Genomic DNA, 72,089 nt, shown 5'->3' with positions numbered 1-72,089 from the left:
CCCAGGCGGATTCCCAGGCATTTGGTGCGCTTACTCCTGGATTAGGAGTTTATGTCACTCCCGATTCCTATGCAAAGAATTTGAGGCTGAGGCAATTCCCCAGTTCCAGGCCTAGGCACACCTCTGAGTGTTTGGTGGTCATGCAGCAAATGCTTTCTCAGTGCAGCTGCTTTTGCCTCCCACGAGGGGACCTGTAGATAGACCCTAACCGTTGTAACCTCACAACCCTGGGGCTGAGCAGGGAGGTCAGACTACTGGGCATTTTGCAAATTAGGCCATTGCATGAAGCAACAGACAGTAAACAAGGATCAAGTATATACTGAGCTGCATGGGTCACAGGCAGCTCTTACCTGTAAGTTTTTACCTACTGGATTGTAGGTTGAACTGCACAGCCCAATATAAAACCTGCTGAAAGAAGAGCGTAGGGCTGTAGAAGCCAAACCAACGAACCCCATCCAGCATTCCTTACAGTCACACACACTAGGGAGGGGGGCAATGGGAAAAGGAAACGAAAAAAACCCAATAAGATTTAGAGAAAGAAATAAAAAGACAACAAAAGTCCTACCTGAATAAAAGTAATTATAGAAATTAGAAACGCCAACATCTCCAGATGAGAAGTAACCACAGAAAAATTTTGGCACCGTAAAAAATCAGAATGTAATGACACCACCAAAGGATCACACTAGCTCTCTAGCAATAGTCAGTAAACAAATGAAAGCTTAGAAATGGCCCGTAAAGAATACAAAGCATGGATTGTGAGGAAACTCAGTGAGATCCAAGACAATGTTGAAAATCAACACAAAAAAAGCTTCTAAAGCAATCTGGAAACGAAAGGAAGAGAAAAACATTCAAAAAGAATTTCGTATAATTTTTTCTCAGAAACTGGAGACTTACTTGTAAAGTCATATTTGCACAGTGTTGCATTCACATTATGCAAATATATATATTTTTTTATTATACTTCAAGTACTGGGATACATGTGCAGCAAATATTTTTAACTGATTATCTCTAACGGACTATTCCAAGTTTTTAATTGATTTCAACATTATTTAATACATATTTTATAAGTATATTTTTCTTCAGGAAGTTTTTAATTTTAAAAGAGTCCAAATCATTTTCATGGAATTATTTATATTTTTTAATTAACTTTAATTATTACAGTATCTCCTTGTATCGTCTTTTTTATTTTTAACATGATTTATTTGTGTTTTCTCTCTCACTTTTTTAAATCAAACTTGCCAGAGCCCTGTTCTCTTCATGAGTCTTTTTGAAATGAAAAGCTTTTTGATTTGCTGATTATGTGTTGTGTATTTTTGTTTTATTAATATCTGCCTGTTGTTAAACCCTTCTATTTTCTTTGTGTTTATTCTGTTTTTATTTTTCTAAATTTATGTTTGATTATTGGGTCATTAATGTTCAGTTTTTAATCATTTGTAACAAAAATAAGTTATTAACATTAAAATATCACATTTGTTATACCACACACATTTGGATAATATACTATTATTTTCCTTTTATAATTATTTTAAATTTTTACTGTGCTTTTCTCTTTTGAACCATACATTTGAAGGTGATTCACTTAATTTTCATATACATTCTATTGTGTTTATGAATATACTTGTGTTTTAAAAATACCTGACGTTTTTTATTTGTTTCACTATTTCTATTTTTCTTTTATTCTCTTCCATTTGTTCCTATTCCTCATTCTTATATTCCTACTTGACTGGTTTTGTTTTTACATTTTTTTAGTGGTTAATCTATGTTAGGGTAATAGTACCTAATGTGACAAACCCCAACATTTCAGTTGTTCAATACAATAAAAGATAAATTTTGCTAATGAAACAGTGTAATGTGAAAATTCCTAATCAATAAGCAGCTTTATTTTATGTTATAATTCAAAACTCATGCTTCTTTTGTTGTTGTTGTTGTTATTGAGACGGAGTCTCACACAGCTGCCCAGGCTAGAGTGGCATGATGTTGGCTCACTGCAGCCTCCACCTCCTGGGTTCACGCCATTCTCTTGCCTCAGCCTCCGGAGTAGCTAGGACTACAGATGCCCACCACTATGCCTGGCTATTTTTGTATTTTCAGTAGAGACAGGGTTTCACGGTGTTAGCCAGGATGGTCTTGATCTCCTGTCTCGATCTCCTGATCTCGTGATCTGCCTGCCTTTGCCTCCCAAAGTACTGGGATTACAGGTGTGAGCCATAGCACCCAGCCCCATGCTTCTTTTGGCTGGCTCACTTTATTAACTCTTAGGGCTTATATTGCTAGTTTCCCTTTTCTTCTGCATTCAGTGAATGATAGGAAAATAGAAAATAAAAAAGGCACTGCATGTTTTAAATTCAGACGTGGAAATTGGTAGTTCTACTTCTGCACCCTTTCAATGTTCAGTAATGTCCCATGACCACATACAACGGGGATTGAGAAATGCATTCTCTAGCTGGGCTGTTGTTCATTGGCCACAATATTGAAAGAGGGATGACATATTTTTGATGCACAGCTAAGTTTTACTGTTAGAATTACCCTTGGAGTTTGACTATGAATAATTAGAAAACAGCAGTTAATACCTTAACCTGCCTTTTGAAAAAATGTAAACAAATCTACCTTTTGAAAAAATAAACATAAACAAACACACCTTTTGAAAAAATGCAATCTAGAACACTTTAATTCTAATTTTGCCTTCACAGTTCAATGATCTTGCCATCTAGCATTCTGATCTTCCTCATTTTCAACCACCATATACCAGACATTTAAAAATTATTACTTTATAATTATCATTACTTCATTAGCATTATTTGCTGAACAATATTTATATAGATAGGTGACTACATAGATCAATAGATAGATCAATATTTATGCTCATAATTATTTTTTTGCACATTAGAACTTTTGGCAATCTTTGCAGAAAGCACCCTTCAAAAGTTACTTTAATGTAAGTCTAGGGGTGTTAAACACTTTCAATTTTTGATATTTGAAAATACATTTTATTGGCTGTCATTCTTAAAGATAGTTTTGCTGGGTGTACAACTCCTGTTAGAAAGTTATTTTCTCGCAGCACTAGAAAGACATTCCATTGCCCTTTAGATTTAATTGTTGTTGTTTTTCACAGCTTTGTTTTATTTTTAAGAACTTTAGGTATATATTATTGACATATACAAATTGTATATATTTAAGGTGTGCAACTTGATGTTTTGATAAACATATATATTGTTGATGAAATTATCCTCCCATACCAGCAAACTAACATATCTATCACCTGTACATAGTTTTTGCTTGTTTTTTGTGTGTATGATAAGAAGACATAATTTAAGCTCTACCCTCTTAGTAAATTTCAAGTATATAATACAGTGCTTTTAATCCATGCTTTACATTAGATCATGGGAACTTATTTATCTTGCATAACTGAAAGTTTGTCCACTTCGACCAACATCACCCTATTCTCCTCTCTCCCTATCCCCTGGCCACCATTGTTCTACCCTGTGTTTCTTTGAGATTAACTATTTTAGGTAACACGTAGAGGTGAGATCATGCAGTGTTTCTCTTTCTGTGTCTTGTTTATTTCACTTAGTAGAGAGTCCTCCAGCTCTTTCTATGCTGTAACAAATGGCAGGATTTTCTTCTTTATAAAGGCTGAATAATATGTATGTGTGTCTGCGCACGTGCGTGTGTGTGTTCATTTGTTGAAGGACATTTAAGCTGTTTTCATATCTTGGCTATTGAGAATAATGCTGCAATTAAAAGGGGAGTTCAGGGCTCTCTTCATGATTCTGTTTTCCATTATTTGAGTACATACCCAAGATTGGTATTGCTGAATCAAGTGGTATTTATATTTTTATTTTTTTGAGGAACTACCGCGCTGTTTTCCATTTGGGCTGTATCAGTTAGCAGTTTTAAGCTTTACCTTTATGCCTGTCATGTATTTTGAATTTATTTTTGTGTATGGTGTGAGATAATATACAAGAGTTTCTTTTCTTCACATCCTTGCCAACACTTATCTTTCTTTTTTTTTGATAGTCACTCTTATAACAGATGTGAGATGATATCTCATTGTGGTTTTGATTTGCATTCCCTAATGATTAGATGAATACCTTTTCATATGCCTGTGGGCCATGTGAATTTGTTTTGTGGATTTTTGTTCGTTTATTAATTGGATTATTTGTATTTTTGGTATTGAATTGTAAGCGTCCCTTATTTTGGATATTAATCCCTTGTCAGATATATAATTTGCATTTTTTTTCTCAATCTGTAAGTTGTCTTTTCATTTTGTTGATGGTTTCCATTGTTGCAAAGATGCTGTTTTAGCTTGGTATAATCCCACTTGTCTGTTTGTGTTTTTGTTGCCTGTGTTTTGGTATAATATCCAAAATATTATTGCTAAAATATATGTCAGGAAGGACTTTTTCCATGTTTTTTTTTCTAGGAGTTTTATGGTTTCAAGTTTTATGTTTAAGTCTTTAATCTATATAGAGTTTATTTTTATGTATGTTGTATAATAGGGGCTCAGTTTCATTGTTTTGCATATGGATATCTAATTTTCCTAGCACCATTTGCTAAAAAGACTATCCTTTCTCCATTGTGTGTTCTTAGCACCCTGATGGGCGAACAGTTGGTTCTAAATATGTGGGTTTATTTCAGCATTCCCTCTTTTCTCCTATTGGTCTATGTATCTGTTTATACATCAGTACCACATCGTTTTCTTTACTATAGCCTTGTAATATAATATGAAGTCAAAAAACATGATATCTCCTGCTCTGTTTTTGCTCAAGATTGCTTTAGCTATTCAGGGATTTTGTGGTTCTATAAGAATTTCAGAATTATTTTCTATTTTTGAAAAATATGCCTTTGGAATTCTGATAGAAATTGCATTGAGTGTGTAGATTGCCTTGGTTTGTATGGACATTATGACAGTATTAATACTTCCGATATATTAACATGGAATGTATTTTTATTTATTTTTGTCTTTTAAAAGTTTCTACACTTATTTTTTATAATATTGAGGGTATAGGTCTTTTACCTCTTTAGTTGATTCTTAAGTATTTTAAATTTTTGTTATTTTTACTGTTAATGCAAATAGGATAGGTTTCTTATTTCCCTTTTGGATAGTTTGTTGTTGGTTTATAGAATTGCAACTGATTATTGTATTTTGATTTTGTATTTCATAATTTTATTGAATTCCTTTATTAGTTATAACAGGTTTCCATGGAATCTTTAGGGTTTTTGACTTATACAATCACGTCATCTGCAAACGAAGATATTTTTACATCCAATCTTTCGCTGTAGATGTTTTTGTTTCTTTTACCTGCCTGATTGCTCTGTTTAGAACTCCTAATACTATGTTAAATAACAGGGATAAGAGTGGACACCTTTGCCATGTACTGAATCTTAGAAGAAAATATTTCACTTTTTCTCTATGGATTATGATATCAACTCTGGGTTTTTCACATAAGGCCTTTATTGGGCTGTGGTACATTTCTTTTATACCTATCATGTTGACTCTTTTTTTTTTTTGTCATGAAGGTATGTTACGTTTTGTTTAATGCCTTTTGTTAATCTTTTGAGATAATTATGAGGTTTTTGCCTTTTGTTCTACTAATGTCATATATTAAGTTGGTTAATGTTTGTATGTTGAAATGTCCTTTAATTCTAGGAATAAATGCCTTTTAGTTAGAGTATATGATCCCTTCGGTGTGCTCCTGAATTTGGTTTGAAAGTATTTTACTTAGGATAAACACATCTATGTTCATCAGAAATATTGTTCTGTTGTTTTATTTTCTGACATCATCCTTGTCTGGCTTTGGAATCAGAGTGACGCAGTCCTCATAAAGTGAGTTTTCAGTGTTCCTTCTTTTATTTTTAGAGGAGAGCTTAAAATAATTCATGTTCATTCTTTCTTAAATGTTAGGTGGAATTCTTTTTTAAAGCCATGTAATGCTGGCCTTTTTTTGTTAAAAAATTTTGATTACATATTCTATCTCTTTGTTATTAATTTGTTCAAGCTTTCTACACCTTTTTTGTTCTATCTGGATATATAGTGTGTTTATAGAAATGTATCTATTCAGGTAATCCAGTAGATAACCAAATATATATCTATAGATCCATAACTACATTTATATCTATAAATGTATATGCATGGCTATATATGTCTACATACATCTCTTTATATATATATATAGTCTGTGTGTATATGTGTAAATATATATATATGACTCTATGTCTCTATATGGCTTTTATACAAACATACATGTTTTCTATATATAGAGAGAGGTATAGGTAGATATATCTGTATAAGGATTTATAGATAGAATTTATTCATGTATGTATGTATATGTATATAATGTTTTCACACATATACAGATATATATTTACATCTTAAATAGGTCATATTTGTTAATTATGTTGTTCAGATCGTCTATCTTATTATTAATGTTCTTAGGCTAGATTATTCTTTTAGCAATTGAGTTATATTAAAATCTCTCATTCTGATTCTTTCTTTTGAAGTCTTTTAAAATTTATTTGAAAAGATTTTTATTTGCATATATATTTAATTATAATATATTCTTCATCAATTGACTCATTTAACATCATGTAACAGCCTCTCTTTTTTCTAGTGAAACTCTTTGCTGTAAACCCATTTGTCTAATATTATAGGTCTATTAATTTTGTTTTAGTTAACGTTTTCATGATAAATACTTTCCATTGCCTAATTTTGAAATTTCTGTATTTGTATATTTATGGTATGTCTCTTTTTTTTTTTTTTTGGGACGGAGTCTCGCTCTGTCGCCCAGGCTGGAGTGCAGTGGCTGGATCTCAGCTCACTGCGAGCTCCGCCTCCCGGGTTTACGCCATTCTCCTGCCTCAGCCTCCCGAGTAGCTGGGACTGACATGTCTCTTTTTTAAAGAGTCCATTAGAAAGTTTCTAAAACCCAGACTGGATTTTACACACACACACCTGTACACACACACACACACACACACACACACACACATATCCACCAACACAGTCAAGATGCAGACCACTTACTGCAGGATCCCTCATGTTGTCCTTTTTAATTATACTCACCTTCCTGCTGCTCCTCACCCCCTATATTGTTCTTAATGTCTGGCAGGCACTAACTTAATCTTCATTTCTATAAATCTGTTATTTTATGTTAAATGAACGTAATTAAACAATATGTGATTTTGGGGGATTGGTCTTTCTTCACTGAGTATAATTCTGTGGAGATTAATCCAATGTGTTTCATACATAATGAGCCTACTTTTTTTTTTTTTATTGAGGAGCAGTATTCTATGGAACAAATGTTCTATAATTTGCCTGTCTTACAGTGTACAAGGGTTTCCTTTCCTCCACATCCCTGCCAGCATTTGTTATTGCCTGTCTTCTTAATATATGACATTTTAAATGAGGTGAGATGATATCTCATTGTAGTTTTCATTTGTACTTCTCTGATGAACAATGATGTTGAAAACCTTTTCATATGCCTGTTTTCCATTTGTTTGTCTTCTTTTGAGAATAACTGTTCAAATCTTTAACCCATTATTTTAACTGGGTTATTAGGTTTCTACCTATACAGTTGTTTGAACTTCTTATATTTTCTGGTTATTAGTCCCTTATCAGATGGGTGGTTTGCAAATATTTTCTCCTGTTCTATGGGATTTTTTTCACTTTGTTGTTTTCTTTGCTGTGAAGAAGCTTTTTAACTTGAGGTGATCCTATTTGTGCATTTTTTTTGTTTTGGTTGCCTGTGCTTGTAGGGTATTGCTCAAGAAATTTCCACCCAGACTAATGTCTTGGAGATATTTCCCAATGTTTGCTTGTAGTAGATTTATAGTGTGAGGTAGCTTTTAGATTTAAGCCTTTAATGTCTTTTGATTTCTTTTTTGTATGCTGTGAGAGATAGGGGTCTAGTATCATAGGTCTATATATGGATATCCAGGTTCCACAGCACCGTTTATTGAAGAGACTTCTTTCCCCCAGGGTATGTTCTCAGCATCTTTGTCAAGAATGAGTTAACTATAGGTGCGTGAATTTGTTTCTTGGTTCTCTAGTCTGTTCTACTGTTTGGCATGTGTGTTTTACACAAGTATTATGCTGTTTTCGTTACTATACCTCTGTAGTGTAATTTGAAGTCAAGGAATGTGATTTCTCCAGTTTTGTTCTTTTGGCTTAGGATAGATTTGTCTATTCTGGGTCTTTTTTGATTTCCTATAAATGTAAGGTTTTTAAAAAAATATGTCTGTGAAGAATGACATTGGTATTTTGATAAAGATTGCATTGAATCTGTAGATTGTTTTGGGTAGTAGTGACATTTTTAACAATATCGATTATTCTAATCTATGAACATAGAATATATTTCCATTTGTTGGTGTCCTCTTAAATTTTTTTTCTCAGTGAAAACCTTTTTCATTATAAAGAGCTTTCACTTCTTTGGTGAAGTTAACTCCTAGGTATTTCATTTGATGTGTGGTATTGTAAATGGGATTATTATTTTTTAAAATTCTTTCTCAGATTTTCACTTTTGGCATATAGAAATGTTACTGATTTTTGAATGTTGAATTTGAATCCTGCAAGTTTATTGAATTTGATTACCAGTTATAAGGTTTTTGATGGATTATTTAGGTGTTTTTAAATAAACAATTATATCATCTGCAAGAAACAATAATTTGACATCTCCTTTTCCAATTTGAATGTTCTTTATTTCTTCCTCTTGTCTGATTGCTCTAGCTAGAACTTCGAGTACTATGTTGAAAAATAGTGGTATAAGTGGGTATCTTTGTTGAGTTCCAATTCATAGATAAAAGCTTTTTCCCCATTCTGTATGACACTAGCTGTAGATGTGTCTTACGTGGCTTCTGTGATGCTGAAGTATATGTTCCTTCTCTAACATGTGTTTTTCAGGGTTTGTATCATGAAGGGATGTTGAATTGTATCAAATGTTTTTTCATTATCAATTGAAATAATCATATGTCTTTGATCATTGTGTTGATATTATTTTTATCACATTGATTGATTTCCACATATTGAACCATCTTCACATCCCAAGGAAAAATACCACTAGTTAATGATGAATAGTCTTTTTATTATACTGTTGAATTCAGTCTACTAGTACATTGTTGAGGATTTTTGCATCAATAGTGAACAGAGATATTGCCCTGTAGTTTTCTTTTTTAATGTATTGGTTTATTTGCTTGTTTGTTTGTTTGTTTTTGTAGAAGGGTAATACTGACCTCTTAGAATCAGTTTGCAAGGATTCACTCCTCCCCATTATTTTTGGAAGACTTTCAGTAGGATTGGTATTGTTGTTCTTTAAATGTCTGATGGAATTCAATTGTGAAGCCGTCAGGTCCCAGGCGTTACTTTACTAGGAAACTTTTTATTATGGCTATGATCCCATTACTTGTTCTTTGTTGGTTCAAGTTTTGGATTTCTTCCTGGTTCAATTTTGGTAGATTGTATGTGTTTAGGAATTTTTCCATTTCATCTATATTTTCCAATTTATTGGCACATAGTTGCTCATAGTAGCCACTAATATTGCTTTGAATTTCTGCAGCATCAGTTGTAATGTCTCCTTTTTTCAATTCTGATTTCATTTATTTTGATCTTCTCTATTTTATTCTTAGTCTGGCTAAAGGCTTGTAAGTTATATTTAACTTTTCAAAAAACCAACTTTTTGTTTCACTGATATTTTCTACTGTTTTTATCCTTTTAATTTCACTTACTTCTGCTCTAATCCTTATTATTTCTTTCCCTATCTTCTTGCTTTTTAGTCCTTTATGATGCATCATTAGATTGTTTATTTGACTTTTTTTTTCATTTTTGATGTAGGCACTTGTAGCTATAAACTTACCTCTGAGTACTACTTTTCCTGTATTCCATAGGTTTCAGTATGTGGTATTTGCATTATTATTAATTTCAAGAAATTATTCCATTTTCTTCTTAATTTCTTCATTGACCCACTGACCCTTCAGGAGCATATTATTTAATTTCCATGTATCTATATAGTTTCCAAAATTCCTCTTGTTATTGACTTCTAGTTTTTTCTGTTGTGGTCACAGAAATACTTAGTATTCTTTTTCTGTTGGTAGGGTTTTAAGATTTGTTTTGTAACCTAACATATGGTTTATTCTTGAGAATGGTCCATGTGCTGAGTAAAATATATGTTTTCAGCAGCTTTTGGATTAAATGTTCTGTAAATATCTATTAGGTCCATTTGTTTCATAGTGCAGACTGAGTCTGATGTTTGTTTATTGATTTTCTGTGTGAAAGATCTGTCTAATACTGAAAGTGAGATGTTGAAGTCTCTAGCTTTTATTGTATTGGGGCCTCTCTCTCTCTCTTTAGCTCTAATATAATTTTCTTTATATAGTGGGTATTCCAATGTTGGGTACATATATATTTTAAATTGTTATATTATCTTGTGGAATTGATCCACTTAGTATTATATAATGACCTTGTCTCTTTGTATAATTTCTGTCTTGAAACACATTTTGTCTGATGTAAGTATAGCAACTCCTGCTGTTTTGTGGTTTTCACTGGCTTGGAATGTTTTTTCTATCTTTTTATTTTTAGCCTATGCATGTCTTCATATGGGAAGTGTGTTTCTTGTGGGCAACAGATCAATGGGTCTTGTTTTTTCCTCCATTCACCTACTCTGTGTCTTTTGTTGAGATAGTTTAGTCCATTTCCATTCAATGTTATTATTAACAAGTAAAGACTTCAGCCATGTTGTTACTTGTTTTCTTGTTTTATGTAATTGTTTGTACTTTCCTTACTTTTTTCCCGTATTACTTTCATGAAGATAATCATCTCAATATGATTTAGTTTCCTGCTGTTAAGTTTCTGTGCATCCATTATATATTTTTTGGTTTGAGGTTACCATGAAGCTTGCAAATATTATCTTAAAACTCATTATTTTGACCTGATAACAACTTAACACAATTTTCTTAAACAAACAAATAAGTATTAAAAAACTAAAAAAACTCTGTGACTGAAATTCATCTCCTTGCTTTTTAGCTTTTTATTTATTATTTCTATTTCACTGCACTGTCTATGTCTTGAAAAGTTGTTGTAGTTATTTTTTTGATTGGTTCATCATTTAGTCTTTTTACTTAGAATAAGAGTGGTTTTCCTACCATATTTACAATGTTAGAATATTCTGTGTTTTTTTCATGTACTTACTGTTATCAGTGATTTTTGTACCTTCAGGTGATTATGTTTTGCTCTTTAACATTCGTTTCTTTTTGATTAATGTACTGCCATTAGCATTTCTCGTAGGACGGGTCTGGTGATAATGAAATACCTCAGCTTTGGTTTGTCTGGGAAAGTCTTCATTTCTCCTTCATGTTTGAATGTTATTTCCTCAAGATATATTATTCTAGAGTAAAAGTTTTCCTTTTTCTTCAGCACTTTAAATATGTCATGCCACACTCTCTTGGCACTCCCTCCTGGTGAGGTAAGTTTTCCACTGAAAAGTCTGCTGCCAGTCATATTGGAGTTTTATTCTGTGTTGTTTGTTTTGTTTCTCTTGCTGCTTTTAGGATCCTTTCTTCATCCTTAACCTTTAAGAGTTTGATTACTAAATGCCTTGAGGTAGTACTCTCTGGGTTAAATCTGCTTGGTGATCTACAACCTTATTGTACTTGGATATTGATATCTTCCCTTAGACTTGGAAGTTCTCTGTTAATATCCTTTTGAATAAACCACTATTCTTTCTCTCCCTCCTCTTTAAGGCCAATAGCTCTTAGATATGTTTGAGGCCATTTTCTAGATTCTGTAGATATGGTTCATTTTTTTTTCTTTTGTCTCCTATGATTGTGTATTTTCAAATAGTCTGTCTCTAAGCTCATTAATTTTTTCTTCTGCTTGATCAATTCTGCTATTAAAAGACTTTGATGCATTTTTCAGTATGCCAGTTGCATTTTTTAGCTCCAAAATTTCTGCTTTATTCTATTTTCTTATTTCAATCTCTTTGTTAATTTATCTGATAGAATTCTGAATTCCTTGTCAGTATTATCTTGAATTACTTTGAATTTCCCCAAATCAATTATTTTAATTTTTTTGTCTGAAAAGTCATATATCTCTGATTCTCCAGCATTGGTTCCTGATGGGTATTTAGTTCATTTGGTGAGGTCATGTTTTCCTGGATCATCTTGATATTTGTGGATGTTTGTCTGTGTCTGGGTGTTGAAGAATTAGATATTTATTGCAGTCCTCAATGTCTTCACTTGTTTGTACCTGTCCTTCCTGGAAAGGTTTTCCAGATACTCAAAAGGATGTGTGTTTTGATAACACTATATATGCTTTTGGGAATGCCTCAAGTCCAGTAATGTTATTGTTTTTGCAGACGCCTAGAGATACCACCTTGATCATCTTGTAAAAGATCCAGAGAAATTCTCTTGATTACCAGGCAGAGATTCTTTTTCTCTTCCCTTACTTTTTCACAAAGAAATTGAGTATCTTATGCTGTTTTGAGCCACCTAAATCTGGGAGTGAAGTAACACAAGTACCCCTGTGGCCACATCACTAGGACTGCACTGAGTCAGACATGAAGCCAGCATAACACTAGGTCTTCCCCAAGGCCTGCTGTAACCACTTTCCTGGCTACTACCTATGTTAGTTCAAGGCTTGGTTACTAAAGGCCTTGACAATCAACAGGTGGCAAAGCCAGGCAGGCCTGTGTCCTTCCACTCATGGCAGTGAGTTACCCTAGCACTTAAAGGGCCCAGAGTTGCTTTCCAGGAGTGAGGGATTAGAGTAAAAACTTAGAAGTCTACCTGGTATTCTATCATATTGTTGCTGACCTGGCACTCATACCACAAGATGCAGTCTTTCTTATTCTTTCTTCCTCTTTCCAAAGGCAAAGCAGTCCCATTTCGTGGCCAACACTACTGCAAGCCCACGGGGAGTACTGCCAGACTACTGCTGATGTTCCCTTAAGGCCCAAGGTTTCTTATGTCAGCTTGTGATGAATGCTGTCTGGCTTGGGACTCACTCTTCAGAGCAGTGAGCTCCCCTCTTTCCCAGGCCATGTCCAGAAATGTTATCCAAGAATCACGTTCAGGAATTGGAAACCCCAAGATTCTACTTAGTGCTCTCCCACACTATGGCTGAGCTGGTACCTGAAGTCAGCAAGTCTCAGAGTCTTACTTGAGACTTTCACTGTAGTACATGGATACTGCTCCTGGTTATTCAGATCTCAAGGGCTCTTCAGTTAGCAGGTAATAAATGGTTCCAAGACTAGGCCTTTTTCTTCAAGACAGTAGGTACACTTGTGGCCTAGGCTGTGTCTATAAATGTCTGGGGTACAGGTCCTAGAATAGGGGCCTCAAAACTGTGATCAATACCCTATCCTGTTGTGACTGAGCTCATATCCAAGATTCAAGACAAAGTCCTCCCCACTATTTTCTTTACTCTCCTCAGTTGAAAAGAAAAGTCATCTTTTGGAGCCACAAGTTGTGCAGCCTGGGGCTAGGTGTGGGTGATGCCAGCACTCCTATATCCATGCTGGCTGGTGTCTTAGTAGATCACGTCATCCCCAGTTCATTGTCTCTGGGCCCAGTTCAGCCCTGGAATTTGCCTAAGAGTTATGGTCCTTATGGCCTAGACTGTCTTTCAAGTTTACTTAGAGACTCAGAGCACAGCCTGGGGATGTGAGGTTTGTGGGAAATCAAGTTCCATCCCCTGGGATCCTGGGATTTATAATTCCCCTCTATCCAGGACTGGTTTATATGCTTCTACCATGGTTTATATGCTGACATCATGGGTGAGTGTCAACTGAATTTGGCCTAAATTTCCTTTCTGCTCCCACCACTGGCTTATATGCTGACACCATGGGTGAGAGTCAGCTGAGTTTGGCCTGGTTTTCCTTTCTCCTCTAGGAGGGCAGCACTGAGTTCAGTGCCTCACCGTTTGCTGTGTTCTCCATTCCCCCAAGACACAGAAATGCTCTCTGCACCATGCTGCTGCCAGTGGGTGTGGAAAGGGTAGCATCAGCAATTCAAGACTTTTTTTTTTTCTTCTCAGTGCATCATGTAACAATACAAAGTTAAAAGCAGGTACTGAGAGTGCTCACCTGCGGTGCTTTGCTCAAGTAAATCGTTATTAAATTGGTGTCTTTGCAGGCGGGTGTTGGGGGGTGGATGATGGATGGAGCTTTATATTCTCTCATCTTGTTCTATCTCTTTTATATGTCGTCTTTCAACTTCTCATACTTGTTATTTTCCCTCTGTATATGCTATCCTAACTAACTACAATGAATTTTTCTTGTAATCTCTATCTGACACTGACTTATTCCATTGTCAACTACATTTCATGTTTGTCTGAAAACCTTTGTAGATGAATTAGAGATTCTGTTTTCTACTATTTTATCTTATATTACCATGTATTTTTGTCTTCATAACAATTACCTAGTTTCCTTGTCCATTTGTGTATTTATTTTTTTTTAGTGATAATTACTTTCCTTATCAGATTGTATGTTCCATGAAGGAATGGAATATGTCTGCTTCTTACTAGTGCAGCCTCAATGACAGAAGACTGCATGGCTCACTAAAAGTATGGGTGGGTGTATCAACGTGTGAATTTATATGTATGTTTGTGGTATCACTAAAGGTCTTAAGGAAATCAGGATTTTTCCAGGTTTTTTAGTCTCACTAAGGATTTTATTTTTCTCTTAATCTAGCAGTCATTCCTCACTGATTAAATTTCATTTTCTTCTTTCTCTTCTTCACACCATCCATCCCATTTCATAAGAAACTTAGAAAGCTTCACTTCAGATACAATGATAAATTATTAGATTATATTTCCTAGCATTGAAAATTTTGGAAAGCTCTTTATATTATAAACTATTTTCTGTTATGTATTTTAGTCACTATTAAATCTAGCTGTGAATAAATTGAAAATATGTCCTCTCTTACCTATAAGAAGCAAAGCTGTAAAATGATTCAAGTATATACCTTTTAAAAAATCCATTTATCAAAACCAACACTTGTCTGTCAATAATAACCAATTTCTGTATTGTGTTTAAAATGTATCCTTCTGGATACATGCTGTATGTATGTCTGTATGCTTCCTGAGGGCTTTTTGGAGCAAGAAATGAAATATTTGAGAAAGCACTTCATAAGAGATGTTTTTAAAAGGTTAATGAGGCGGGGCGCGGTGGCTCAAGCCTGTAATCCCAGCACTTTGGGAGGCTGAGACGGGTGAGTCACGAGGTCAGGAGTTCGAGACCATCCTGGCTAACACGGTGAAACCCCGTCTCTACTAAAAAACACAAAAAGCTAGCCGGGCGAGGTGGCTGGCGCCTGTAGTCCCAGCTACTTGGGAGGCTGAGGCAGGAGAATGGTGTAAACCCGGGAGGCGGAGCTTGCAGTGAGCTGAGATCCGGCCACTGCACTCCAGGCCGGGCAACAGAGCGAGACTCCATTTCAAAAAAAAAAAAAAAAAAGTATCCTTCTATAGATTCAAAAAATATTTAACATTTTGTTTCACCATAATTATTTATCAGATTGAATGCATGTGTGCTTTCAGAAAGCATGCAAGACTAAAAAGACATTTCTAGATTAGCTAGAAATGGAGTAGACCAATTACTTTTTATTATTTTGATTTAGCATTTCTTTGCTTCCCATTATTCACAAGTTTATGTTTGAGAAATATCAGAACATTATATGTAATGATTGACTCAATTATGGACCTTGATATAAACAATTTTGCCCTCTATAAGTAAATTGGTTTTTCAATAAATATTAAAAGATACTTTTTGTAAAGAAAATATACATGAAATTGACACAGTGGCATAAAGCAGAAGAGACCAAGGCCAGTTTTAGAGCAGAAATAAAAGTTTATTAAAAAGCTCTATGGCAGAAACAAAAGGAAGAAAAGTACACTTGGAAGTAGATCATGTGGGTGACTTGAAAGACAAGTGTGCAGTTTGACCTTTTGACTTGGGGTTTTATATGTTGGCATACTTCTGGATCTTGTGTCCCCTCTCCCCTGACATTTTCTTAGGAGTGGACTGTATGCATGCACAGCAGCCAGCCAGCATTTGGGAGGTGAGAATGTGAAGAGTGTTTACTGGAGTTGTGCACATGCTCACTTGAGGTGTTCTTCCCTTACCAGCCAAATGCCACTAGGAGGTGTGAACCCAGAATATCTGAGACAGATCTCAGTAAATTGAAAAAGTTTATTTTGCCAAGATTGAGGATGCGCTTCCATGACACAGACTCAGGAGGTCCTAATGACATGTGCCCAAGGTGGTTCGAGCACAGCTGGGTTTTATACATTTTAGAAAGACATGAGACATCAATCAATATATGTAAGATGTACATTGTTCCCTCCAGAAAGGTGGGACAACTTGAAACCTATGAGAACATGACCTTCTTTACATACCACAGTCAGAAATCCTGTACAGGGACTGTGGAGGAAAGGTATGAGGCCAGTTTTTCAAAGGGCTTTTATGGCTCTGCAAGTCAAGTTTGATTCCTTAAAGGAAAGCATATGATTCCAGTCAAAGTCTTGATAAAATAACCAGTTTAAGTATAGTTTCTCAATTGCTACAACCTGCAAATAGCTCAAAAAAAACTTCTCTTGACTGTGAAAAGCAAAACAAAGGGTCAACATTGTTTTCAGTAAAAAAGTCAAAAGATTAGCCTTCTATTAGTTTAGTCCACGCAATTAACTTCTGTTCTGCATGATATTCTTAAACATTGCAGCTCTCTATGAGAGTACTGAAAGTTTTTTTCTCTATTCTAATGTCACAATCACCAAAGTTATCAGAGCCCTACATTCAAGAACACCTGTTAGTTTTATAGCTGATTATCAAACCACCTTCTAAAGAAACCAAAACAAAACAACATTTGTTTGTGGATGACAAAAAGTTTTAGGGTAGCTGTAGTCAAAGATACAACTAACAAGGAAATTTGTTACTGCTCTGGCAAACAATAATTTAACATAACAATTATAATTATTTCTGATAAAGTACACTAAGTCATATTAGAATTATAGGAGCTTCCCAAATTTTGAAACTCATACCAATAACATACTTACACAAATACAGCTCAGAAAAGGCTAAACATAATTTCATATTTTACAGTGCTTCCTGTATGATTTTTATACCAAATAAACCAAATATGTCATTTTAAAACTTTAGGGAAACTAATATCTTAAAGGAATAGTTAGGTCAGAAAGAGAAACAGTTTACAAATTCATTTTGGAAAATTTGTCAAATATCAAAGATTTAAAATACTTGATATCACAAAATAGGATCCCAGGTCATTGTAAAATAAATCATTCCTTTAACAAAAGTAATAACTCAAGGATTTCAAAGAAAGGTAAAAACTTCATTCTTTAAGAGAGGATACCTAATTTTCCAAACAATAAGCCCTAATAAAGCAGCACAAAGCCAATTAAACTTGTTTTTCAAAATTTTATAAACAATCTTTAGAATTCTAATTGCTTTGGCCATAAGATATAATTTCCCATAATCCTTTCATAACCTTTATTAAAGAGTTGGTTAATGCTTCAAGAAAAGCTTGTTAATCTGACACAAAGGCCAATATGCTGGTCATGCATCAGTATGCCTTTAGTATTAATAGCTAATTTATAGAGAAATTGAACTTATTTTATCTCTCAAAATTGTGTCTTACAATCTCACATGCCCATTCCTTCTGCAGTAGTCCCTGGGCCTTGAGGAGTTGAATAGTTTTAATTTCTGGTCCTGCATCTCAGAAATGCAGTTTAGTTTGATTAGTGCGTTTGACTAGGCCTGAAGATGAGGTTTCAATTGCTGTCAGTGTTTAAGATTTAGCAGGACTTGGTGTCCTTTACAGACCAAGGAGTCAAAGTCCTGTAACTCAGTGTCACAAGGACTTTAAAAGCACATACAGAAAGATATACAGATGTATAACCTTAATTAAGAAAAAAAATTTTAATCTCATTTTTTCTTCTAAGCAAACCAAAACTTAACAATAATGGCATAGAAATTACTTTAAAAAATGTAAAATCTGTTAGACCAGTTACCAAAAAGCAAAACAAAAGACCTTCAGTGGCTGGTAAGATGAGTGAATAGGAACAGCTCTGGTCTGCAGCTCCCGGTGAGATCAATGCAGAAGGTGGGTGATTTCTGCATTTCCAACTGAGGTACAAGGCTCATCTCATTGGGACTGGTTAGACAGTGAGTTCAGTCCATGGATAGTGAGCTGAAGCAAGAGGGGCATCACTTCACCTGGGAAGCACAAGGGGCAGGGTAACTCCCTCCCCTAGCCAAGGGAAGCCATGAGGGACTGTGCCATGAGGAATGGTGCAATCTGGCCCAGATACTACACTTTTCCCACGGTCTTCACAACCCACAGACCAGGAGATTTCCTTGGGTGCCTACACCACCAGGAACCTGGGTTTTAAGCACAAAACTGGGCGGCCTTTTGGGTAGAGAGTGAGCTAGCTGCAGAAGGTTTCTTTTTCATACACCAGGGGCGTGTAGAACACCAGTGAGTCAGAACTGTTCACTCCACTGGAAAGTGGGATGAAGCTAGGGAGCCAAGTGGTCTAGCTCAGTGGATCCCACTCCCACAGAGCCTAGCAAGCTAAGATCCACTGACTTGAGATTATTGCTGCCAGCACAGCAGTCCGAAGTTGACCTGGGATGCTCAAGCTTGGTGTAGGGAGGGGCATCCACCATTACTGAGGCTTGAGTAGGTGGTTTTCCCCTCACAGTGTAAACAAAACTGCTGGGAAATTTGAACTAGACAGAGCCCACCACAGCTTAGCAAAGCCGCTGTAACCAGACTGCCTCTCTAGATTCCTCTTCTCCAAACAGGGCATCTCTGAAAGAAAGGCAGCAGCTCCAATCAGGGGCTTATAGATAAAACACCCATCTCCCTCAGAAAGAGCACCTGGGGGAAGAGGTGGCTGTGGGTGCAGCTTCAGTGGACTTAAACATTTCTGCCTGCTGGCTCTGAAGAGAGCAGCAGATCTCCCAGCACAGCACTCGAGCTCTGCTGAGGGACAGACTGCTTCTTCAAGTGAGTCCCTGACACTCATGCGTCCTGACTGGGAGACACCTCCCAGCAGGCGTCAACAGACACCTCATATGGGACAGCTCCGGCTGGTATCTGGCAGGTGTCCCTCTGAGATGAAGCTTCCAGAGGAAGGAACAGACAGTAATCTTTGCTATTCTGCAGCCTTTACTGGTGATACCCAGGCACACGGTGTCTGGAGTAGACCTCCAGCAAATGCCAGCAGACCTGCAGCAGAGGGGCCTGACTGTTAGAAGGAAAACTAACAAACAGAAAGGAATAACATCAACATCAACAAAAAGGAGGTCCAAACAACAACCCCATCTGAAGGTCACCAACATCAAAGACCAAAGGTAGATAAATCCATGGAGATGAGGAAAAACCTGGGGGAAAAAAGGCTGAAAATTCAACAAAAAAGAACGCCTCTTCTCCTCCTACAAAGGATCAAAACTCCTTGACAGCAAGGGAACAAAACTGGACAGAGAATGAGTTTTATGAATTGACAGAAGTAGACTTCGGAAGGTGAGTAATAACAAACTCCTCTGAGCTAAAAGAGCATGTTCTAACCCAATGCAAGGACGTTAAGAACCTTGAATAAAAGGTTAGAGGAATTGCTAACTAGAATAATCAGCTTAAAGAAGAACATAAACGACCTGATGGAGCCGAAAAACTGCATGAGAACTTCGTGAAGCATACACAAGTATCAATAACTGATCAATCAAACAAAAGAAAGGATATCAGAAACTGAGAATCAACTTAATGAAATAAAGCATGAAGTCAAGATGACAGAAAAAAGAATGAAAAGGACTGAACAAAGCCGCCAAGAAATAGAGGACTATGTGAAAAGACCAAATCTGTGTTTGATTGGTGTACCTGAAAGTGATGGGGAGATTGGAACCAAGTTGGAAAACTCTATTCAGGATATGATCCAGGAGAGCTTCCCCAATCTAGCAAGGCAGGCCAACATTCAAATTCAGGAAATACGGAGAACAACACAAAGATACTCTTCTGGAAGAGCAACCCTGAGACACATAATTGTCAGATTCACCAAGGTTGAAATGCAGGAAAAAATGTTAAGGGCAGCCAGAGAGAAAAGTCAGGTTACTTACAAAGGCAAGCCCATCAGATGAGCAGCAGATCTCTCTGCAGAAACCCTGCAAGCCAGAAGAGGGGAGCCAATATTCAACATTCCTAAAGAAAAGAATTTTCAACGCAGAATTTTGTATCCAGCCAAACTAAGCTTCATAAGGGAAGGAGAAATAAACTCCTTACAGACAAGCAAATGCTGAAAGATTTTGTCACCACCAGGCCTGCCTTACAAGAGCTCCTGAAGGATGCACTTAGTATAGAAAGGAAAAACCAGTACTAGTCACTGCAAAAAACAGCAAATTGTAAAGACCATTGACACTATGAAGAAACTGCATCAACTAACAAGCAAAATAACCAGTTAGCATCATAATGACAGGATCAAATTCACACATAATAATATTAACCTTAAATGTAAATGGGCTAAATGCCCCAATTAAAAACACAGACTGGAAATTTGGATAAAGAGTTAAGACCCATCAGTGTGCTATATTCAGGAGATCCATCTCATGTGCAAAGACACAAATAGGCTCAAAATAAGAGATGGAGGAATATTTACAAAGCAAATGGAAAGGGAAAAAAAAAAGCAGAAGTTGCAATCCTAGTCTATGATAAAACAGACGTTAAACCAACAAAGATAAAAAACGACAAAGAAGGGCATTACATAATGGTAAAGAGACCAACGCAACAAGAAGATATCACTAACCTAAATATACATGCACCAAACACAAGAACATCCAGACTCATAAAGCAAGTTCTTAGAAATCTACAAAGAGACTTAGACTGCCACATAATAATAGTGGGAGACTTTAACACCTCACTGTCAACATTAGGCAGAACAATTAGACAGAAAATTAACAAGAATATTCAGATATTGAACACAGCTCTGGACCAAACAGACCTAATAGACATCTAGAGAACTCTCCACTTCAAATCAACAGAACATACATTCTTCTCAGCACCATGTCGCACTTACTCTAAAATTGAACACATAATTGGAAGCAAGAAACTCCTCAGCAAATGCAAAAGAATGGAAATGAAAGTAGTCTCTCAGGCCACACTGAAATCAAATTAGAACTCAGGATTAAGAAACTCACTCAAAACCATACAACTACGTGGAAACAGATCAGCCTGCTCCTGAATGACTACTGGGTAAATAATGAAATTAAGGCAAAAAAAAAAAGATGTTATTTGAAACCAACAAGAACAAAGACATAACGTATCAGAATCTTTGGGACACATTTAAAGCAGTATTTGGAGGGAAATTTATAGCACTAAAGGTCCGCAGGAGAAAGCAGAAAGATCTAAAATTGACACCCTAACATCACAATTAAAACAACTAGAGAAGCAAGAGCATATAAATTCAAAATCTAGCAGAAGAAAAGAAGTAAATAAGATCAGAGCAGAATTGAAGGAGATGGAGACATGAAAAACCTTTAAAAAAATCAATGCATCCAGAAGCAGGCTTTTTGAAAAGATTAACAAAATACATAGACAGCTAGCCAGACTAATTAAAAAAAAAAAAAAAAAAGAATGAGAGAGAGAGAGAAAAGAATCAAATAGACACAATAAAAAATGATAAAGGGGATATCACTGCTGATCCCACAGAAATACAAACTATGTCAGGGAATACTAGAAATACCTCTACACAAGTAAACTAGGAAATCTAGAAGAAATGGAGAAGTTCCTGGAGACACACACCTTCCCAAGACTAAATCAGGAAGAAGTCAAATCCCTGAAAAGACCAATAACAAGTTCTGAAATTGAGGCAGTAATTAACAGCCTATCAATCAAAAAAACTCCAGTACTAGATGGATTCACAGTTGAATTCTATCAGAGGTACACAGAGGAGCTGGTACCATTCCTTCTGAAACTATTTCAAACAATAGAAAAAGAGGGAATCCTCCCTAACTCATTTTAAGAGGCCAGCATCATCTTGATACCAAAACCTGGCAGAGACATAACAAAAAAAGAAAATTTCAGGCCAACATCCCTGATGAACATTGATGTGAAAATCCTCAATAAAATACTGACAAACTAAATCCAGCATCACATCAAAAAAGCTTATCCACCACGATCAAGTCAGCTTCATCCCTGGGATGCAAGATTGTTTCAACATCCACAAATCATTAAATCTAACCCCTCACATAAACAGAACCAATGACAAAAACCATATGATTATCTCAACAGGTGCAGTAAAGGCCTTTGATAAAATTCAACACCCCTTCATGCTAAAAACTCTCAATAAACTAGATATTGATGGAATGTACCTCAAAATAATAACAGCTATTTATGACAAACCCACAGTCAATATCATACTGGATGGGCAAAAGCTGAAAGTATTCTGTTTGAAAACTGGCACAAGACAAGAATGCCCTCTCTCACCACTCCTATTCAACAGACTATTGGAAGTTCTGGCAAGAGCAATCAGATAAGAGAAAGAAATAAAGGGTATTCAAATGGAAAGAGAGGAAGCCAAATTGTCTCTGTTTGCAAATGGTATTATTGTATATTTAGAAAACCCCATTGTATCAGCCCAAAATCTTCTTAAGGTGATAAGCAACTTCAGCAAAGTCTCGGGATACAAAATGACTGTGCAAAAATCACAAGCATTCCTATACGACAATAATAGACAGAGAGTCAAATCACAAGTGAAATCCAATTCACAATTGCTACAAAGAGAATAAAATACCTAGGACTACAACTTACAAGGGATGTGAAGGACCTCTTCAAGGAGAACTACAAATCACTACTCAAGGAAATAAGAGAGGACACAAACAAATGAAAACACATTCCATGTTCATGTATAGGAAGAATCAGTATCGTGAAAATGGCCATACCGCCCAAAGTAATTTATAGATTCAGTGCTATCCCCATCAGGCTACCATGGACTTTCTTCACATAATTAGAAAAAAACTACTTTAAATTTCATATGGAACCAAAAAAGAGCCCATAAAGCCAAGAAAATCCTAAGCAAAAATAACAAAGATGGAGGCATCAGGATACCTGACTTCACACTATACTACAAGGCTACAGTAACCAAAACAGCATGGTACTGGTTCCAAATTTTACATATAGACCAATGGAACAGAACAGGCACCTCAGAAATAATTCCACACATTTACAACCATATGATCTTTGAAAAACCTGACAAAAGCAATGGGGAAAGGATTCCTTATTTAATAAATGGTTTTGGGAAAACTGGTTTGTCATATGCAGAAAACTGACACTGGACCCCTTTCTTACACCTTATACAAAAATTAACTCAAGATGGATTAAACACTTAAATGTAAGATCTAAAACCATAAAAACCCTGGAAGAAAACCTATAAAACACCATTCAGGACATAGGCATGGGCAAAGACTTCATCACTAAAACCTCAAAGGAAAGGCAACAAAAGACAAAATGGACAAATGGGATCTAATTAATCTAAAGAGCTTCTGCACAGCAAAAGAAATTATCATCAGAGTGAACAGGCAACCTATAGAATGGGAGAAAATTTTTTCAATCTATCCATCTTACAAAGGGCTAATATCCAGAATCTACAAAGAATTTAAACAAATTTACAAGAAAACAACAAACAACCCCATCAAAAAGTGGGTGAAGGATATGAACAGACACTTCTCAAAAAAAGACATTTATTGGCCAACAAACATATGAAAAACAGCTCATCATCACTGGTCATTAGAGAAATGCAGATCAAAACCACAATGAGGTACCATCTTACACCAGTTAGAATGGCAGTCATTTAAAAGTCAGGAAACAACAGATGCTGGAGAGGATGTGGAGAAATAGGAACACTTTTACACTGTTGGTGGGAATGTAAATTAGTTCAACCATTGTGGAAGACAGTGTGGCGATTCCTCAAGAACCTAGAACTAGAAATACTATACGACCCAGCAATCCCATTATTGGGTATATACCCAAAGAATTATAAATCATTCTACTATAAAGACATATGCACACATATGTTTATTTCAGTACTATTTACAGTAGCAAATACTTGAAACCAACCCAAATGTCCATCAATGATAGACTGGATAAAGAAAATGTGGCACATATACACCATGGAATACTATGCAGCCATAGAAAGGAAGAATTCATGTCCTTTTCAGTGACATGGATGAAGCTGGAAACCATCATTCTCAGCAAACTAACCCAGGAACAGAAAACCAAACACTGCATGTTCTCACTAATAAGTGGGAGTCAAACAATGTGAACACATGGACACAGGAAGGGGAACATCACACACCTGTCAGGGGATGGATGGTTAGGGGAGAGAGAGCATTAGGAGAAATAGCTAATGTAGATGTTGGGTTGATTGGTGCAACAACCACCATGGCACATGTATACATATGTATGTAACAAACCTGCACGTTCTGCACATGTATCCCAGAACTTAAAGTATAAATAAATAAATAAATAAATAAATAAATAAACCCTCTACAGTGCACAGAATATTATGTTGGAAGAAAACATTTCCTTCAGACCTTTCAGAAAACACTGTTAGCATCAGGTCATAACAAAGAGAACCTGAGGAAGGAAAAAAGGAAACATATATGAGCTGAAAATAAGTTGAAGGAGAGTGTCACTATTTCACGCCTTTTAAAAGGAGAGAGAAAACAAAAATGATGAGATGTAATAAAAGTTAAACTTATGGATAAAAATAATGAAAATATCTTGTATTTTATTCAGAGTAAATCAATCCCTTCAGACATTTCACTCTTCTAACCAATTATTTAGTGTCGAAGTGTTTTTTTTAACATCAAACCTAATTTCTAGAAAGACCACTATAATTTCCCTTTAATTATAAACAACTTTATCATATAAAGATTTTTTTAATAAAGCCTCTAGGACTAAATTTACAATACAAAATTTTTTACTCATATAAAATTATGCCTTTTTGAGGTTTCCTACCAAAAAATAACTCTTTATTCTATAACTTTCTTCACATCTGTCTTATTTCCTGGTTCTTTTTACCTTGTTTTATATATAACATTTAATAAAATTTGAATTAAACAAAAAATGTTGGCTGTTTTAAAAAGGACACGTTTTTAGAAAAAGAGATTTTCTACAACATATTATTGTCAAAAAGTACCCAAATAATGCAATATCTGTTATTTAATTTAAATAACTTTACATGTTAAATTATCATGTTTGTCTACAAGTATTTATGCCATTACATTTACCTAATTATTTTAATCATTTACATAGATTATTTATGAAAACTGCAATAGACGTTATGCAAGTTATAAAACTGCCATTGCAAAATTATAACTGAGACAGTGAAACATATCTGACCTGACTCCATCCTGCTTCTAACCTCCAGGTGTCCTTGTTTATTCCTGGACATAGGCCATAGTAACTTTGGAGGGAACTTATAGTTTAGCTTTGAAACAAAGATAATAACAGTCCTTTCTCAAAACAAAGCTCCTTACTACCTGTGGAATAGACTACCTACGGCCACATTATCAGAAATTATGGTAATTGTACTAAATAATTCAAGGTGTAGCTATTTTTATTAAACCAATATCAATGTCTTATTTATCATAAATCACACAAGCAAAGATCATTCTGTTGTGATCTGGGTTTTACAGTTTTGTAATACCTATGCCAAACTCTTACACATGGTATTTGACAGGGATAAGAATGAAATTTCTTGATCAATAAATGCAAATGAAAAGGCATGTTGGAAGTTCCTAAGACATTTCTAATATAACTTTACCTATAATTTTAAACTAGCTTATTTATTAGAGAATTTACTTAAGTCATATAAATTTGAAAAAGCATTTGACTAGTCTTTCCTTTGTTCTGGTAAGTATGATTTAAGTGTTGTTATTTCTCTTTAAGCCAATTCCTTAGAGCTCTTCTATATATTTTAAATAGTGAAACATTGTATACACAACACATAAATACACAAATGTATTTGGCATGTCAAGAGAAGTACATCCTATCGATTCATGAGAACTTCTTTTTTTCCCCCATCTTAGACTTGCAATCTCTTGATAACCTGTTTCATTATCTTGGAAGTTGTCAGAAATATAGCCCTAAATTTGCATATTAAAGGAAACAACTCTTAGTTGAAAAATCAAATAGCAAAATTTACCTCTCAAGGTTCAGAGAGAAAAAGTCTGGTGATTCTAGAGGGAGATTAAAGATGGATGCCACATTAAACATTAAAATAAAAATTTATAATAATATAAGGATACCAATTTTATTTAGATAGAGACTACCTATTTTTAACTGGATCTCTAAACTCTGAGAAGAGCCCACACTGAATCCTGAGTCTCCAAAAGAAAATTATGAAACTAGGCCATGAGATGAGTTTACAGTGCACCATATATATATATATATTTTAAAACAAAGACATTCTAAGTCTCTAAACTACACTCTTCCTTAAAAACCCAAGAGTAGCCTCTGTTGCAATAACTATCTTAGTCAAAAAATCAGGTAACACAATACAAAAGCAAGCAGTTTAAAAGCAGAGATAAACTTTTCTGTTTACACTCTTGGGGTTCCATAAGGAAAAACAGTGGTTTCTCCCCAGAAGTGAGTCTGGCACCTTCTCCGTTTTTTAAAAAAAACCCCAGGCTATTATAAACTATTTCAGGTCCCTCATGTAACAGAGGATGCAAGAGAAAGGAGAGATGCAGAAGTAAATAAAGGAAACAATTCAGTCAACTGAGAAGGAAATTGACTTTTGCTCAGAAAGGCAAAGTCCTAGGTGAAAAGAAAAGTGAAACAAAAATATGAAGGCCTTTCAAATACAAACACACACACACATGCAAACATGCACACACACATCTTGGATGTTAGCTTTTAGTTAAGTTGACTTAACCATTGAGCTCCTTTAAAAAAATCTTTTAAAATGTCATTACCGCATTTCAGCTATTTGCTGCTATTCCGAAGTACCAAGTATCAAACCAGAAAGGACTTGTTTTAGGAACCAAACCCAGGCTGTCATGGTAAAACACAAAGGCAGAAGCATAGCTATGGAACTACAGTGTGGGGAAACAACCATTGCTCTTTTAGTTTGGCCTGGCTAGTGAAAAGGTGGCCTTGTTACGTAAATAACACCCCTTAAATAGTCAAAATCAACAATCTTTTTCTTTTGTAGGCCGTTTTTCCCCCCACTATATCACCTTGTTGTGGCAGTGGAGGGGGGACAAGGTGGGGGAAATTTAGCCACTTTAGGGCCTTGTTCTCCATAACTTGAAACTTCCCTTTGGATTTGATCAAGTCGAACAGAGTTAGTGAAATCCAACGGGAAAAAACTGAAACAACAGCAAAAACAGAAACAAACAACAACAAAACAGTTGAGCAAAACAAATGATTGCACAACTTATACAATTACTTAGCACTCTAATGGTAAGGAGAAATTAAGACAAGCTGGTTCTTAATCTTTTTTTTTTTTTTTTTTTTTTTTTTGAGACGGAGTCTCGCTCTGTCGCCCGGGCTGGAGTACAGTGGCCAGATCTCAGCTCACTGCAAGCCATTCTCCTGCCTCAGCCTCCGAGTAGCTGGGACTACAGGCGCCCACCACTTCGCCCGGCTAGTTTTTTGTATTTTTTAGTAGAGACGGGGTTTCACCGTGTTAGCCAGGATGGTCTCGATCTCCTGATCTCGTGATCCACCCGTCTCGGCCTCCCAAAGTGCTGGGATTACAGGCTTGAGCCACCGCGCCCGGCCTTAACTTTAGCAAGGACAAACCCCAAGTGAGCTAATTACCTAGGGATGGGCCTCAGGCTGAAGACTGTTCATCCTAGAAGCAGGAAAAAAACTCAAATTTGTCTTCCCTGTTGGAAGCGAGCTCAAACACCATAAAAAAGTTACCTGTCTTCCATGGTCACGGAAGCAAGAAAACTTGCATTTTTTGTTACTCGCAAGTAAAATTCCATAAAAGGGAGTTGCACAGCAAAACACACTTCAAATCTCGACCCAATTTTGGGATATCAGGAATTCTTTGGAGGGGGTGCTTTCAGGCCTAAGCAAATTGTCCTATTGGTTTGAACCATAAGGATAGCTCAAGCTGGTACCAAGCAGCAATAGGAGATTTGTCAAAGGTCAAGGACGCTTCTACTCAGAATCTCTTCATGATTGCCAAAATGTGAATGCTGAATATCTAAGACAGGTCTCAGGAAATTTAGAAAGGTTGTTTTGCCAAGGTTTAAGATGTGCACCCATTACATAGTCTCAGGAGGTCCTGACGACACATGCCCAAGGTGGTCAAAGCACAGGTTGTTTTTTACATTTTAGGGAGACATGAGACATCAATCAATATCTGTATGATGTACATTGGTTCTGTCCAAAAAGGTGGGCAACTCAAAGCAGTGAGGGGGCTTCCAGGTCACAGGTAGATGAGAGACAAATTATTGCATTCTTTTGAGTTGCTGATTAGCCTTTCCAAAAGAGGCAATCAGATATGCATTTATCTCAGTGAGCAGAGGGATGATTTTGAATATAATGGGAGGCAGGTTTACCCTAAGCAGTTCCCAGCTTGAGTTTTCTTTTTAGCTTAATTATTTTGGGGCCCCACGATTTATTTTCCTTTCACAGAGATCACATACCAGTTGAGCTCTGCCATTTTCCTCTCAGTACACATGCTTCAACTCACTCGCCCAACTCCTGAGATCTTACCGGGAAGCTACTGATCAAAAGTTTCAGGTTTTTTCTATCTACAAGTAAACCTCCTTTCTTTGGTGCTGGCTGTGACCAATTATTATTTTTGAGGGACAGTGTAACTGCTTGACCATCACCTGATGGTTGCCTGATATTCCTTATTGAGGAAGCACTCTTTCCTGCCCTGTTCATGTCTGACTAGCATTTACTGTAATATTTCTTCTCTCAAGAGTCCAAGATCCCAATTATTTGGGGAAAATCGATGCAAGTCCATCTTCTGTAACTGCTGCCTGCTGACAGAGGAGCAGTGACGGTTGTTCTGTGGGTCTTGGCCTGTTTCCAGCTGTAAGGGCAGGAGGGTGGCTTCATGAGTTGGTAAAAGTGGTATCCAGCCAGGTCCTAGGGAGACAGGGGCAGGATTTTCCTCCATTATCTGGAGCAGGATGGCGTGAAGCTGAGACGACACATTGAGTTACTAGAATGTTAAAACAAATTAAGTAGGTAATAACAGCTACAAAAAATTCCGAGACTGCCAACATGCCCAGGTAGCTAATTGCTATATTCATACCTGCTAAGTCTTGGATTTACGGAGCTGCTAACCAATTGCAGTATGTGCCCAGAATTAGAATATTGATTCAGGTTTTTACATTACCTATCTCTTTGCTTCTTCTGAGCTGCAGTCAGAGATCACTCGCTGGTTCACAGAAATAAGCAGGGTTAGTCAAAATTGAAGATAAAAACTCGAAAACAACTGATGAGACTAGAATCTAATAATGGGTATACCATAGTTCTTGAAACATAATTTTTTTCTCTATCCCATTCTCATTTTTTATTAAAAACAAATATAGGGTTGATTGTATGCAAAAAAAAAAAAAAGTTGTATTATACTTGGCCTGATTATTTGCATAAAGCACAGCAAAAATAATTATTGCCATACAGGTTTCTTTTTAAATTGGCTTTGATGGAACTTCATTCCATAAAGAATCTCAGATAAGACTCTGTTTAAAGCCTTAAGCACAGCCATGGATTGGTGCCATTAAAAGCATTTATGAGGGGTAAATTTCTCTTCTATTGGGGTCTCAAAATAACTTAGGGCTCCTGTGATTGTTAGAAAGTGACATTCTTTACTTATCATAGTTCAGGAACCCTGTACAGGGACAAGGACAAAATATGTGGAGAAAAGGTATGAGGCCAGTTTTCCCAAGGAGCTTTTCTAGGCTCTATAAGTAAAGTTTGATTTCTTAAAGGAAAGCACACCATTCTAGTCAAAGCCTTGGTATAATAAAATAACCAGTTTCTCCAGTTGTGTCTTGTTGTAAAAGAGAACAGATTCTTATTGCACTTATGCAAATAACTATATTGCCATAAGTTAAGAATACTTCACAGATAGTTTCCAAATTCTGGAGAAATCAGGTAGAGAGAAATAAATATGCTCCAAGTTTTGTCTATAGGAGTGCTCAATTGTTAAACGATATAAATAACTCAAAAGAAAATTTTTCTTGGCTTTGAAAAAACAAAGAATGGATTGGCAACATTTTAAGCAAAAGTCAAAAAATATTACTTTGGTCTTTTATTAGTTCAATGTATGCAACTATTTCCTGTTTCACTTGAAATTTATGAATACATTAGTAAACTCCTATAGCTGATTATGTAACCACCTTTTAAAGAGGATTAAAACAAGGTGATATGGTTTGGTTCTGTGTCCCCACTCAAGTCTCATCTTGAATTATACTCCCATAACTTCTGCATGTTGTGGGAGAGATCCGGTGGGAGATAATTTGAATAATGGGACAGCTCCCCCATATTCTTACAATATCTGATGGTTTTATCAGGGGTTTCAACTTTTGCATCATTCTTATTTTCTCTTGCCACCACCATGTAAGAAGTGCCTTTCACCTCCTGCCATGATTCTGAAGCCTACCTAGCCATGTGGAACAGTAAGTCCAATTAAACCTGAGGTGAGGTTGAGGTGGTCCCAGATGGAGATGAAAAACTTGTTGGGAGCTGGAACAAATGTGACTCTTCTTATGTTTTAGCAAAGAGACTGGTGGCATTTTGCCCCTGCCCTAGAGATTTGTGGCACTTTGAACTTGAGAAAGATGATTTCAGGGCATCTGGTGGAAAACATGTTTAAGCAGTAAAGCATTTGAGAGGTGACTTAGGTTTTGTTAAAGGCATTCACTTGTATAAGGGAAGCAGTCTGACCATAAGGTAAGAATCTCATAAACTTTTATAAGCCTTTACCATTTTCTGTTAAAGAGCAGAATAATGCTCTAGGCAAAATGTGTCATGCTTTTATTCCAATGTTCAATTTACAGATAAACTGAATAATATCACTTTAGTTTTAGCTAATATGTCCATAACCACAATTTATTTACAAGATGAATTTTTCACAAACCTTCCACAACTTGCCTAAACCTTTACCTATATCCTAACTTAAAACAATGTTTTAATTCACTAAGTAAGGCAAAATATCCACATTCCCATGCTTTCTTATAATCTTCTACCAAAATCATATTCTACTTTCCTTGCATGCCCTGTGTGTAAAACTGTTATTCCAATAGACTCAAGTACATGTTACAATGTTCACTCTAGCAACTTCACTTTTTGGGAAATACCTGGTAAGTAAGCAATTCTAATTACGTACTAGGTGTGGAACCTAGGACATCAGACAGCAGTGCAGATAAAATTTGACCCTTTATTACAGCTAGGGACCGACCTGATTAACTTTGTATGTCCTCAGGCCTTACTTAGCTTGAAAGCAAACAACTTGCATAATTAAGAGTCTTAGTAGCAATTTATGAAGCATTAAGGAGTCCTAATAGCCTTTAAGTTGTTTAACATTTCTTTCTTAAATTTCCTTTCATGAGTCTTTTCCCAGCTTACACAAATCTTCTAAAACATGCTTTAACTTTCTGATTTGTCCTAAACATTCCTCCTTTTAAACACCCAGTTATTTTACTTGGGGACAGCAATTTACCATACAAGATATTTTCTCATATAAAATCCCTTTTCTTTATGACCTTCCTTGCCAAAAATACCTCTTTGCCTTTATAACCTTTGAATTAGACAAAAGTCATTTTCTTTCTGTTAGGAAAATATGGTTTGTACTACATGTTGCTGTGTATGTACTGTGAAGAGGGAGCAAATAGGCAGGTTATCTGCATACTGCAGATGTTGTCTCCCCTCAACAGATTGCTTGGTAAGATTTTTTTAGGGCTTTTCTGAATAAGTGTGGACTATTTCTAAACCCATGAGGTAGGACTGACCAGATTGAAGTAGCTGTTAGAGAGAAAGATAAATTCAGAGGTAGGGTAAATATTAAGAAGGCACCCATCTTAGAAAGTACATTTATGCCCTGAAGAGGTGTGAATACTCTTTTGGAGGAAGGCGGTGCCATTAGACTCCATTAGCCAATAGGAGTTGAAAGAGAGTTGCTCAGGGAAGACTAGCTCAGACTAGGCAGTTCTTAAACCCAAAAGGGAAATTTATAGTTTTACTTGCCTCCTCCAGAGTTGCTCTTGGCTTTGTTCCATTGATGATATCAGATCTGGGAGCCGATTGGTCCAGACAGCCCATTCTGCTCAAGGCCATCAACGGTTGTGATTATTTCCCAGGGGCCCTTCCGCTCTCAGGGCAGTCCTGTTCCAGTGGCCGAGCTTGTGGCAGAGGGGCAAGCCATGTGCAGCTTTTGCCATTTATCCCATTGGGACAGTTTGCCTTCCAGTGGCCTGGCTTACCGCACCAATGGCAGTTACCTGAAGGAGTGTCATTAGGGCAACGTGGAAGGGGCTGGAGAGCTTGTAAAGCGTCAATACTTGAGCCTGCCTCCTTTCCTTGTATTTCTCCTGTTCTTAGCCCTGTTGTCCTTATTCTACTCTCAGTTATAAAAGACTGAGGAAGCTAATCTCAAGACCTCTTGCACAGGGGCACTGTATTCCAAGGCTGACTTTTGTAAATTTTTCCCAGTTTATTTTAAAGCCAAACAATATTAAAACAGAAAACTAGTTTTATGTGTTAAGGTTTAGTGGAATCACACATTTTCCGGTTTTGGGGGAATGCATCTGAAGGGCATGTCCTGTGATATAAAGATGTGATTACAAGTCCGGGTGTGGTGGCTCACGCCTGTAATCCCAACACTTTGGGAGGCTGAGGCAGGTGGATCACCTGAGGTCAGGAGTTCGAGACCAGCCTGACCAACATGGACAAACTCCATCTCTACTAAAAATACAAAATTAGCCAGGTGTAGTGGCACATGCCTGCAATCCCAGCTACTCGAGAGGTTGAGGCAGGAGAATCACTTGAACCCAGGAGGCAGAACTTGTGGTGAGCCAAGATCATGCGCCATTGCACTCCAGCCTGGGCAACAAGAGCGAAACTCCGTCTCAAAAAACAAAACAAAACAAAACAAAACAAAACAAAACAACAAAAAAGATGTGCTTACCTATCTGCAAAGGAAAGAAAAAAAAAAAGAAGAAGGTGTTCCCTCTACTTTTCTATTATTCTAGATGGGGCATCCCCCATTGTTCTTAGGGTTCCAGAATGAACCGGTTTTACCATGTACCCTTGGTCTCACCTGGTCACAATTATCCACTGGGAACAGAGGAGATACTAGAGTGAAGAGTGGGCCCCCTGTTCATCCTTGGGGTTCTGGAATGAACCCGTCTTACTGTGTACCCCTAACCTTGCCTTTATCTCTGTTCTAATGGTAATTGGTTAGCCTGGGATCAACCTTCACCTCTGTCCTATGGGTCTCTTGCACCTGCAGCCTTGGCCCAGCCTATATCCTTGTCTTTGTGACCTTATAATGACTGTTGCATAAAGCCTTCCAAAAAAACATACACATATTTCTTAGATTCTCATTTTCCATGTTATTTGAGTAGATGAGAAGCCTTGTAGCTAACTGCTACAAGGGGGCTGGACTTCCCTCCCCACTTGCTTTAAATATGACCTCGAAGGTCTTGATGTATATTGAGAAGGATGTGAAAGTAAGTATAGAAATGGAGGCCACAGGAAGAAGAGAGAAGAAGCAAGAATCCAGCCACCTTTGGATTCAAGAGGGCAATGTTTATTTGCCTTCTTCATATAAAATAGTAACCTCTGGAGGACTTGGGGCTTGGGGTAAGAACTCACAAACGGCAAAGAAAAATATTTCCCCTCCTGCAAAAAAGGTGCTAACTTCAAAAAGCACAAATAGGCTGGCTCCTTCAAGGGCAAGAGTGAGGCCCTATATAGGTGGACAAAGTGCTTCAAGACCCTGAGAAACTTGGCCCTGGGGCATAACGGGAATTAAAAGCATATGCTAAGTTATAAGGAGATGGCAGAGCTAGAGTTCTAATTATTGTCTGTCCTGGCAATGGGCCAGCAGACATCCGAAAGGAAAGCCATTTCTTTGCTGCTCTGCAAGTGCAGTAAGAGCCACAGGTGCATGAGTAACAGGGACTGTGTGATAAAGTCACGTGACACACGAAGTAAAAGCAAAGGGTTGGCGTTGTCCCTAAAGTGGACAGTCTGGTCGGTGTGCAAGGCCGTTTCAGAACACACACAGAAAACAACAGCAAAAAAAATAGGCAATGTGAGTTCTTGGGAAAGAGCCCATTTAGTTGAAAAAGCAGACAAACCCCCAGCATTGCATGGTTTTAGGCTTTATCCCTAGTACTCTCATGAGCCACCGGTCCAGGAGGGCCATTAGTGCCTCCACTCTACTCAGTTCAGCCCCTAGACCAATCCTATCCCCATTAGTCACCCTTCTGGGTGAGCTGAGTGATAAGCTGGGGAAGCAGAGTCACTTATGATGGCCCAAAGGACTTGTTGTAGATGTTTGTTAGTAAGCAAAAGGGAGACAGGGAGAAGAAACCATGTACAGTGGTTGAACATCCCCAGCCGAAGAAGATGAGGCACAGAGATCTCTTACCACTAGGGAATGTATTCAAGTCATGCAGCATGCGTGCGTACAACACACACGCATGTGTGTTAGCAGTGTATGTTAGCAGTGGAAGTTATCTGAGTCACATGGCACCAAAACATTTCAGCGGCAATGAATCTATACGGGTCTGCAACAACCTCAATTCTTGCCACCTCAGAAGAAAGGATTCAACTGAGGGGCCTAAGGCAGAAGGAGAAACCCAGGGAAATTTTAGAGCATGAGTAAAACTTTATTTTAAAAACTCTAGAGCAGAAACCAAAGGAAGGAAAGTACACTTGGAAGAAGGCCAAGTGGGCAACTGGAAAGACAAGTGTACAGTTTTACCTTTTGACCTGGGATTTTATATGTTGCCATAATTCTGGGGTTGTGCAGAACTTCTCCCCTGACTTCACCTTTGGTGTGGGCTGTCTGCATGCACAGTGGCCTGCCAGCAGTTGGGAGGGGAGCATGTGCGGTGTGTTTACTGGAGTTGTACGCATGCTCACTTGAGGTGTTCTTCCTTTACCAGCCAAATGTCCCTAAGAAATCATATACCAGTTAATTCCTGCCATCTTGCCTCTTAGGCATTTTTCCAACTTCTCATGTCTTATCGGGAAGCTACTGATCACCAGTTTCAGTTTTTTTTTTTTTTTTTTTCCCTATCTATAGGGAGACTGCCTTTCCCTGGCACCCGCTGTCACCAATTATTATTTTAGGGACTGTATAACAATTGCTTGACCATCACCTGTCGCCTGATATTCCTGGTGGCAAGAAAAATCTCTCTTCCACCCTGTTCGTGCCTGACTAGCTACCTATTGTAACAACTTAACTTAAGATAATGATCTCTGGTTCCATCTAAGTTGCTGCAAAATACACTATCTCATTTTTAGAATAATCAACATAATTTGTAGAACTATGTTTAAAACTATGCTTTTGTCCAGATTATTCCTAATAGAATATTTATTCATCCTCAGAGAATGAATCGTTATTCTGGATTCATGCACTGGCCTATTTATATCCATAAATCTATGTGTATTTCTTTATATCAATTATGTTTGAATAATTAAAAAAAACTTCTTTTCTTTTTACAAATAAGAGTTGGAATGATACAGATGTCTCTGTGTGTGTGTTTGTAGTAATTTTTTTGCCTGCTATAATCTTCTAGGTAAGATTCTTCTTTGTCTTTAGGTATGCAAAGATTTGCCTGCTTACAGTAATATTTTGTTTTATGTATTTGTTTAATATCTTAATAAATAGACTAGAGAAAGGTGATTTTTTTTTTTTTTTTGCTTTTTTTTGTATGTTTACATGGTCAGATGTTTAGTTAAACAATAATTGTAAGAGTATCATGACCGGGCATGGTGGCTCACACCTGTAATCCCAGCACTTTGGGAGGCCAAGGTGGGTGGATCATGAGGTCAGGAGATCGAGACCATCTGGCTAAACACGGTGAAATCCATCTCTATAAAATACAAAAAATTAGCCAGGCGTGGTGGCAGGTGCCTGTAGTCCCAGCTACTCAGGAGGCTGAGGCAGGAGAATGGCGTGAACCCGGGAGGCGGAGCTTGCAGTGAGCCGAGATCCCACCACTGCACTCCAGCCTGGGCAACAGAGTGAGACTCTGTCTCAAAAAAAAAAAAAAAAAAAAGAATCAATATGCATTTTATGATAATTTAGTTGTCATTTTTGAAATTGTTCTCTATATGTGATTTACAAACAAGTTAACCTTCTCATGAGTATTTGATATTAAGGTCAGCAGTCTTGTATGCATTGTTCTCTTTCTGTTTATAACAGGGGTGTCTAATCTTTTGATTTCCCTGGGCCACGTTAGAGGAAGAATTGTCTTGGGCCAAACATAAAATATACTAACACTAATGATAGCTGATAAGCTAACAAAGAAATCACAAAATAAATTCATCATGTTTTCAGAAAGTTTATGAGTTTGTGTGGGGCAGCATTCAAAGCTGTCCTGGGTTACATGTGGCCTGTGGGTCAGCTTGGTTTAGAAGAAGTCAATGACTTCCTCTCTAATGTTACCAGGTTCTTGAATTTAAAACAATGTGACAGTTGAAACAGCCTGGGAACAATTACTGAATTCATGGAGGTTCACCAACATACTGTTGATACCACTTACTAGCTAGGGAATATGTAAAGGAGACTTGTGCTACATGGAAAGTAATTCTCTCCACCAAAGTGCTTTGGACCTCTGGAAAGGTTTATAGATTTCTTTAAAGAAAAGGAGATAGAGAGATTGTATGCTAGTTAAAAGAATATGTTAACTTTGTTTCTGATGATTAACAGCTTTAAAACCTTGTGTTTTTAGGATATTACATTTGAAATCAGTTGATCTCTACTCAAAAACATAAAATCTCCAATAAGTAAATGCCAATTTAACACTTTTAATAATCCTGGAAAAGTGATAGAACATAGAGCTTTATTAACAATCCATCTAATAAGTGTAATAGAAAAAAATCAGTTTTCTTTTCTTTTTTTTTTCTTTTTTTGAGACGGAGTCTTGCTCTGTCACCCAGGCTGGAGTGCAGTGGCCGGATCTCAGCTCACTACAAGCTCCTCCTCTCGGGTTCACACCATTCTCCTGCCTCAGCCTCCCGAGTAGCTGGGACTACAGGCGCCCACCACCTCGCCTGGCTAATTTTTTGTATTTTTTAGTAGAGACGGGGTTTCATCGTGTTAGCCAGGATGGTCTCGATCTCCTGACCTCGTGATCCACCCGTCTCGGCCTCCCAAAGTGCTGGGATTTACAGGCTTGAGCCACCGCGCCCGGCCATAAAAATCAGTTTTCAAAGTCATATGATAATAGAAGTTTTGAAATGCATTTACCATCTATTTCATACTCTCACTTTTTAGTGTTAAAAACAAAATTATTTATACACTGTTAAAATGATAAGGAAAAATTTATTCAGAGCAGTCGCTATAGACATAAAAACTATTGCAGTAGGGGATAGTGATCTGGTTCAAATCTGAATGCAGAAAGACAGCTGTGGATTAATAGCCAAGGAGCAGAGACGGGGAGAGTTGAGGAGGGTTTTAGTGGATAGCAAACTACAAAGAGAAGACACCAAGAATGGAGGATTCTTGCTAAATTAACTGATTTAGTAGAGTTATTTCTAAAACTGGGCTATGCAGGTTAAAAATTAGATGGGGGCTAATGTCAATGTTTAAACCAAAATAAGACTTAGAGGAGTCTGACTAAAGTTCAGTCAAGGAGAGAGTCTTTCTCAATAGGAAGAGAGAAAGAAAGAACAGAAAAGATATGCAACTTGCAGAAGATCAGGAAAATACTTCATCACAGATAATTTTAATTTAAAATCCCTTGCAAACTTTTATTTATTGAGGAATTTACCCTAAGTAACCTCCAGAGTTGATTTAGTCAATCTTGACCCTGTTTCTCAAATCTGTTCTAGTGATATTTGATGTACTGTACATTGTTAGAATAAATTCAGGCTTTGCATCCTGAATCTCTAGTCTTCTAGGTCACTCCTGAAGTCATTGATTAGTAAAATGGCCTCTGATGCTTTCATTCATGGATCCCAGGTACTCACAATCTGGTAGTGCCTGTAGCCAACTATATAAGTATCTGAAGTTCCACTTTGTACCACTTCGCAGCTGCAGAATTCTTTGGCTGCAGTTTCTTTTCTTATCCATCTGGTTCTCCCAGGGAGTCACAGCTCTTAAAAGTTTTTACTAGCCATGCAGTTCAGTCATAACTATAGCTGTGTTCTTTGAGTCTGCATATAAAGAAACACATTTTGCTCAAAACACATTTTGCTCCTACTGTCACTGATAAACTTAATTTTATTTTCACTGATTATTGTTACATTATTGATATTGTTCAATGAATTAGTACCTCATCAACACTGATGACCTTCCCACTCTTATAAGTGCTTTTTCAATTCTTCTTTAGAGTTCTAGTGATACTTTGAATTAACAAGTACTACTTTATTTTCAAGAAGTTTTCATATTGCCTCCTTTGTTTCCTCAGTTTTATTTCTATTTAATCATTAGACATTAGAAGAACAAGAATGAGTAATTCAGTATACACCAGAGAGACAGCTACACCTTATAGATTTTGGAACTTCCTTACATGTACTGGTAACAATGCTTATTTCAAGTTGCCTGAATGTATTGACAATTCTGAGCTGTTCTGCCACCTCCATGACTCAAGATTCTCTTCTGAGAAACAGAATGGTAGTTGCAGAGCCAGTGTGCCACAGGACAAGATATGTTGAAATGGTATATTTTCAAACAAGAAAGGAAAAGTGTTAGCACCTCCATCATACATTTATTTTGTGTGTGTGCTAGCTGTCCCCCGCACTGCCTGTCCCGCCACACCCGGAAATGGGTAATGATGGGAACAGAATTTGTAAATATCAGGTGTTTGACTGTCGCTGGCAACATACATCAATTTTAAATGGCAGGCAAGAGTCCCAGTTGATTGTAAAAAAAAAAGAAATGTGTGATGTAATTTATTATGCCATTACTGGTAAAAATCAAGTGTTTCTGCTAGTATTCCAAAGATCTGGCAGCACAACTGGTACTTTTATGCAATGGGAGGCAAAGCACATCAAGTAGACATTTGGGAGTCGAAGAAGCAGATGGCGGTGTGCATTCAAAACAAATGACCAATAATGTATTAATTTATGGACACTGCAAAAATTAAATATCATTTTTAAAGAATGCTAGAGTAGGTCAGGACACAGAGAAAGCTGTGTGTTGCCCTGAAGGGCATCAGAGAGTTGTAAGAAACTGGTGCCTAGAAACACTTTTAGGGGAGAAACACCATATGGTAATAAATGAGTATACCTTGTCATGCTCATCAATTGCCGACAAAGGAGAATCATGTACTATGTATCTCGCTTTCTTTTTAACCACACCCCTTATCATATATGAGAATCTCAAAAGCAATTTACAGTGTAAACTTCTGTGACTTTTTAAAATGAATTCTTATCTTCTCTTTAAAAACATAAGCTTCTGGTTTTAGTTTAGTGTTATATTTACATCAGGTAAGAAAGCAGGGATATAGAAAAACTGTTTATTTTAAAACAAAACAAATCCTCTCTTGTCTACATTTGCACCTTTGTGATACAAAAAAGTGGGTTACTTAAATAAAATAGAAAAAACTTTTTTAACGTATGTTTAGCTCAGTCCCTGGTACACAGAAATCACAAAACAAATGCTGTTTTTCTGTAATGAATGATTGGATGTAGGGATGTGAAAATAATTGATTGCCTAACCATTACTAGTTTGATTTTTTACAGATTTCCTCCAAAACACTCTGCTAAGCCTCTACCCAAGAATGAATTTACCCAACAAATCTAAAATTGTTTTCAAATTATCACAGAGAAATAAAAGATTATTTTGTGATAGTGCAGAAATTATTTTGTCCTCTTTCTGTACAAAAAATATATATCAAATCTAATTTCTAGAATAGTAATTGGCAAATTTTATACATAAGAGTATTTTATTACTTAATTCAAATTAAAATGTGTAAGTAAGACAAAACGTATAAGAGAAAAAATTACAGTTTTAACCTGTAATTGATTTAAGTGGTTTTAACAAGAAAATTTTAAGAATGAAACTGAATTTGTGGGGAGTAATAATTAATATAAATTTTTTCATTCACTTTTGTCTAGTTTTTTTATATCCCCCCGCCCCCGCTGTATGGTTTCTTTTCATCTATATCATTTCAGTTAAAAAGGTTTAAGACAAAAATGCATGCGATATGGAATTTTTGCCTGAAGTTTTTACATCAAACAGACAGTGCTTGTAGGAGGTTCAGATATGGAAAGTCGAATGCTGACTATACATTGAAAGGAGTTAGAAAACGTTAAGCAGTTTCTCAGGGTTGATAAATAAAATAGTTCTCTCATTTTGATTTGCAAGCTTTTTTTGAACAAATATAATAGCAGGGTACGTGGCAAAAAAAAAGTAGTAACTTTTTTTTTTTCTTGCTCTGTTTCCCAAGCTGGAGTTCAGTGGCGCAATCTAGCATATGAACAATTAGTTCTTTAGTTTTAATGATGCAGGATTTTTGCTCTTTAGCTCAGCTAGGTCCAGGTTCTTGTCTAACGACCAGGAAAAATTAAGCCCACAGACATCAAAAAGTGAGTGGAGTAGAATTTATCAAGGGAAAAGAAAGCTCTCAGGAAAAAGAGGGGAGGTTGGGCGTAGTTCGCCTATTCAAAGACAAGAAAGAGCCCCAATATGACTGAGCCCAGGATTTTTTATGGGCTCAGAATAGGGAGTATGTACTGATTAGTTTGTGAGCATGCAAAAAGGTCAAAGTGAAGAAATCACTCAAAGATGGGCACAACCATGTAGAAAGCCAATTAGAAAAGGGTAAATAAATGTAAAATAGGTGAAGGAGGGGATCAATCAGAGGAAAGTATCCTAAACGGGAAGGTAGGTTCTCAATCCAGTCCAAAGTTTGTTTCCAGCTTGAAGGCCAGGTTTCACTGGGGACCTGCTCCTATCTTCCTAGTCAGTTGTCTGTCTTCTGCTTCTATCACTAACGATTTGCAACACTCAACTAACGTGAGAATGATCCTGAAGAAAACACTTCATCTGAAAGCAAAAAGGAATTACTGATGATGAACCTTCGGTAGTTCTGTCCCTGCCTTTTCTGTTTTTAAATATACTTAAGCGTTGAGATTTAGATACTGATGAGTAAAATCAGAGTGATGTGATCACTCATTTAAAAGAGAGTGATCTTACATATATATCCATATATAATATATATCTTACATGTATAATATTAAGAAGGTATGAGTGTTGCTGTAAAACACTGTGTAATAAGCTTAGAAATCAATCTAATCTCTGAATTAGCATAAGCCATGCGATATCAGCTGCAAAACAAAACTTGGTATAAGCAGACAAAATATTTTATCATTTACAAGGTAATGTGTGTATCTGAAGCAACATGTACCCTAATGACCAATTCAATGTTTTGTCTATATTCTTAGCATTTCAAGAACTATATATATTTTACATACGTTATATATGTATATATTACATATAATATGTTTGTATATATTATATATACTGTATGTATACATATTACATCATGTAATATATATTATACTATATTACTCATATATTTTACATATATCTTATGTAAGATACATCATACATATTACTAATATTTTTACATATATGATGTAATATATATTATACTATATATAATACATATATTATGTAATACATACTATATTGCTAATATATTTTATATATATTTACATTATATAAAATATATGTAATATTCTCATTATATATGTAATAAATATATTTACATTATATGTGACATATATGTAAAATACAATTCTATGCCCAAATGACCTGGCAAGCCAAGTGATATGCACGTAAGTTTTGATTTACTCAAATATATAATAGTAATGTTATTTCTTGGGGTCATATTAAATGAAAAAATCCATGCTTGCCTTCATTGTCCAACAAAATTGGTGTTTCCAGGCACAAATTCCCTCTAAGCATTTCTTAGATATATTGTTTTCCAAATTCTGAATCTCTAGAAAAATTGATTGAGGAATTGGAAAAATGGAGAAAAGTATCACAAAATTCCTGTTAGAGATAAAGCATAAAAATTAACACAGAAATGTTACTAGTACTGAGATATCCAGTAAGACAAAGTCGAAAATAAAAGGCGGCATCACTGACTTGGTGAATCCATGTTGAATTCCACATTTCTGGAAATACAGGAGCACATGGGAGTGAAACACGAGCAATCTAAGTCATTTTTTGGATAGCTGTTGTCCTGTTAAATGTGCATCTGTTGCTTTGCTGCTAACATAAGTGATTTTTGCAAATAAAATAAATATATGTGCATGGTATACTTCATAAAAATCCTGTGAGTGGAGTTTTAAGAAATAAGTTTTAGAAGCAAATTAAGTCCATACATTAGCAATTTTTGTGTCCAGAATTGGTGGGTTCTTGGTCTCACTGACTTCAAGAATGAAGCCGTGGACCCACGCGGTGAATGTTACACTTCTTAAAGACTGGGTGTCCGGAGTTTATTCCCTCAGACATTCAGATGTGTCTGGAACTTCTTCCTTCTGGTGGGTTCGTGGTATCCCTGTGAAGAGTGAAGCTGCAAACCTTTGTGGTGAGTGTTACAGCTCTTAAAGGCAGCACGTCTGCAGTTGTTGTTCTTCCTGATGGGTTCGTGGTCTCACTGGCTTCAGGAGTGAAGCTGCAGACCTTCCCCATGAGTGTTACAGCTCATAAAGACAGCATAAAAACAGCATGGACCCAAAGACCCAGCAGCAGCAAGATTTACTGCCAAAAGTGAAAAAACAAAGCTTCCACACTGAGGAAGGAAACCTCAGCAAGTTGCCTGCATTTATTCCCTTATCTGGCCCCACCCACATCCTACTGATTGGTCCATTTTACAGAGAGCTGATTGGTCCACTTTACAGAGAGCTGATTGGTCTGATTTGACAGAGTGCTGATTGGTACATTTACGATCCTTGAGCTAGACACAGAGTCACACAGTGCTAGTTAGCTAGATACAGAGTTAGCTGGATACAGATACCAATTGGTGTATTCACAAACCCTGAGCTAGACACAGAGTGCTGATTGGTGTATTTACAAACCCTGAGCTAGACACAGAGTGCTGATTGGTGCACATACGATCCTCCAGCTAGATTGATTGGTGCACATACAATCCTCCAGCTAGATATAAAAGTTCTCCAAGTCCCCATCCAGTTCAGGAGCCCAGTTGGCTTCACCCAGTGGATCCTGCACTGGGGCTGCAGGCGGAGCTGTCTGCCAGTCCCCAGTCGTGCCTGCACTCCTCAGCCCTTGGGCTGTCCGCCGGATTGGGCGCCAGGGAGCAGGGGGCGGTGCCCCTCGGGGAGGTTCACCCCACCAAGAAGCACACTGCAGGGGGAGGAGCTCAGACATGGCTGGCTACAGGTCCTGAGTGCTGCCCTGTGGGGAGGCAGCTAAGGCGACAAGAACGTGAGTGTGGCACCGGTGTGGGCCGGCACTGCTGGGGGACCCAGTGCAACCTCCGCAGCTGCTGACCCAGGTGCTAAGCCCCTCACTGCCCTGGACCGGTGGTGCCAGGCGGCTGCTCCTTGTGTGGGCCATGGAGCCCCCACTTGCGCCGGCCGGAACTCACAATGGCCAGCCAGTGCAGCACGTTGCCTCGGTTCCCACCTGCACGTCTCCCTCCACACCTCCCCTTAAGCAGAGGGAGGCAGCTCTGGCCTCAGCCAGCCCAGAGAGAGGCTCCCATGGTGCCGTGGGGGTGCTGAAGGACTCTTTAAGTTCTGCCAGAGTGGATGCGGAGGCTGGAGGCTGAGGAGTCACTGAAAGAGTGAGGACTGCTAGCACATTGTCACCTCTCATTTTGACACATGATTCTGTGTAGTGCTGTTAACCATGCTAGGAAATCTGAATTCTCAGTTATTTTAATATTACTCAATAATATTTGCTGGTGTTTTTCACTACTTAAATAGGCCAGAATTCCATGTACATATTTTAACGGAAGCAATGCAAAAAGAAGGTATGAGTGTTGCTGTAAAAGACTGTGTATTAAGATTAGAAATCAATCTGAAATCTGAATTAACATAAGCCATGTGATGCCAACTGCAAAACAAAAACGGTTATAAGCAGTAAAAATATTTTATTATTTACAAGGAAGTTTGTGTATCTGAAGCACATGTACCCTAATGACCAATTTGAAGATGTTTTTGCCCACGTTCTTAGCATTTCAACCAATGTCAGTAAAAAATAAAATAAAATTTTGTCTGAAATACTTGCATGAAACAACGATCAAGACTATCAAACAGAACAATAGAGCAATATATGCTTTGTGTGTCATAATAATTTATTTAAAACTAGGTTTAAAATATTCAATAATTTTGATCTTTCAAATTTTGAATTATTTTTTACTTGTAATTTATTTTGTGTTATAAAAATATTGAAAGAAGGGAACATTATCATGTCAATTTTACATGTATTGAAGTATACAATTTTATTATAATATACTGGCTAATGATAAATTAAGCATTTGCTATTATATTTTTTAATGAGAAATACATTTGGAACTTTAAGCATAATCTTATATACAAAAAATGATTCACTGCTATTAGGATAACTTATTATCCAAAATTATGTGGATAAACTCTTATTAAAAAATACATAGTAACCCATGATTTAGAGAATTTCAAAGAATTCTTGGGAATTCTGATTTTCCCTTTCTAAATCTCAAAGATCAATTGGGAATCTGACAACTTTGACTATAATAATTATTTCTATTCCCAAACAGGCATTAATTCTTAGTGCTTTATTATCTTACATAACAAGACAAGGATAACTAAAATTTACAATAATTTTCAAATGTGGGCTCCCACATTTGTATCAAAAAGTGTGCTGTGGCCATTATAAAAATAATTTGTCCTAATTCAGAGTTATAATAAAGACAGAAAAAATTTATTAACCATTTACTAAGTGCTAAGCACTGTGCCAAACATTTCCCCTATGTTCTTCCAATAATCTGCACAATACTACAAAGTTATAGGTGTTACTTATCTTCGTTTTATAGAGAAGAAAATTTTTATTCTGAGTGATATGCCCATGACAATTAACAAGAAGACATTTGATCCAAAATTCTCTAATCCTTGAATATACTTTCTAAAAGCCTTATAAAAATAACTATAATGTAGGTGTTTTATTCTTGGAAATTTTAAGTTGTAGATTATAAAAATATTTCTTCTTATTTATTCACAGCTTGAAGTCTCCTTCTCATCATTGTCTATACTACCAGATTTTTTTTATTACACTTTTATTCCTGCTGTCAGCTTTAGCTTTTCTGTACAATTAGTGATTCTCTAAATTATTACCAGAACTTTCTAAATATAATATACTTTGATCTCTTTAAAAGAGCAAGACAGGAAATGCATTCTTTAAGCTCACAGATGGAATATGAGAAAAATATGACCTCACCTAACAAGAGATAGAGTTTTTATTGCACATTTTGCACTTTCTAAATTCAAAAACTTTTTTAAAAATGATGAAAAGTCAGTTCACAGGAAGCTATCAATTCGAAAATCTTGTTTGTAAATATAAATAAGAGGCAATATGACATATGATGAAACTCAGAAAAGAGAGTTGGGAATCTACAGGTAGATGGAACAAAATAAATGAGACTATGAGAACAAACTCTTAAAGTTCTTGTTTGCATCTTTTGAAATATCTATGAATTTACTGTGTCTGTTATACAGCACTGTGTGATTACCAAGACAGGACCCTTGGGCCACTTGGTCTTGTGTTACATTCTGGTAATCTATTATAGCATAAAGTAGGCAGTATATCAGGTGTCAAAATTATTTTGATAACTTACTTTAGAGATTATTATGAATCTGTCCATGAAGAAAAAAGAGGAGGCAGGTTTACAATGTGCTTAAAGCATATTTTTCAATGAGAAACATTTCAGCAACTACTGCTGGCCCAGAAAAATATGACTATAACTTACTTTTTTAGAAACTGAAGTAATCTAAATATTCTGGAGAGTGTCTAGACACAGGACAGTGCATGTAAATTATAGCTCAGTGATTGGAGCATTTAGCTGGAGAGGTAATGAAAGAGAAAAAGTAGAAAAGAAAGAAAAAATGAATGACATTCATTTGATTTTATTACACATTAAAATCACCTGTGCAAAAATCAACCAAGTCAAATGTAAAACATTGCTGACTCCACAGAACTCATTTATTCCTGCCTTCCATATCCACAAAGGTAACTACTATACTGACTTGTATAGTAACCACATTGTTATTTTTCTTTATAATTTCACAATGTAAGCATGTACTGCTTAATAAAATAGTTTAGTTTTAGTTTGGGCTGCCGCTTGAAATTTATATAAATACATTCAATCATGAAAATATGTTTTGTGACTAGATTATTTTGCATAAATTCATGTTAATATTTAAACATGCTGCTGTATTAACTATTATTCTGTTATTTTAATTTTTTAATAACTATTGTAGAAATATACTGCAACTTGTTTATCCCTTCTATTGATGATGGGTATTTGGGTCATTTCTACTTTGGGAATGTTAGAAATAACGGTGTTTTCAACATTTTTGTACATGGATCTTGGTACACATATTTTAGAAATTATATTTTATCTATATAGTAGAAATCCCAATATATAGAAAACATACAGTTTCACTTTCAGTACATAATATGAGACAGTTTTCAAAATTGTACTGTTTGCAATCCTGCTTTATCCTCAAACAGCAGATTTTCAAATTTTAGTTATTGTGATACATGTTTTAATATCTCATTGTGGTTTAAGTTAGCTTTTCCCCTTATTATTTATAGCATAAAGCACATTTTCTTTGATTACTTAAAGAATATAAAGACTAATCTTAATTGTCAACTAACTAGGCCATGATATTTAGATACTTGGTGAAAATGTTTTTTAGATGTTTCTGTGAAGATATTTTTCAGGTGAGATTAACATTTAAAACAATAGTCTTTGAATAACTCAGATTATTCTCCATAATGTAGGTGAGCCTCATACAATCAGTTGAAGGCGTCAATAAAAAATATATACATATATTAACCTGCCCAGACAAAAGAGAGAATTCTGCTAGAAACTGCCTTTGGACTTGAACTGCAACAGCAACTCATCAACTATTCTCTGAGTGTACGGCCTACTGGCCTACTCTGCAGATTTTGCACTTGCCAGCTCGCACAATTGTGTGAGCCAATCCTTAAAATCTCTTTGAAGAAAAGAGAAAGAGAACCATATATATGTATGGCTTTATTTCTCTGGAGAGATTCTGAACAATGCAGATGGTTTCTTTTGTAAACACCTATTCTAGGTACTTATTTTTTTGACTACTGGTTTGTCTTTCTTCTTATTAATTGTCCTGCAAACAGTCCTAAACCCTCTATTCCATTATTTGTGTTGCAAATATCTTGTTCCACCCTTTGACATCATTTTCACTCTCTTAATATTTTCTAATGAATGCTTTTCTTTATTTTATGGTAAGACATTACACCAACCATTTTCTTTATAATTAGTTAAAATTATGTATTGTTCAAGCAGTCTTACTTGCTCCAAGATTATTTAAATATTATATTATCATCTAGAAACTTTTTTGATTTTTACATTTAGATCTATACCATGTCTTAAATTAATATTAGTGTGTTGTTTGATATAATAAGGCCAGGTTTCTCTTGTTCTTTATAAATATACAATTATATTCATCTGCCTTAACACTATTTATTGAAAATACTGCTCTTTTTTCACTTCCATGAAATGTCACCTTTGTCATAATATCCATACGTGTTATTGATTCCATCAGTCCATTTGTCGATACTTTCACCAAGACTGCATTGTCTTGATTTCTGTGAATTTCAGTCATGATTCTAGTAGTAATATTCCACCAACCATGTACTTATTTTTAAGAGTATCTTAAATATTTTTAGCCCTCTTCATTTCCATATAACTTTTAGACACAGTTGACAGGATTCCTTTAAAATCAATCAAAGAATTCTGATAAATAATACACTGAATGTCTTAATTATTTTATGAAGAACTGATTTCTTTACAGTAGTTAGTCTTCTATTCCATAGACATGGTATATTCCCCCATTTATTTATGTCTTTCTTAATTTTTTCAATGACCATTAAAACTTTACTCTATGGTGGCTGGGCACAGTGGATCACGCCTGTAATCCCAGAACTCTGGGAGGCTGAGGTGGGCGGATCACGAAGTCAGGAGATTGAAACTATCCTGGCTAACACAGTGAAACCCTGTCTCTACTAAAAATACAACAAATTAGCCGGGTGTGGTGGTTGGTGCCTGTAGTCCCAGCTACTCGGGAGGCTTACGCCAGAGAATGGTGTGAACCCGGCAGGCTGAGCTTGCAGTGAGCCGAGATCAGCCTGGGTGACAGAGCAAGATTCTGTTTCAAAAACAAAACAACAACAACAACAACAACAACAAAAACTTTACTCTTTGGTGGTCTTCTACAGTTTATTAGTTTATCCCAATTGTTGGAATTTTTGATGCCATTATAATGGTTTATTTTAGAGTTTCATTTTCTTCTTGTTTGCTAGGGGTATGTAGAAATAAATGATTTTTGTATATTGGTGGCCTTATAACAAAGATGAACATTAATTAGATTATTGATTCTAAAACATTAACTTGGGGGTTTTTATGTATAAAACCATACCATCTTCAGGCCAGGCACAGTGGTTCATACCTGTAATCCCAGCACTTTGGGAGGCCAAGGTGAAGGATCTTGAGCCCAAGAGTTCAAGACCAGCCTAGGCAACATAGAAAAATCCCATCTCTACAAAGAGTTAAAAATTAGCTGGGTGTGGTGGCATGAGCCTACAGTTCCAGCCACTTGGGAGGCTGAGGTAAGATCATCACTTGAGCCCAGGAGGTTGAGGCTGCAGTGAGCCATGATCACCCCACTGTATTTCAGCCGGGGCTATAGAGCAAGACGTTTTTACAAAAACAAGCCAAAACAAAAAGATACCAACTTTAAATAATGCTTTTTCTTTGTCTTTAAGATTTGGCTAGGCACGGTGGCTCACGCTTGTAATCCCAGCACTTTGGGAGGCCTAGGCGGGTGGATCACCTGAGGTCAGGAGTTTGAGACCAGCCTAACCAACATGATGAAACCCCCATCTCTACTAAAGATACAAAAATTAACCAGGCTTGGTGGCAGGCGCCTGTAATCCCAGCTACTCAGGAGGCGGAGGCAGGAGAATTGCATGAATCCGGGAAGCGGAGGTTGCAGTGAGCTGAGATTGTGCCATTGCACTCCAGCCTGGGGGACAAGAGTGAGACTTCATCTCAAAAAAGAAAAAAAGAGTTATATATTTTTTCTCTATATTAAATGGCTGCCCTGGCTATACTTTCTAAGTAAAATGGTAAATAAAACTAGTTATGTCAGGCGTCTTTGGCTTATTCTTGGCCTTAGTGGAAAAGCTTGTAATATTTCATTAATAAGCAAAATATTTCACAAAACATTATTGTACATATTTTAAAGCAATTAATAGTTTCCCTGGCTTCCTCTTTTGCTGTGTTTGTATTATGAATGGATGTGAATTTTATTATAACATTTATCTGCATCTGTGAGATGAAAGTGGTGAACTTTTAATGTGACAAATTATATTGGCGTATATATATATATATTCTTTTTCTGAAATTTTATTAAGAAATATTGGCTGGATTTGGTGGCACACGCCTGTAATTTCAGCACTTCAGGAGGCCAAGGTGGGTGGATTGCTTGAGCCTAGGAGTTTGAGACGAGCCTGAACAACATGACAAAAACTTGTCTCTACAAAAAATACAAAGAAATTTGTCAGGTGTGGTGGCACATGCTAGTTTGGAGGCTGAGGTAGGAGGATCTCTTGAGCCAGGGGAGGAAGAGGCTGATTATGTCTTGAGACAGAGTGAGATCCTGTCTCAAGAAAAAGGTAAGGAATTTTTTTAATTAAAAAATTAATATTTTTAAACATACAGACTATGAATATTTTTAATGCACCACCTATATTCAACAGTTAATATTTTACTAAATATTTAGTCATGTAACTATTCATCTGGTCACCACTGTAGCCACTCATCAATCTACCTTGTCATTCATTTAAAAATAAGTTAAAGACATTACTACATTTCTCCCCAAGTATTTCAGCATGCCTGTGATTAAATTTAGTTCAATAATTTTTTATTGATTCATTTTATTTTCACTTAAGGGCAATGCTACGTGTGATGAAATGCACAAATCCACTGGAATGAAATTATCATTTTATTGTACGGCAATGCCAAAATGTATTTGTATTCATGTTCTATTATTTTGTTAGAAAATCTCACAAGCGTAGAAGCTTAAGAAACAAAAAAAGGTCTATTATGTCAAATTTTCTGGAGGTTAGAATTCCAGGTATGTATTGGCCAGTTTCTCTCCTCAGGGTTTCAAAAAGCTGAAATCAATGTTCTAGTCAAAGTTTAGTATCATCCTCTTCAGATCAGATTAAGGTGCTCTTCCAAGCTCAGAGTTTTGTATATGTTTGTTTAAGTGCACAGTAATTAAAAGACTTCTTTTTAAGCAGCAAAAGCAGTTAAAGTAAATACAAATATTTTATCCTAAAATATATTTATTTGACATATTCTGAAGTGGCCCTGCCATGTTGTTTTTCATGGGGAAAATTTGCATCTGTAGATCTGTTGATCATTAATGCAGTCAATACTTCCCTTGTCCGGCTCTAAGAAAGATTTACTGAGAATCTAACACCTTTATAGGTCTGAAAAGAAATATTTGCCACTTATTTTCTCTGAAAGCTGCTACCTGTGAGTTTTCACCTACATAACAAGACCGCTTTTGCTAGCCAAGCCTCTTCCTTTCTCCTTCCAATCACCTGTCTTGGCACTAAAACCTGTTTTTGGCCATGCTCTATGCCCACATTCTTTCTGTAACCTCAAGATGGTATATAAGCCTCTGTACCCTATTGGAGGGTTGGGTCTTCATTCTGAAGACTCCCATATAGTAGACGCATTATTATAAATAAACGTGTATGTCTTTTCTCTGATTAATCAACCTGCTTCATGTCAGTGATTTTCAGTGAACATTAAGGAGGCCACAGCATATAAACTGCAGAAAATTTACGACTGAAAAAAATATATCATTCAATGAGCTATAATCTGTCAATTGAGAAAAATGATGAGACTGAAATCAGCCTCATTGTCTGAGGTGTCACCGGAAGTTCTTGGCCTCATGGCCAAGGAAATCAAGGACTAAGACACTTCAAAGGTGAGGTTAGAGCAGTGGTTAAATAAATGAAAGGAAGAAAGCTCTCTAGAGCAGAGAGGGTTCCCAGAAAGATGGGTTGCCGTACTACAGTGAAATGCAAGGGTTTTTATAGAAAAGCTGGAGGGGAGCCGTGCTTCATTTGGATAAGGTGCAAATTTCTGAGTTCTCACCCCACCCTTTCTAGTGCACATGCGGGCTTCTTAGCCTGAGTTACTCCATGTTGTTTATCTCTTCCTGCTGCATAAGTGTAAAAAGGCGGAGGACAGAACACTCCAAGGTTGACATGCCTGGTTCAGGGTAGCTCTTCTTATCAGCGTTGCGCTAGGCCCTCCCCCTGCACAAGCCTGCCTGTCTGAGTATTTCCAAGAAGGGAGGGGACTGTGTTAACTGGGACCCACTGTATCTCTGTATGTCACACAGGAGGCCCCTTTCTGTGTTAGAGCTTGCCTTCATCATCTGTGTTTGCTGCCTCATTGCTTAGGCTGATCTTTCATGAAAGAGAAATGACCTCTTGGGCTGCTTTTTGTCAGAAGACACTCTGCTTTTTGTTAAAAGGGAACTCCACCGGGGACCCTTGCCCTAACCATCTAGTTGATTTCTCTCTCTCTCCTCTCGTAAGACAACTATCAATCATTTTACAAAGTTTATTTGTCACAGTTAAGGACACATGCCCAGGAGACAAGTCTATGCCTTTCCCTGAAGACAATTTTGAGGGATCCAAATTTAAAGGGGAAAGGGTGGGATATTGAGAAATAAAAAATTTTCACGTAAGGTAGTGGGGGGCGGGGAGTAGAAAAATAGTAATTCATGCCTTTTTCTGGCTCAGTGAATCTGCATTTTTTTTTTTTTTTTACATAAGATGACATAGACAAATGGGGCAGAGGAAAAATGCAAGGAATCTGCATTTTTACATATGATAACATAGACAAAATGGTGCAGAGGAACAATCAGATACATATTTGTGTCAGGTGGAGGTGGGGGTGAATTCAACTGTAAAGATAAGCTATCAATTTACATTGCCATGGTACAATTTTAACAGAAACACCTTAAAGATGTGGGAGCTCACTAAGAATTTCTTTTTGGGCAAAATATGGGGGAGACATGTAGCTTTACATCTTGTAGCCATCTTATTTAGGAAACAAAAGAAGCAGGCAGGTTTGTGTGACCCAGTTTCCAGCTTAACTTTTCCTTCTGGCTTAATGAGTTTGGGGTCCCAAGATTTATTTTCATTTGATAAATCCATGCATGATTATTTTTAAAATACAGACATTTACATTGTACCAGTAAGTTTTCTTATTCCTTCCTAGTGAAGTTCCAACCTCATCCACATAGAAACTTGTTTTTTTCATTTTACTCCTTGACAACTGTAAAATGTTTATTTTAAAGTTGCATTTTATGACTGAAACCAGCCACAGAGCGTTGACAAGAATTGTGTACTAGGTTCTGTTCAGATATAAAGTTATAATTAAGCTTTAATTGGGCTACACTTTGACTCACTTTCTTGTTGCTAGAAGTCTGACCATTTGCATTCCCATTGTTCCTATAGACAGGATCTCTGACATTAGAATCATAAGGCCTTTTTTTAAGGATCACTTGTTTTTTTTCAGGTCCTGGATTCCAGAAACTAGTTTAAAGACCTCCACAGAGGAATGAGATCATCATGAAAATACAACTTTATCTGCCTGTACCATCACTTCACTCTGTACTCATTGACCAATCAATAATCTCCACACTTTGGACTACTCTAAAATTCTTAGAAATCTTAACTTCAAATTCCTGGAGAAGATAGGTTTGATGTTTTCTCACATCTCCTTTTTCAGTGACTTTATGATCAAACCTCTGTATCTGCTGCAGCCCAGTGTCTCAGCATATTGAGTTCAGAACCTATTATAGTTACAGAACATTAATACACAGATCCCGTAGGAATCTGAGTAATCTATATACTTCTGGGTTTTGTTCATTTTGCTTCTCTCCTCAAATGCCTATTTTAGAGAGTGTTTTAACGTTTTTATTTTGAAAATTGTTCGTAGAACTATTTTGAGGTTCGGAATTGTCATATGTTACCAATGAGTGTTTAAGTTTGCTTCTGCTCTTGGTATAACTAGCATTCTGGCGGGTCTTCCTCCCCCAGTCCACCGACTCAGATGTCAATCTCCTCCAGCAACATTCTCATAAACACACCCAGAAATAATACTTTATCAGCCATCTAGCCATCCTTTAATACAATCAAGTTGACACCTAATATTCGCCACTACAGAGCTTATGCCCAGGCGTAAGTGAGGCAGCATAAGAGAGAGAGAATTATCTGGCTGACTCCTCAGAGGAAGTTGGAAAGGCAGTTTTAAGGGGGCTACAGTGGGAAAGGAGTGATATTTAGGCATATGGATGTGGGAAACACCTGCACAGTTTGATAGCATGCTTCTTCATGTATTGCATATCTCATTAGCATGTTAAATCTCTATCCTTGGGTGTGATTTTTAATAAAGCTAAGGTTAAGGATTAGCTGCTTTACTGGCCTTGTGCACATGCAGGAAATAGAGTTAACTTCTGTTGCAGGAATTGGGAGACTGGATAGACCAATGGGTGGAACAGGAGGATGTTGTTAGGTGGCCAATGACTCAGCAGATTCCCGAACAAAGACAGGACTTGACTTTTATACACACTTTTGAAAGAGGGTTGGCTAGTTTGAATGGTGTGGTGGGAATTTGATGGCGTGAAATCCGTGGGGCAGGCAAGCGGGCTTACAGAAGCAGAACAAAGGCAGTTAGTTAAACTATGACAGGTCTCGCAACCCAAGCATAGCTTATGACCTTGCAGCTGCACTGTAGGGAAAACAGAAACTTACAAAACTTGTAAAACACAGGTGTTTTTAGAAATAGTTATGAGAAAATAATTTGTTTTTTTCTTTTCTTATCCTTGCTCCAGGCAGCGGGGGTTGTTGGGAGTGTTTCTGGAGCTTATTCCTTTGGGCTCTGGCTTTACAGATAGTGTTATCAAGGCTCTGCAAGGGCCCTGCAGCCAAGTATGGGAAAACTTGTTTTTTCCCTTTTTAACTTTTGCTTCACTTCCTTGAGTAAAATTTATGGTGAAAGCTGCACATTGTAGCTTCCTCAAGGCCTTGCAATCAGTGAATATGGCAATTTAAGCAATATTGATGATGCAAATGTTCCTGGATCAATGAGGTCTGGCTGCTTGTTCTCGTAGTCCAATAAAGAGATGCAGACAAACTGGGAAGAAGGTTTATTTCTGCAACTGGTTACAGGGAGAACATCGGAGGAACTCACCAGCCCAACTCAAAGTTGCAATTATTTTTAGCATATATATATTTGTCAAGCTTTTTGCTTGACTGCAGGAGTGTTTCTTAATCAATCTAATCTTAACTAGGGGTCTGCAAGTAGGAAAGTGTATTAGATTTGTTCCTGAATGGACGAGTATGAGAAAGTCCAGGTGGGATTTTAATGAGTTTGTTTTATATTCTAGCCCTTGTACTTGCATTAGTTGTTCCAGTTCTTTAATGTTTAATTTATATATTCATCAGAATTACAGTAAAGTGTTAGTAAAAACTGGCTGCTGTGGCTGCTAATGGAAATCTGGCATGCCACACAAGGTCCAGATGGTCTGGTTGGGATCCCTGCTCACCACAGGGCCCCCCATCAGCTTTCAGTAGAAGTCCTTGGTGGCACACAGGGTGATGAGTGCCAAGTTCCATATCTAATATCTCTCAATGGCAAGAATTAACAGAAATATTGTACTACCTCTTGCTGTGCTATGTATGTCTGTGTGTATGAGTATGCATTGGAAAGCAATATGTTTCAAGAAAATAGAGTGGGGATTACAAGGCACAGATTTTATTGCTGCATCTACCAGTGTGCTATGTGATCTTGAGCAATCATTTATTCCCTCTGACTTAGTAATAAGCTGTTAACAAAATAGCCGTGATAATTATCTTTAGTTCATATCTGAGTTCATATGACAATTAAATGAACTAACTGATATAAATATATTTGCTAACTTATTACATTTGTTACATTGTTAGTAACATGTGTAAAGTATATGCACTTTTATATTTTTTAAAGAAATAACTGTGGTTAAAGAATCAAAAAGTGATTAAATTGATAGCAATTTATAGTATTTTGTATTACTTCAATGTTTTTGACAAAGGCTACATTTATATCAAAATAATATTTTTTAATATCAAGTATAAACTAGTTTTAAGTGCATTGTGTCTATCCAAAAAGTCATTGCAATATACAGCATACCAAATTAAATTATTTTAAGCAATCTTCACTGAAAAATCTCTCTTTTCTCTCATCTCTCTGCCATCTCTAACTGCAAATTTGAAATATTCATCAATACAGCAAAGTTTTCAAGAGCATGGATTCTTGAGTTTAAATCTTAGATCTGCAATTTACTAATCATGTGGCCTTTAGAAATTTCTATACCTTATATTTATTGTTCATTTTAAAAATGAGTATAATAATAGTATCAACCTCACTGGATTATTGTGAATATTAATTATAAATTTTAATGAAAGTATTTATAATATTGCCTAGAACATATTAATAGCTCCATAAATGGGTCGGGCGCGATGGCTCAAGCCTATAATCCCAGCACTTTGGGAGGCCTAGACGGGCAGATCACGAGGTCAGGAGATGGAGACCATCCTGGCTAACACGGTGAAACCCCGTCTCTACTAAAAAAAATACAAAAAACTAGCCGGGCGAGGTGGCGGGCGCCTGTAGTCCCAGCTACTCGGGAGACTGAGGCAGGGGAATGGCGTAAACCCGGGAGGCGGAGCTTGCAGTGAGCTGAGATCCGGCCACTGCGCTCCAGCCTGGGCGACAGAGCGAGACTCCGTCTCAAAAAAAAAAAAAAAAAAGAAAAAAAAAAAGTAGCTCCATAAATGTTAACTATTTTGCCATCACACTTTACCTTGCCTAAAATTCCTTTCTATGGTCAAGTAAAACCCTTCAAAAATATTCAATTCTATTTATCCTCAATTTCCAACATTTTGCTGTTCATAATGTTTCATAATGCTAAGGAGCATTCAACAGACTAGTACAATCTTTTACTCTCACAATTCTTTCATCCTTTGTCATGCTCGAGAAAAAATATGTAACTCAACAGGAAAGAGGTCTAAAGATCCTAAGATAAAAAATAAATAAAAACCAAAGCCTGTGAGTAACTCTAGAATCTACCACTGAAAGAAGATGCTTTTAAACTTTGGTCACAAGAAAAACTTGTCTTCCACAGTACTAAATTTTAAGAAGAAGCATGATGCTATATTTACTACTGATAACCATTTTATGACTGTATGAGGAACCAGCCTTGGAGAAGATGGAAAGTGCATTGTGTCTGAAGCTGGGCTTTGTGGGTTTGATTACTAGGCTGCTGTGTGACTTTGGCAGATTATACAGCTTCTCTGAACTTCAGTAGTTTTTGGTATACAGTGTAAGGATAATAATGGTAGTTGTATCGCAGTGAAAAAGAACAGGATGTGTAAATAAATGTAATTTGGTAAAGTGTGCAACTCGTACTAAATACTACTTTTAACATTATTATTAGAATAAAGCCAATTCTATAGAAAATAGTGGAGAAACAGAAAGAACCTGAGTTCTAGATGACGATATCAAATCACTGATTCAACTAAATTGAAAACTACACACCATCTGTACTCCCTGTCATGTGATATAGTAAATTACTTTATTCTTCAAGTTAATTAAAGTGAAGGGTTTTACTAATCACAGCTGACAGGTATGTGTGTGTATACAGATATATATCCTTTTTAAATTTAAATGAGAATGTTTCAAAAATATGTTTCACATCTTGTTTTATCTTTTTAACAAGATAATGTATTTTTAATTTCTTTTTGATCAGTACAGCTATATTAACCTCATTCTCTTTAACAGTCACATACTATTCCATTGTATGGTAATACCAAAATGTATACATATTAGTTTTCCATTGTTGTGTAAAAAAATCTCAGAAATTCAGCAGCTTAAAACAGCATACATTTATTGTCTTAAATTTTCCGTAGGTCAGAATTCCAGATATTGGATTAATCAATTCTTTCCCACAAGCCCTAATAAAAAACTGAAATCAAAGTACCAGTCAAGTCTGTGATCTCACCTGGAACTTGAGATTCTCTTTCAAGCTTAGAGTTTTGTGTTTTTTTGCTAAGATGGCAGTCATTTTGGTATTTTTTAAAAAGTAACAAAAGCAGTATGTAAACTATAGAAAAATCTATATACAGTTGAAAACATTTTTGAAGTAAGAAAAGTAAAACATTATATTCCCACAACCCAGAGATCACAAATAATAACACTTTAGTGGGTATCAGCTTATCTATTGACACATATATATTTCCCTTTATACATATCTATGCATTTTCAATCAAAATGTAATCACACTGTTCATATTGCTTTGTAACATGCCATACTAATTCCCCCCTCATTAACAGTCTCTACCTTTCCAAAGCAATACAATTTCATCTCCTCTGGTACCCATTCTTGCTTCAAATCCTTAGTCGTCTAAAAAATGAAATTCCATGTGTGTTTAGCTCTCTGGAAGCTCTCCATACCTCATTCTTTTAGGCCTTTATGGGTACTTCATTGGAAAGGCATGATTAAAGCATAAACAATTGCGTAGAAATGTGATTGTACAAAAAGGGGTATAATCTAATACTAACAGGCTGAGTGGGAAAAATTCACAAGATATGTCTATTCTGATTCCTCTTGTCCTCTCTGTGCATCATTCTTTCATCTAGGGTTTGGGACAGGACCTCTTCTGAAATGAGAGTCATATGACTTACAATTAGACAAGGTGGGTTGGATAATTTCTTTATGCCCACCTCCAAGACAGAAAGGTAGAGGAAAATTTCTGCTTTGGGGAGAAAAAGTAGCAGATGAAAAAAGGGCAGCAGAAGAACAAAAAGAAAGAGATTCTGTTTTCTGAGACCTGTTTGTCAGGGCTAGAGCAACACAACCATTATAACAGGGGGTATGGAAGTTATGAGCTACAAATCATGGATTAAAACAAATATACATATGTCATCATATCACAGTGGCCTTTTATGTCTCATTTTTACCCCATAACATCATATTTCAAGGTTTGTCTGAGTTATAGCATGTATCTGCACCTTACTCCTTTTAATGGCTGAATGTATTTCATCACATACCATATTTTATTTATTAATTCATCTATGGAAACTTGCATTTTCTTCACTTTTTGAATATTGTGAATAATGCTGCTGTAAACATTAATGTATGAATTTTGTTGTAGACGTATGTTTGCAATTCTCTTAGATATATAACAAAAAGTAAAATTGCTGTGCCATATGGTAACCCTGTGCATAACGTTTCGAGAAACTGAAACACCGTATTTCCCTAGAGAGTGGCTTTCACATTTTATCTTGCCATCAATAATTTATGAGTGTTCTCCTACATATCCTTGCCAGTGCTTGTCATTTATCTTTTTATTATTATTTTTGTCATTATTATTGCCATCTAGTGTGTGTGAAGTAGATTCTGATAATGGTTTTGATTTGTATTTTCCTAATGACTAACAAAGTTGAGAATATTTCGTGTGCTTATTTGACATTTTTATATCTTCTTGGAAAAAGTGTCATTTAAATTATGTGTCTGTTTTTATTGTGTTATTTCTCTTTTTTATTTTAAAAAAATTATTCATGTATTCTGGATACAAGTCCCTTGTCAGATCTATGATTTCCAAATATTTTCTCCCATTCTGTGATTAATTTTTTGTTTTGGGGTTTTGGGTTTCTTTTACTTTATTGATAGTATCCTTAGAAACATAAAAGGCTTTAATTTTAATGAAGTTAAGTTATCTATTTATTGTTTTATTATTTGTATGTTTAGTAGTATATCTAAGAAAACTTTGCCAAACAAAAGATCATAAAGAGTTACATACATGTTTTATAATTTTATTTCTTACATTTATTGCTTTGACCTATTTTGAGGTAAAATTTTATATGCTGAAAAAGTCCAACATCATTTGTTCAAAATAGTAATTCAATTATGTTTACACACTTTGAAAAAATCATTTGACTATAGCAATCTGGATTTATTTCTGAAATCTCAATTTTATTCCATTTATATGTATGCATATTCTTGTCCCACCACCTCACTGCCTTTACTTCTGTATCTTTGAAGTAAGTTTTGATATTGAAAATGTGAGTTCTTCAATTTGTTGCTCTTATGTAAAATGGTTTGGATTAGTTGAGTTTCTTAAATTTCTATATGAATTTCAGGGCTATCTTGTCAATTTATGCAAAAATGCTATTAAAATGTTAATAGACTTCAAATGGAATCTGTAATTATCTTAGACAGTGTTTGCCATTTTAATAATATTACATCTTCTAATCTATTAACACAAGAATATTTTTCTTTTTATTTAGCCTTTAAATTCTTTTCATGATGTTTTGCAATTTTTAATATGAGAGTTTCAAAGTTGTTTAATTAATTTTTCTTAAGTATTTCATCTCTGTGATATTATTGTTAATATAATTGTTTTTGTAATTGTGTTTTCCAACTAATTGCTACAGTACAGAAATATGATTGATTTTTGAAGACTCTCAAAACTATTTATTAGCTCTAATAGTAAATTCTTTGTAATTTTTCATTTACAAGATTATGTCATCTACATAGAGACTGATTTACTTCTGTCTTTCCAATCTAGATGCATTTTATTTCTTTTTTTCTTTGCCTAAATGATTCAACTAGAGTCTTAAATTAAAAAAAAAAAAGTTGATATCCTTCTCTTTTTCTTTTAGTGTTTTAGCAGTAAGTCTGATGTTGTTAACTATGGATTTTTCATAGATGCCCTTTATTGGATTGAGGAAGATCCTGTCTATTTCTACCTTCTTGTTTGTTTTTATAATGATAGGTGCTTAATTTTGTCAGAAATGTGTATATATATATATTTCTCCTTTTTTTCTATTAATATGTTGTATTATTTTGACTAATTTTCTTTTTTTCTTTTTTTTTTTTTTTTTTTTTGTATTTTTTAGTAGAGACGGGGTTTCACCATGTTAGCCAGGATGATCTCGAACTCCTGACCTCGTGATCTGCCCATCTCGGCCTCCCAAAGTGCTGGGATTACAGGCTTGAGCCACCGCGCCCGGCCTATTTTGACTAATTTTCTTATGATGAATCATAAGTATAATCCTGGAATAAATCACCCTTACTTGTGTTTTATTGGTAGTGAAACTGTACAGTGTGCAGCAACCTCAATTCTTGCCTCCTCAGAAGAAATAATTAAACTGAGAGGCATAAGGCAGAAGGAGTGACAGAGGCAAGTTTTAGAGCAGGCGTGAAAGTTTAATAAAAGTTCTAGAGAAGGAACAAAAGGAAGGAAAGTGCACTTGGAAGATGGCCAGGTGAGTGACTTGAAGGACAAGTGCCCTGTTTGACCTTGGACTTAGGGTTTTATATGCTGGCCTATTTCAGGCATCTTGTGTCCCTTTTCCTGGATTCTTACCTTGGGGCGGGCTGCCCACATGCACAGTGTGTTTACTGGAGTTATACGCATGCTCACTTGAGGCATTCTTCCTTTTGCTAGTGGAATGCCCCCAGAAGGTTATATACTAGTTAAACTCCACCATTTTCCCTCTTAACGTGCATGCTTGAACTCCCTCACCTAAGTCCTAAGATCTTACTGGGAAGCTGTTGATTATAGTTACAGGTGTTTTCACCTCTTGAGAAAATGCCTTTCCCTTCTGCTGGCTGCAACCAATTGTTATTTTAGGGAGACAGTTAGCAACTGCCTGACCATCACCTAATGGTTACCTGACTTTGCTAGTGAGGTGTTTGGGGAGGCTCTCTCCTGTCCTGCTCATGCCTGACTAGCTGTCTACTGTAATATGTGGTGGTAGTCATTTTTATAGGCTGCTCACATTGGTTTGTTAGCATATTGTTGAGGATTTTGTATCTTTATTCATAAAGTATATTTTCTTATGACTTCCTGGTTTTGGTGTCAAAGAATGTAATACTAGCTATGTAGAATAATTAATCTCAAAATATTTTCCAGTTCTGTTACATTTTCATTGACTCATTGGTAATTTGGTAGTGGGCTGTTTATTTTCCACAAATTTGTGAAATTACATTTTTCTTTTTTTTTAATCTATCTTTATTCCATTTTCAATGAAGAATACACTTCATATTATTTAAATCTGTGTGCCTCTTGGAACATGTCTTTAACACTCAGGCAATGACAACTCTGCTTCAATCTTTACTTCCTGTTTATGCAGAGCCTCAGAATCTGTCAGAGTTGACAGCTTAAAGCCTTCTCAGGTCACTTCTGAGCATGTGTACTGACCTGGTTATTTATACAGCTTTCTATATATGTGCCCTTCTGGCTTCCCAGAAATATGTCAGAACTTCCCAAAATACTTATAGACATCTTATTCTACAACTTTTAATTTTAAGCTTTTGGTTAGTGTATTTGCTTCAAGTGTTATATATTACCTCAGGCATCCATGAAATTAAACAATTGCCTGCAATAATTGTTAACAAATGCTTCTAGGAAGAAGATTGCTCATGTTGGGCAAGCTCTAAGTTGGGTTAAATGCACACAATATTCTTAGTGAAGTCTTCCGTGGAACTAAGACAGAGACCAACTAATGACCATTCTCTGGGAATGGGGTCTTGCAGAATCTTCAGTGTCATTTTTATTTTTTGGTTTCTGCCTGGCTACTGGTCTTCATTGGAAATATGGGCTGTTAGTTTTCAGTTAAACTGCTGAGCTAGAGAGCAGGATAGTGGACCAAGGCAAGTTAAAAGATTGCAAAAATCAATATTATTAATTTTTTTTTGAATAAAACATCTGAGGATTTTTTTTTTTGTAATTTCTATCATTCTGAAAAACTTGATTCTGACAATAGTTGCCAGTTTTCTTTTCTTTCTTTTGTTTTTTTTAAGAAGAAAAGACATTTTGGAAGTTCTTACCATTTCTACTGAGTTATTTTCATTGATTGGTGGAGAAGTTTAATTTTCTGTACTCATAGCATTAATATTTCCATTTTCTTTTCTCTTTTTTCTTCTTCTTCTTCTCCCTCTCCTTCTCCTTCTCCTTCTCCTTCTCCTTCTCCTTCTTCTTCTTCTTCTTTCTTTTTTTAAACAGAGTCTTGGTCTCTTACCCAGGCTAGAGTACAGTGGTGTGATCTCAGCTGACTGCAACTCCACCTCCCAGACTCAAGTGATCCTCCCACCTCATCCTCCCAAAGCATTGAAATTACAGGAATGATTCATGGTGCCTTGCCTTCCATTGTCTTACTAGATACCAGAAACAATTCTAGGGACCTAGCCACTTTTGCCACATCATCCTCCACATGTCCTGAACATTTGTATATTTAAGATAAACAAGAGTATCCCTCTTGTGCTTTGACACTCTTCTTTTTCAGAAAGACACAGTCCTTTTTAAGGGCTTGATTGATTAAGTGAGGCCCACCAGGATAATCTTTATTTTGATTAATTCCTACTCAGCTAATTAGTAACCTAATAATGGTGTTGATATTCAATTGTATTCACAGATTTCATATGTATTCAAAAGGAAGGAATTATATAAGGGATCATGAAGTGAAAATGTAGTGGAAATGCACATTAGAATCCTGCTTACCCCAGTATTAATAATATGCTGCTAATAGTGATTAAATTATTATTTATATTATAATACATATAAATAATAATTTATAGAAATTAATATATTATTTAATTACTTAATAAACATTCCTAGATGTGAAATGGCTGCATCAACAAACATGTATATTCTAATTTTGGGAGGTATTGCCAAAATGTTCTGAAAAGTGTTTTTTCTTGGTTAATTTCATGTTGTTATTACAGAATACCACAGACTTGATTATTTACAAATAAATTTATTTCACACAGTTCTGGAAGTTAAGTCTAATATCAAAGTGATTGCATCTGGTGAGGGCCTTCTTCCAAAGTCATCCCACAGCAGAAGTTGAGAGGGCGAGAGAGGAAGAGAGACAAAAATATTGAACTCACATCCTCAAGCCCTTTTATAATCAACATTAATTTATTTATGAGGGTGGAGCCTTCATGGCCTAATCATCTCTCAAAGGTCTCACCTCTTAATATTGTTGCATTGAAGATTAAATTTAAAAAAGTTTTCTAGGGAACAAAATTAAACCATATAATGGTTGATCCAATTAATACTATTATCACAAATAATAATTTTAGCTCACCTTAATTGAGTGCTTATTTTGTGCCAAGAAGGTTTCTAATAGCTTTACATATTTTCTCATGATTAATGTTTCAAATCTTAAAGTTTTAGTATAAGAGATTAAGTGATAATCTAATTTTAACTTTTGCATGTGATATGGTTAGGCTTTTTGTCCCCACCCAAATCTCATTTTGAATTATAATCCTGTGGAGACCAGCTCAGTTGTGGAGACCCTAACCCAGTGACACTAGAGGAGTTAAAGACACACACAGAGAATATAGAATGCAGAGTGGGAATCAGGGGGCTGACAGCCTTCTGAGCTGAGAGCCACGAACAGAGTTTTATCCACATATTTACTGACAGCAAATGAGTGATAATCACTGTTTCTATAGATTATAGAATAACTAAAACAGGAAACAAGGGGATGGGCTCTGGCTAGTTATCTGCAGCAGGTCCTTAAGGGACAGATTGCTCATGCTATTATTTGTGGTTCAGGAACACCTTTAGCAGTTTTCTGCCCTGGGTGGGCCAGGTGTTCCTTGCCCTCATTCCGGTAAACCAACAACCTTCAGCGTGGGCATTATAGCCATCATGAGCGTGTCACAGTGCTGCAGAGATTTTGGTTATGGTCAGTTTTGGGGCCTGTCTATGGCCAGATTTGGGAGCCTGTTCCCAATGTAATCCCCATAATCCCCATGTATGAAGGGAGAGACCAGGCAGAGGTAAATGAATCATAGGGTTGATTTCCCCCCATGCTGTTCTAGTGATAGTGAGTTCTCACAAGATTTGAGCGAATGGTTTTCTGAGTGTTTGGTAGTTTCTCCTGTGTTCATTCTCCCTCTTGCCACCTTTTGAAGAAAGTGCCTTGCTTCCCCTTCACCTTCTGCCATGATTGTAAGTTCTCTGAGGCTTCCTCAGCCATATAGAACTGTGAGTCAATTAAACCTCTTTCCTTTATAAATTGCCCAGTCTCAGGCAGTTCTTTATAGCAGCACCAGAACAGACTAATACAATATGTATTTCTTTTCTATTACTTTTCCTGTCAGTAACGTGTTCTCTCTTGAGAATAAATAATGAGCAGAAAGTTGACCTGATTTTTAATGAAAAGAAAAATTTTCTCCTCATTTTCTAGATAAAAGAACAAATTATTATTGAATAAACAGAGAAAATATGATAAATCCTCCAACATAGCATTGAAATTAATTTCTACCCACAGAAAGAAAAGCTGAAGGGCAATGTTATTTCATCATGTCACACAGTATCAGGTGTGCTGCATGTCTACACAGAAAGTAGGACATAGCAATATTTGAAGGTGAATTTTTTTTTTTTAATTGAGACAGAGTTTCATTCTTGTTGCCGGGGCTGGAGTGCTATGGCGCAATCTCGGCTCACTGCAACCTCCACCTCCCAGGTTCAAGTGGTTCTCCTGCCTCAGCCTCCCAAGTAGCTGGGATTACAGGCATGCACCATCACACCTGGCTAATTTTGCATTTTTAGTAGAGACGGGGTTTCTCCATGTTGGTCAGGCTGATCTTGAACTCCCGACCTCAGGTGATCCACCAGCCTCGGCCTACCAAAATGTTGGGATTACAGGCATGAGCCACCACTCCTGGCCAAAAGTAGTATTTTATTTAGAAATTAAGAGATACCTAGAATAAATTTTTATAGTGTATATCAAACATATTTTTCTGTTCTAGATATATTTATCAAAGCTGTGCCAAGTGTTCCCAGATTGTGTTTATTTCCTCAAAACATTGACTTTCTACCATGGCATAGAAAATATTTATTAAATCAACAGCTTTATTATACTTAAAGTATTATTGTTTTGTACATCAAAATTATGTTTTTCTCAGTTCTAAATAGGTTTCATTTCATAAAGTGATTCAAATACTAAACCTCAGTGGGATTTATATATTATTCAAATAGAACCGACTTTAATTCTCATGACTCTTTATCTCTTTTAATATGTGTATTTTATTAGTTAAAAATCCATTACATCTTTAAGGTACAACAAAGTAACAGTAGACCTAAGGTAGCTATTTAAAAGCTATTAAAGCTTTATAAGCTCACTGTATATTCAATAAAGATGTATATTAAAGAAAAAAAAAAATCTAAACTTCCCCTTCCAGCTCTAACATATAAGGAGCTTTTATGTGGTCACTCTTAACCTTAAAAACATACAGAAAAGACAAGTTGTAAATAACCAACTTCACTTGGACCATCAGATAATTGAGGTCACAGGGAAAACTGCCATCTTGAAATCTGGAGAGATAGGGTGATACAGAGAATTACCTCTGAGAACAGCTTATTTGGAAAAAGAGTCAGAGTATCCAAAATCTTTAGCAACACTCAATTTTCATGAACTACTGGAGGATGAGTGTGGAAAAGCTTGATAGTAAAATAAATTCTGTGATCCAGTATTACGGATGCCCACACACTTTTACAATTTCTACCTCCTGTAACCCCATTAGGCATTCATGGTGAAGAGCCAAGAAAAATCTGCTTGTGTTTCCAGTAGTTGAGAAAAAAAAAAAAAGTATCCACTTTGAAATATGCCTAGAGTGTTCTCTATAACAAAGGCATAGATCACAAGGGAAAAGTCTTTATCAAAGACTTATTCAAACTGGTGGAAGGATAATTATCCATATTCAGGCCCCTCTAGCCTTCCTGTCTCACCGCAGCCAAGGGACACAAGCTCACTTAAAGACAGAGCTATAATCAAATATTAGAATGCTTTCTTTCCCCATTCCTTACCATTACAGCAACAGAGCTCTTGTGAATAAACAGTAAATTACAACTGAAAGAGCCACAAGACACTGACTGTATTTAAGAAATTGTTTACGGGAAAACCTAAAAAACAGCAGGAGAAATAGACATGGACAGTAGAGAAAATTGAAGCCTTTGGCATCTACAGTTATAGCAAACATTAGAACACAGCATAACTCCCAGCCAGATTAACATTAAACATTACACTAAAAGCATAAATTATTTTTTTGTTATTTACTATAACATATCCAGCTTTAAAAAGTACAGATGACAGTAAAAGGCAGGGAAATATACAATCTGAAGAGACAAAACAAACCAAATTTACATATGACACATAATTTGGAAGTGCCAGATATAAAATTTAAAATAATGATGATTAATATGTTAACAGATATAATGGAACATGTGGACCACATGAGAGCACAGACGGAAAATATAACCTGAAAGATGGTCTCTAAGAAAGAATTAAAACAAAACATCTAATAAAACAAGACAAATAATGTCTTTGGTGGGTACATCATTACGGTGACACTGCTGATAAAAGAATAAGTGAGGATAAAAATATGTCAGTAGACATTCCCGAAACTGAAAACAAAAGCAAAAGAAAATAAAAAATCAAGAAAAACACATCTAAAAATTGTATTACAATTTCAAACTATGTAACAGTTATAAATAGAATAGAGGAAGAGAAGATACCAAAGAGAAGAAATATTTAAAGTAATAACGACTAACTTTCCAAAATTAATGTCAGACACTAAACTATAGAATTTAGTTACCTTAGAGGACACCAACAAAGGATAAATACAAAAAAATTTAGAGCTAGGCATACAGTAAACCTGCAGAAAATCAAAGGCCAAAAAAGAAAAAAAAAATGCTTCAATGAAGAGAGAGAATAAAACATTTTAGTTATAGAGGTGGAAGCCTAAGAATTACATTGGGCTACTTACTAGAAACCCAGTAAGCAAGAAGAGAATGAAGGTTGAAATATTTAAAATATTAAAATAAAATAAAACTACCAATATAAAAGTCTATGTCATGCAAAACATTATATGTTGGGGTAAAAATGTCACTTTACCTCTGTTCACCTCCTCCCAAAAATTCGTAACTCCAGCTAATCATGAGAAAAGCATCAGTAAAATTAGAATACAGGGTCATCCTACAAAATATCTGATCAACAATTCTCAAGGTTGCCGAAAACAAACAAACATAAAATATGGCAAATTGTTACAGTCAAGAGGAGCCTAAGAAAACATGACAACTAAATGTAGTGTGGTGTTCTGGATGGAATCCTGAAAGAGGAAAAGACACTAGGTAGAAAGTAAAGAATTCTGTTTTTCATCTGGATGACAATGTTTGAAGCTTTGTGGATCCATTCCATGGTGAGGCAAGAATATCTTATGAAAATGGTAGCACAAAATATTCTAAAGTCTCTGAAAATTACCCTAAGGTATATAGAAAAAAGATGAAAGATTTATTCAAAATAATCAACTATAATTCTAAAAACTGTAAATCATGTGTCATTTGAGCCATAACCAACTTTCTGCCCTGACCTCAGCTCAGTTTGATGTAATCACCCCTCTGAGCAAGTATGGCTAAAAACATGGGTCAAACTTCCTACCAAGGGTTGCCATTTCTGACCAGGTGGGGCAAAATGACAGCATTTATTATCTTTAACTACAAGTTGAAGAGGTTAAATTCCAGTTAATTAAATTAATTAATTAATTTAGTGGCCAAGAGGAAAGGGGCTCTCTTCCTCCACCCAACCCATACCCACAGGACAAGCACTGTTTCTCAGGCACATCAGACTGATATTTGCACTCACAGTGCTCTAGATCCAAGTGTCTGGTTTGGGAAAGCTACCATGCCGTGAGAGGCAACCTAAAAGGACAAGGGACTACTCTCTTGCATAATTCCCAGAGAGTTTTCCCAGGACAAGAGGCAGTTGAATAATAAAAGAAAGGTTCAGACCTCTCCGCAAAGTAACTGAATGTATATAAAACAGTATAGTGAAGTTCAAATATAAGTATTCCCCAAAATAATAACTCCTCTTAATTATGCAACACAAGCTTAACCACAGCCAATAAGTTCACCAGGGAGAAACAAAGAGAACTAGTTCATTGGATAGAAAGAGATAGCTAAGAAGAGCCCTTGTTGGAAAGAATAAGTGTCAAAGTTTGGCCTCAAACACTACCCCTGTCCAAATTTAAGTACAGCAGACTACGGAGCAATTTGTGCCATGACATTGTGAAAAAATAATAGAACAATAAGCCAGTAAATAGTGGAAACTAAAGGACAGAACATGAATATCAAGTGTAGCAGACAGCTAAACAGAGGGATTGAGACAATAAAAAAGGGCCCTAAAAAAAAAAAACAAAAAAACACTGTCATTCTCAGATGACTGCACATCCATTTCCAAGGCTATATTCTCTGGGGAGTCACACCATAATTTTCACATGGCGAAGGGAATACACTTCACTAAATAGCCTGTACAAGTCACCAAACAAACAGGCACCAGAGAGGGGGGAGAGAAATCAATATCTAAAGCTGTTATAATGTATTCTGTAAAATTTTCAGTTTTCTACCAAAATTAAGGGTAACGTGAAAAAACATAAATGTGTGACCAATATACACACAAAAATGCAGGCAAGAAAATTGCCTGTGATAGTGAGCAGTGAGAAGTCAGGTTTAACAATGAGCAACTTCAATGTAGCCATTATAATATGTCTAAAGAACTAAAGGAAATAATATTAAAGATATACAGAGAAACAGAAGATCTTTCAAAAGATAGGAAATATTTTTTTTAATGAGTCTTCAGGAGTTAAAAGTAGCCAAAATGAAAAATTTATTGCAGGAGTTTAACAACAGATTTGAAATTGCAGAAACAAAATCAGCTTACTTGAAGAGAGATTGATAAGGACTATGCAACCTGAAAAACAGAGAGTAAATAGAGCACAAATGAACAGAACCCCGGAGAATTGCAAGATACCTTTTAGCACACTAACATACACATACTAGAAATGTCAAAAGGAGAAGAGAAACAGAAAGATTAAAAAATATTCAACAGTGTATGGCTGAAAACTTTTCAAATTTGCTGAAAAACATTAATCTACATATCCAAGAAGCTCAACAAATTCCGAGTGGTATAAATGGAAAGAGATCCACACCAGGACACATTAAAAATAATGAAAAGACACAGACAGAAAGTTCTGAATGCTGCAAGAAAAAAGTTTAAAAAATGACTCCCCATATCTTAGAGGAATTCAATAAAGTTAGCAGCTTTATTTCCCTCAGGAAATGGTGATGAGTTATCAGTGGAATGACATTTTTACAGTACCAGGAAAGAAACTGCTGAGCAAGAATCTTGCATCCAGTAAAATTATCTTTGAAAATGAAAGAGGAATAAAAATATTCACAGATGAACAAAATCTGAGAGGATTCGTTGCTAATACATTTACTTTATAAGAAATACTAAATGAAGTTCTTTAGGGTGAAAGTGAAACAATGGAAGGTCACTGGTCTCATTGTCTACGTTGTAATCTGAGCTCTTGGTCTCACAACCAGAAAATTAAGGAACGTAGACCCAAAGGGTGAGGTTGGAGCAAAAGTTTAATAAGCAAAAGAAGAAAGCTCTCCGCAGCAGAGAGGGGTCCCAGACAGGTTGCTGTTTTACAGTTGAATCCAAAAGCTTTTATAAGAAACCCATATTCGCTCTGCAGCCATTTGAGAAACTTCAAACCTTCAATCAAACCTTCTTCACAACTCCCCCTTATCTATGTACTTTTGAGTATGTCTCTAGGCAAGCACAATGCACTGCTTCTCTTGTTCATGTAATTATGGATTTGTTTTAGGTAAGCCCCCCTTTATATGCCTGAAAAGGGGGGCAAATATATATGTTTTGTTTCTGGGAGCTCGCTAATCACACAAAGAACATAAGGGTTCTGTGCTGCTTATCTGTGCAGGTGCAGCCTGAGTTTCCCCCACACTGCTCTATTTTTGCTTCTAGCTTTGATTTTTCAGGCAGGCTGCTTCTCTGAGGACCAGAACTGTCTACCTAACTGACCTTTTCTTCTCCCTCAAAAGGAAATAAGCATGGACATAAAAATTTATGAGCATTGTTAAAGGTAATTTTGTAATTGTAAAAGACAATGTATACGTAGATTGTTTACTTCTCTTCACTGGTTTAGTTAGCAATTGCACAAAACAATATGTATATCGTTGTATATTTTGGCCTGTTAAATATAGAAATAGAATGTATTTGACAATGAGACAAGTAACCAATAGCATAGAGATGGCAGGAGGGAGCAAAATTGTATTGGATTAAGAAAGTTAAACTAAGTGCTACTTGAACCCATATGCACAAATGAAATAAAAGCTAATAATAAACACAAAATTAATATTATAATGTCTGTAATTATACATTTTTTCTCAGTTTCTTTAATAAATGTAAAATTATATAAACAATGATTACAATAATGAATTTTGTGCTTGTAAGATATATGGATATAATATGTGTAAAAATAATAGCAAATAAAGGGGAGTTAGATAGAGCTATATTATAGTAATATTTCTATATCCATGGAATTAAGTTAGTTTAAATCTGAGGCAGGTTATGATAAATTAAGATGCATATAGTACACCCTAGAGCAACCATAAAGATAATGAAATATAATTTAAAAAATTAAACAATAAAAATGTTACATTAAATGATATTTACTTTATACAACATAAATAAATATGAAACACAGAAACAAAAAAAGACATGAAACATATACAACACAAAAAGTAGAATGAACGATGTAAATTTGACTACAACAATAAGAAGAGTAAATGTGAATGGAGGAAACAATCCTGTCAAGTGGCATGGATTGTCAGACTGAATTTAAAAACAAGATACAACTATATACAATCTACAGGAGAAACATTTTAGATTCAGACATACAAACAGGTGAAAGTAAAAGAGAAAAGAATGGTACATTATGCAAAGAGTAACTTTAAGAAAGTTGGAGTGAATATTATAATATCAGATAAAAAAGTAAAACAGAAAGTGTGACGTGTTATAATGATAAAAGGGTCAGTCCATTTGGAAGTTATAACAATAATCAACATTTATGCACCCAACAACAGAATCCCAAAATACATGAAACAACAACTGATAGAATTGGGGGGAAATCTAGACAATTTAATTATAATAGTTGGGGAATTTACTATCACTACTCTCAATCATGGGAAGAAAAACTAGTCAGAAGACTAAAAATGAAATAGAAGTCTTGAATCATATACACAAACTAGACCTAAAAGATTTCTACAAAGAATTGTTTATAGACTTCAACAACAGCAGAATACACATTCCTGGGGCATCAGAATATACATTTTTCCCAAGTGCAAATGGAGCATTCACTATAATAGAACATGTATTAGGCCATAAAAACTTTAAAATATGGAAGAATTAAAACCATAAAAAGTATACTCTCTGACAAGGTTTGGTGGCTCACACCTATAATCCCAGCACTTTGGGAAGCTGAGGTGGGTGGATCATGAGTTCGGGGTTTTGAGACCAGCCTGTCCAACATGGTGAAACCATGTCTCTACTAAAAATACAAAAATTTGCTAGATGTGGTGGCATGTACCTGTAGTCCCAGCTAATCAGGAGGCTGAGTCAGGAGAATCGCTTGAACCCAGGAGGTGGAGGT

This window comes from Trachypithecus francoisi, unplaced genomic scaffold (assembly GCF_009764315.1).
Source record: "Trachypithecus francoisi isolate TF-2019V2 unplaced genomic scaffold, Tfra_2.0 Lachesis_group6, whole genome shotgun sequence".
In the NCBI taxonomy this organism is placed as follows: domain Eukaryota; kingdom Metazoa; phylum Chordata; class Mammalia; order Primates; family Cercopithecidae; genus Trachypithecus; species Trachypithecus francoisi.
Note: the sequence above shows the minus strand (reverse complement) of the source record.